General features: G+C 38.1%; 2 protein-coding genes across 2 annotated transcripts; one reads left to right on the forward strand and one right to left on the reverse strand.

Annotated features, from left to right (window-relative positions):
• Positions 1-15,108: 15,108 nt before the first annotated feature.
• On the forward strand, positions 15,109-45,158 carry LOC117342165 (kelch-like protein 26). The gene is made up of 3 exons (XM_033904177.1): positions 15,109-15,431; positions 27,184-27,340; positions 40,963-45,158. Exons 2-3 carry the CDS (start codon positions 27,212-27,214, stop codon positions 42,586-42,588), a joined length of 1,755 nt encoding a protein of 584 aa, XP_033760068.1. The 5' UTR covers positions 15,109-15,431; positions 27,184-27,211; the 3' UTR covers positions 42,589-45,158.
• Positions 45,159-59,937: 14,779 nt separating this feature from the next.
• On the reverse strand, positions 59,938-67,983 carry LOC117342166 (myosin essential light chain, striated adductor muscle). The gene is made up of 6 exons (XM_033904178.1): positions 67,795-67,983; positions 67,303-67,330; positions 62,894-63,040; positions 62,281-62,445; positions 61,118-61,204; positions 59,938-60,816 (listed from the first exon to the last, which is right to left on the reverse strand). Exons 1-6 carry the CDS (start codon positions 67,795-67,797, stop codon positions 60,773-60,775), a joined length of 474 nt encoding a protein of 157 aa, XP_033760069.1. The 5' UTR covers positions 67,798-67,983; the 3' UTR covers positions 59,938-60,772.
• Between the last annotated feature and the right edge of the window lie 4,106 nt (positions 67,984-72,089).

Below are 72,089 nucleotides of genomic sequence, written 5' to 3' on the forward strand. Positions count from 1 at the left end.
GGTCATACTCCAGTCGTATGTTAATGTACAGGTCATACTCCAGTCGTAGTGTTAATGTACAGGTCATACTCCAGTCGTATGTTAATGTACAGGTCATACTCCAGTCGTAGTGTTAATGTACAGGTCATACTCCAGTCGTATGTTAATGTACAGGTCATACTCCAGTCGTGTGTTAATGTACAGGTCATACTCCAGTCGTATGTTAATGTACAGGTCATACTCCAGTCGTATGTTAATGTACAGGTCATACTCCAGTCGTATGTTAATGTACAGGTCATACTCCAGTCGTGTGTTAATGTACAGGTCATACTCCAGTCGTATGTTAATGTACAGGTCATACTCCAGTCGTATGTTAATGTACAGGTCATACTCCAGTCGTGTGTTAATGTACAGGTCATACTCCAGTCGTATGTTAATGTACAGGTCATACTCCAGTCGTATGTTAATGTACAGGTCATACTCCAGTCGTGTGTTAATGTACAGGTCATACTCCAGTCGTATGTTAATGTACAGGTCATACTCCAGTCGTATGTTAATGTACAGGTCATACTCCAGTCGTATGTTAATGTACAGGTCATACTCCAGTCGTATGTTAATGTACAGGTCATACTCCAGTCGTGTGTTAATGTACAGGTCATACTCCAGTCGTGTGTTAATGTACAGGTCATACTCCAGTCGTATGTTAATGTACAGGTCATACTCCAGTCGTGTGTTAATGTACAGGTCATACTCCAGTCGTATGTTAATGTACAGGTCATACTCCAGTCGTATGTTAATGTACAGGTCATACTCCAGTCGTATGTTAATGTACAGGTCATACTCCAGTCGTGTGTTAATGTACAGGTCATACTCCAGTCGTATGTTAATGTACAGGTCATACTCCAGTCGTGTGTTAATGTACAGGTCATACTCCAGTCGTACGTTAATGTACAGGTCATACTCCAGTCGTATGTTAATGTACAGGTCATACTCCAGTCGTGTGTTAATGTTACAGGTCATTACTCCAGTCGTATGTTAATGTACAGGTCATACTCCAGTCGTGTGTTACATGTACAGGTCATACTCCAGTCGTGTGTTAATGTACAGGTCATACTCCAGTCGTATGTTAATGTACAGGTCATACTCCAGTCGTATTGTTAATGTACAGGTCATACTCCAGTCGTGTGTTAATGTACAGGTCATACTCCAGTCGTGTGTTAATGTACAGGTATACTCCAGTCGTGTGTTAATGTACAGGTCATACTCCAGTCGTATGTTAATGTACAGGTCATACTCCAGTCGTATGTTAATGTACAGGTCATACTCAAGTCGTAGGTTAATGTACAGGTCATACTCCAGTCGTAGTGTTAATGTACAGGTCATACTCCAGTCGTATGTTAATGTTACAGGTCATACTCCAGTCGTATGTTAATGTACAGGTCATACTCCAGTCGTGTGTTAATGTACAGGTCATACTCCAGTCGTATGTTAATGTACAGGTCATACTCCAGTCGTGTGTTAATGTACAGGTCATACTCCAGTCGTATGTTAATGTACAGGTCATACTCCAGTCCGTGATGTTAATGTACAGGTCATACTCCAGTCGTATGTTAATGTACAGGTCATACTCCAGTCGTGTGTTAATGTACAGGTCATACTCCAGTCGTGTGTTAATGTACAGGTCATACTCCAGTCGTATGTTAATGTACAGGTCATACTCCAGTCGTAGTGTTAATGTACAGGTCATACTCCAGTCGTGTGTTAATGTACAGGTCATACTCCAGTCGTGTGTTAATGTACAGGTCATACTCCAGTCGTATGTTAATGTACAGGTCATACTCCAGTCGTATGTTAATGTACAGGTCATACTCCAGTCGTGTGTTAATGTACAGGTCATACTCCAGTCGTGTGTTAATGTACAGGTCATACTCCAGTCGTATGTTAATGTACAGGTCATACTCAGTCGTATGGTACTTGTACAGGTCTACCCAGTCGTATTTAAGTACGTTATACTCCAGCGTTTTTAAAGTACAAATCAACTCCATCTTTTAAGTACAGGTCATACTCCTGTGTGTTAAGTCGTCACCCGTCGTTGTTATGACAGGGCAACCCCGTCGTTGTTTTTGTACAGGTCTACTCCTCGTTTTAATTACGGTCATACTCCTCTTGTTAAAGTAATTTTAAAACCTCTGGGTTAAAGTACAGGTCTCCCATCGGTTTTTAATGTACAGGGCTACCAGTCGTTTTAGTACAGGTCTACTCCAGTCTATTTAAGTCAGGTCATACTCCATCTTGTTAAAGTAGGGCAACTCCATCGTGTGTTAATGTCGGTCATACTCCAGTCGTATTTTTACAGGTCATCTCCCCTGTTTTTTAATGTACAGGTTTTTCCCATCCCTGTGTTAATGTACAGGTCATATCCGTCGTAGTTTTTACAGGGCTACCCAGTTTTAAAAGTACAGGGCAAAATCCCTCGTGTGTTTTCATACTCCAGTCGTATGTTAATGTACAGGTCATGCTCTAGTCGTATGTTAATGTACAGGTCATACTCCAGTCGTATGTTAATGTACAGGTCATACTCCAGTCGTGTGTTAATGTACAGGTCATACTCCAGTCGTGTGTTAATGTACAGGTCATACTCCAGTCGTATGTTAATGTACAGGTCATACTCCAGTCGTATGTTAATGTACAGGTCATACTCCAGTCGTGTGTTAATGTACAGGTCATACTCCAGTCGTAGTGTTAATGTACAGGTCATACTCCAGTCGTATGTTAATGTACAGGTCATACTCCAGTCGTGTGTTAATGTACAGGTCATACTCCAGTCGTGTGTTAATGTACAGGTCATACTCCAGTCGTGTGTTAATGTACAGGTCATACTCCAGTCGTGTGTTAATGTACAGGTCATACTCCAGTCGTATGTTAATGTACAGGTCATACTCCAGTCGTATGTTAATGTACAGGTCATACTCCAGTCGTGTGTTAATGTACAGGTCATACTCCAGTCGTATGTTAATGTACAGGTCATACTCCAGTCGTGTGTTAATGTACAGGTCATACTCCAGTCGTATGTTAATGTACAGGTCATACTCCAGTCGTGTGTTAATGTACAGGTCATACTCCAGTCGTGTGTTAATGTACAGGTCATACTCCAGTCGTGTGTTAATGTACAGGTCATACTCCAGTCGTATGTTAATGTACAGGTCATACTCCAGTCGTGTGTTAATGTACAGGTCATACTCCAGTCGTATGTTAATGTACAGGTCATACTCCAGTCGTGTGTTAATGTACAGGTCATACTCCAGTCGTATGTTAATGTACAGGTCATACTCCAGTCGTATGTTAATGTACAGGTCATACTCCAGTCGTATGTTAATGTACAGGTCATACTCCAGTCGTATGTTAATGTACAGGTCATACTCCAGTCGTGTGTTAATGTACAGGTCATACTCCAGTCGTATGTTAATGTACAGGTCATACTCCAGTCGTATGTTGATGTACAGGTCATACTCCAGTCGTAGTGTTAATGTACAGGTCATACTCCAGTCGTAGTGTTAATGTACAGGTCATACTCCGTCGTTGTAATGTACAGGTCATACTCCGTCGTTGTTAATTATCATACTCCGTCGTGTGTTAAAAGTCAGGTCATCTCCCGTCGTTGTTAATGTACAGTCTACTCCACGTATTAAGTACAGGTCAACTCCATCGTTTTTAATGTACAGTCATACCCAGTCGTTGTTTTAAAGTCAGGTTTATACCCGTCGTTTTTAAAAGTCATCAATCCATGTTTTAAGTCATCTCCCCCATTTTTTAAGTCATCCTCCCCTGTGTGGTACTTCAGGTCATACTCCCCGTCGTTGGGTTTAAAGTACAGGTCTACTCCCTCGTTGTTAATGTACGGGGATACTCCTAGTTTAATGGGTTTATACCCAGTCGTTTTTTAAAAGTAAAAGGGCAAACTCCAGCGTGTGTTAAAGTCAGGGCTACCCCAGTCGTTTTTATGTACAGGTCCAGATCCCTCTGTTGGGAAAAAGTCCGGTCATACCCGTCGTTTTAATGTCGGGGATACTCCCCCGTTGGGGTTTTGACAGGTCAACTCCATCGTTGTTAAATTAAACATCTCCAGCTGTGTTAATGTACAGTCCTCCCAGTCGTTTTTAATGTACAGGGCAAATCCAGTCGTATGTTTTAAGTACAGGTCTACTCCAGTCGTATGGGGATTTTCAGTCATAATCTGGTTTTCGTATATTCCTGTATTTAAGGCATCATCCCCCACGATGTCTTTAATTTTTTACCCTTTTTTTTTTCTCTCCTCCTGTTTTTTTCTCTCTCCTGTTTTTTTACCTTTTTTTGTGTTTTTTCGGGGTTTTCCGTCTGGTAAGTAAAATTATCTCCCGTGGTTTTTGTACAGGATATACGGTTTTTCCCCCTTATCCAGTTGGTTAAGGGGGGAAAAATCTCCTCCCTAGTAATTAAAAGGGGTTTCCCCGTTTGGGTACTTCGGTTTTTTTTTTTTTAATGTACCTTTATACTCCATGGGATGAATGTAATTTTACCCCGGTTTTTAAAGACATTTTTAATTTTGGGTTAAATTCCCCAATATTCCCCTTTTTAAGTAATTTTTACCCTTTTGTTATTACAGGGAATTATTGATTTATTTCTAAATTTTTTTTTTTTTGGTCTATAGTCTGGTTTAAATTTCATTCATCTCCTCCCTTTAATTAATATTTAATTATGACTTTTTAATAACTCCCTTTTTAATTTACAAATCAACCCCTTGTTTAATACGCCAAAAAGCCGTTTATTTACTTTTCCCCCTCTAGTTAATGTCGTTTTATCCCATCTTTTTTAAAGCAGGTAAAGGGGGTGGTTTTGTGGGGTTTTCCTCATGTTTTTGTACAGGCATACTAGTTGTTTTTTAATCATTCCTGGGGAATTTCAAAAAAAAAAAAAAAAAAAAAAAAAAAAAAAAAAAAAAAAAAAAAAAAAAAAAAAAAAAAAAAAAAAAAAAAAAAAAAAAAAAAAAAAAAAAAAAAAAAAAAAAAAAAAAAAAAAAAAAAAAAAAAAAAAAAAAAAAAAAAAAAAAAAAAAAAAAAAAAAAAAAAAAAAAAAAAAAAAAAAAAAAAAAAAAAAAAAAAAAAAAAAAAAAAAAAAAAAAAAAAAAAAAAAAAAAAAAAAAAAAAAAAAAAAAAAAAAAAAAAAAAAAAAAAAAAAAAAAAAAAAAAAAAAAAAAAAAAAAAAAAAAAAAAAAAAAAAAAAAAAAAAAAAAAAAAAAAAAAAAAAAAAAAAAAAAAAAAAAAAAAAAAAAAAAAAAAAAAAAAAAAAAAAAAAAAAAAAAAAAAAAAAAAAAAAAAAAAAAAAAAAAAAAAAAAAAAAAAAAAAAAAAAAAAAAAAAAAAAAAAAAAAAAAAAAAAAAAAAAAAAAAAAAAAAAAAAAAAAAAAAAAAAAAAAAAAAAAAAAAAAAAAAAAAAAAAAAAAAAAAAAAAAAAAAAAAAAAAAAAAAAAAAAAGGGGGGGGGGGGGGGGGGGGGGGGGGGGGGGGGGGGGGGGGGGGGGGGGGGGGGGGGGGGGGGGGGGGGGGGGGGGGGGGGGGGGGGGGGGGGGGGGGGGGGGGGGGGGGGGGGGGGGGGGGGGGGGGGGGGGGGGGGGGGGGGGGGGGGGGGGGGGGGGGGGGGGGGGGGGGGGGGGGGAGGGGGGGGGGGGGGGGGGGGGGGGGGGGGGGGGGGGGGGGGGGGGGGGGGGGGGGGGGGGGGGGGGGGGGGGGGGGGGGGGGGGGGGGGGGGGGGGGGGGGGGGGGGGGGGGGGGGGGGGGGGGGGGGGGGGGGGGGGGGGGGGGGGGGGGGGGGGGGGGGGGGGGGGGGGGGGGGGGGGGGGGGGGGGGGGGGGGGGGGGGGGGGGGGGGGGGGGGGGGGGGGGGGGGGGGGGGGGGGGGGGGGGGGGGGGGGGGGGGGGGGGGGGGGGGGGGGGGGGGGGGGGGGGGGGGGGGGGGCAAGTACAGGGCCCCCGTCGTGTGTTTTAAAGTAAAATCATCTCCATCGGTGTTTTAAGACATGCATACCCTGTTTTAATGTACAGGTCATACTCCAGTCGTGTGTTAATGTACAGGTCATACTCCAGTCGTATGTTAATGTACAGGTCATACTCCAGTCGTGTGTTAATGTACAGGTCATACTCCAGTCGTGTGTAATGTACAGGTCATACTCCAGTCGTATGTTAATGTACAGGTCATACTCCAGTCGTATGTTAATGTACAGGTCATACTCCAGTCGTGTGTTAATGTACAGGTCATACTCCAGTCGTGTGTTAATGTACAGGTCATACTCCAGTCGTATGTTAATGTACAGGTCATACTCCAGTCGTATGTTAATGTACAGGTCATACTCCAGTCGTGTGTTAATGTACAGGTCATACTCCAGTCGTATGTTAATGTACAGGTCATACTCCAGTCGTATGTTAATGTACAGGTCATACTCCAGTCGTATGTTAATGTACAGGTCATACTCCAGTCGTGTGTTAATGTACAGGTCATACTCCAGTCGTGTGTTAATGTACAGGTCATACTCCAGTCGTATGTTAATGTACAGGTCATACTCCAGTCGTGTGTTAATGTACAGGTCATACTCCAGTCGTATGTTAATGTACAGGTCATACTCCAGTCGTGTGTTAATGTACAGGTCATACTCCAGTCGTGTGTTAATGTACAAGTCATACTCCAGTCGTATGTTAATGTACAGGTCATACTCCAGTCGTGTGGTACTGTACAGGTCATACTCCAGTCGTGTGTTAATGTACAGGTCATACTCCAGTCGTATGTTAATGTACAGGTCATACTCCAGTCGTGTGTTAATGTACAGGTCATACTCCAGTCGTGTGTTAATGTACAGGTCATACTCCAGTCGTGTGTTAATGTACAGGTCATACTCCAGTCGTGTGTTAATGTACAGGTCATACTCCAGTCGTGTGTTAATGTACAGGTCATACTCCAGTCGTATGTTAATGTACAGGTCATACTCCAGTCGTATGTTAATGTACAGGTCATACTCCAGTCGTATGTTAATGTACAGGTCATACTCCAGTCGTATGTTAATGTACAGGTCATACTCCAGTCGTATGTTAATGTACAGGTCATACTTAATGTACAGGTCATACTCCAGTCGTATGTTAATGTACAGGTCATACTCCAGTCGTATGTTAATGTACAGGTCATACTCCAGTCGTGTGTTAATGTACAGTCATACTCCAGTCGTGTGTTAATGTATCAGGTCATACTCCAGTCGTATGTTAATGTACAGGTCATACTCCAGTCGTATGTTAATGTACAGGTCATACTCCAGTCGTATGTTAATGTACAGGTCATACTCCAGTCGTGTGGTAATGTACAGGTCATACTCCAGTCGTGTGTTAATGTACAGGTCATACTCCAGTCGTATGTTAATGTACAGGTCATACTCCAGTCGTATGTTAATGTACAGGTCATACTCCAGTCGTATGTTAATGTTTCATACTCCAGTCGTATGTTAATGTACAGGTCATACTCCAGTCGTGTGTTAATGTACAGGTCATACTCCAGTCGTATGTTAATGTACAGGTCATACTCCAGTCGTATGTTAAATGTACAGGTCATACTCCAGTCGTATGTTAATGTACAGGTCATACTCCAGTCGTATGTTAATGTACAGGTCATACTCCAGTCGTATGTTAATGTACAGGTCATACTCCAGTCGTATGTTAATGTACAGGTCATACTCCAGTCGTATGTTAATGTATCAGGTCATACTCCAGTCGTGTGTTAATGTACAGGTCATACTCCAGTCGTATGGTTAATGTACAGGTCATACTCCAGTCGTATGTTAATGTACAGGTCATACTCCAGTCGTGTGTTAATGTACAGGTCATACTCCAGTCGTGTGTTAATGTACAGGTCATACTCCAGTCGTACGTTAATGTACAGGTCATACTCCAGTCGTATGTTAATGTACAGGTCATACTCCAGTCGTATGTTAATGTACAGGTCATACTCCAGTCGTATGTTAATGTACAGGTCATACTCCAGTCGTATGTTAATGTACAGGTCATACTCCAGTCGTATGTTAATGTACAGGTCATACTCCAGTCGTGTGTTAATGTACAGTCATACTCCAGTCGTGTGTTAATGTATAGGTCATACTCCAGTCGTAGTGTTAATGTACAGGTCATACTCCAGTCGTGTGTTAATGTACAAGTCATACTCCAGTCGTATGTTAATGTACAGGTCATACTCCAGTCGTGTGTTAATGTACAGGTCATACTCCAGTCGTATGTTAATGTACAGGTCATACTCCAGTCGTATGTTAATGTACAAGTCATACTCCAGTCGTATGTTAATGTACAGGTCATACTCCAGTCGTATGTTAATGTACAGGTCATACTCCAGTCGTGTGTTAATGTACAGGTCATACTCCAGTCGTATGTTAATGTACAGGTCATACTCCAGTCGTATGTTAATGTACAGGTCATACTCCAGTCGTATGTTAATGTACAGGTCATACTCCAGTCGTATGTTAATGTACAGGTCATACTCCAGTCGTATGTTAATGTACAGGTCATACTCTAGTCGTGTGTTAATGTACAGGTCATACTCCAGTCGTATGTTAATGTACAGGTCATACTCCAGTCGTATGGTACTGTACAGGTCATACTCCAGTCGTATGTTAATGTACAGGTCATACTCCAGTCGTATGTTAATGTACATGTCATACTCCAGTCGTGTGTTAATGTACAGGTCATACTCCAGTCGTATGTTAATGTAGGTCATACTCCAGTCGTGTGTTAATGTACAGGTCATACTCCAGTCGTATGTTAATGTACAGGTCATACTCCAGTCGTGTGTTAATGTACAGGTCATACTCCAGTCGTATGTTAATGTACAGGTCATACTCCAGTCGTGTGTTAATGTACAGGTCATACTCCAGTCGTATGTTAATGTACAGGTCATACTCCAGTCGTGTGTTAATGTACAGGTCATACTCCAGTCGTGTGTTAATGTACAGGTCATACTCCAGTCGTAGTTAATGTACAGGTCATACTCCAGTCGTAGTGTAATGTACAGGTCATACTCCAGTCGTGTGTTAATGTACAGGTCATACTCCAGTCGTATGTTAATGTACAGGTCATACTCCAGTCGTATGTTAATGTACAGTCATACTCCAGTCGGTGTACTGTACAGGTCATACTCCAGTCGTGTGTTAATGTACAGGTCATACTCAGTCGTATGTTAATGTACAGGTCATACTCCAGTTCGTATGTTAATGTATCATACTCCAGTCGTGTGTTAATGTACAGGTCATACTCCAGTCGTGTGTTAATGTACAGGTCATACTCCAGTCGTATGTTAATGTACAGGTCATACTCCAGTCGTATGGTAATGTACAGGTCATACTCCAGTCGTGTGTTAATGTACAGGTCATACTCCAGTCGTAGTTAATGTACAGGTCATACTCCAGTCGTAGTGTTAATGTAAGTCATACTCCAGTCGTATGTTAATGTACAGGTCATACTCCAGTCGTATGTTAATGTACAGGTCATACTCCAGTCGTATGTTAATGTACAGGTCATACTCCAGTCGTATGTTAACTGTACAGGTCATACTCCAGTCGTGTGTTATGTACAGGTCATACTCCAGTCGTAGTGTTAATGTACAGTCATACTCCAGTCGTATGTTAATGTACAGGTCATACTCCAGTCGTATGTTAATGTACAGGTCATACTCCAGTCGTATGTTAATGTACAGGTCATACTCCAGTCGTGTGTTAATGTACAGGTCATACTCCAGTCGTATGTTAATGTACAGGTCATACTCCAGTCGTGTGTTTATGTACAGGTCATACTCAGTCGTATGTTAATGTACAGGTCATACTCCAGTCGTATGTTATGTACAGGTCATACTCCAGTCGTATGTTACTGTACAGGTCATACTCCAGTCGTGTGTTAATGTACAGGTCATACTCCAGTCGTATGTTAATGTACAGGTCATACTCCAGTCGTGTGTTAATGTACAGGTCATACTCCAGTCGTATGTTAATGTACAGGTCATACTCCAGTCGTATGGTTAATGTACAGGTCATACTCCAGTCGTAGTGTTAATGTACAGGTCATACTCCAGTCGTGTGTTAATGTACAGGTCATACTCCAGTCGTAGTGTTAATGTACAGGTCATACTCCAGTCGTATGTTAATGTACAGGTCATACTCCAGTCGTATGGTTAATGTACAGGTCATACTCCAGTCGTGTGTTAATGTACAGGTCATACTCCAGTCGTATGTTAATGTACAGGTCATACTCCAGTCGTGTGTTAATGTACAGGTCATACTCCAGTCGTATGTTAATGTACAGGTCATACTCCAGTCGTGTGTTAATGTACAGGTCATACTCCAGTCGTATGTTAATGTACAGGTCATGCTCAGTCGTATGTTAATGTACAGGTCATACTCCAGTCGTATGTTAATGTACAGGTCATACTCCAGTCGTGTGTTAATGTACAGGTCATACTCCAGTCGTATGTTAATGTACAGGTCATACTCCAGTCGTATGTTAATGTACAGGTCATACTCCAGTAGTAGTGTTAATGTACAGGTCATACTCCAGTCGTAGTGTTAATGTACAGGTCATACTCCAGTCGTATGTTAATGTACAGGTCATACTCCAGTCGTATGTTAATGTAGGTCATACTCCAGTCGTGTGTTAATGTACAGGTCATACTCCAGTCGTGTTAATGTACAGGTCATACTCCAGTCGTATGTTAATGTACAGGTCATACTCCAGTCGTGTGTTAATGTACAGGTCATACTCCAGTCGTGTGTTAATGTACAGGTCATACTCCAGTCGTATGTTAATGTACAGGTCATACTCCAGTCGTGTGTTAATGTACAGGTCATACTCCAGTCGTGTGTTAATGTATCATACTCCAGTCGTATATTAATGTACAGGTCATACTCCAGTCGTATGTTAATGTACAGGTCATACTCCAGTCGTATGTTAATGTATAGGTCATACTCCAGTCGTGTGTTAATGTACAGGTCATACTCCAGTCGTGTGTTAATGTATCATACTCCAGTCGTATATTAATGTACAGGTCATACTCCAGTCGTATGTTAATGTACAGGTCATACTCCAGTCGTATGTTACTGTACAGGTCATACTCCAGTAGTATGTTAATGTATCATACTCCAGTCGTGTGTTAATGTACAGGTCATACTCCAGTCGTATGTTAATGTACATGTCATACTCCAGTCGTGTGGTACTGTACAGGTCATACTCCAGTCGTATGTTAATGTACAGGTCATACTCCAGTCGTATGGTACTGTACAGGTCATACTCCAGTCGTATGGTACTGTACAGGTCATACTCCAGTCGTGTGTTAATGTACAGGTCATACTCCAGTCGTGTGTTAATGTACAGGTCATGCTCCAGTCGTGTGTTAATGTACAGGTCATACTCCAGTCGTATGTTAATGTACAGGTCATACTCTAGTCGTGTGTTAATGTATCATACTCCAGTCGTATATTAATGTACAGGTCATACTCCAGTCGTGTGTTAATGTACAGGTCATACTCCAGTCGTATGTTAATGTACAGGTCATACTCCAGTCGTGTGTTAATGTATAGGTCATACTCCAGTCGTATGTTAATGTACAGGTCATACTCCAGTCGTATGTTAATGTACAAGTCATACTCCAGTCGTATGTTAATGTACAGGTCATACTCCAGTCGTGTGTTAATGTACAGGTCATACTCCAGTCGTGTGTTAATGTATAGGTCATACTCCAGTCGTATGTTAATGTACAGGTCATACTCCAGTCGTATGTTAATGTACAAGTCATACTCCAGTCGTATGTTAATGTACAGGTCATACTCCAGTCTGTGTTTATGTACAGGTCATACTCCAGTCGTGTGTTAATGTACAGGTCATACTCCAGTCGTATGTTAATGTACAGGTCATACTCCAGTCGTATGTTAATGTACAGGTCATACTCCAGTCGTATGTTAATGTACAGGTCATACTCCAGTCGTATGGTACTGTACAGGTCATACTCCAGTCGTATGTTAATGTACAGGTCATACTCCAGTGGTATGTTAATGTACAGGTCATACTCCAGTCGTATGTTAATGTACAGGTCATACTCCAGTCGTATGTTAATGTACAGGTCATACTCCAGTCGTGTGTTAATGTACAGGTCATACTCCAGTCGTATGTTAATGTACAGGTCATACTCCTGTCGTATGGTACTGTACAGGTCATACTCCAGTCGTATGTTACTGTACAGGTCATACTCCAGTCGTATGTTAATGTACAGGTCATACTCCAGTCGTATGTTAATGTACAGGTCATACTCCAGTCGTATGTTAATGTACAGGTCATACTCCAGTCGTGTGTTAATGTACAGGTCATACTCCAGTCGTACGTTAATGTACAGGTCATACTCCAGTCGTATGTTAATGTACAGGTCATACTCCAGTCGTATGTTAATGTACAGGTCATACTCCAGTCGTACGTTAATGTACAGGTCATACTCCAGTCGTGTGTTAATGTACAGGTCATACTCCAGTCGTGTGTTAATGTACGGGTCATACTCCAGTCGTGTGTTAATGTATACGTCATACTCCAGTCGTGTGTTAATGTACAGGTCATACTCCAGTCGTGTGTTAATGTACAGGTCATACTCCAGTCGTGTGTTAATGTACAGGTCATACTCCAGTCGTATGTTAATGTACAGGTCATACTCCAGTCGTGTGTAAATGTACAGGTCATACTCCAGTCGTGTGTTAATGTACAGGTCATACTCCAGTCGTATGTTAATGTACAGGTCATACTCCAGTCGTGTGTTAATGTATCATACTCCAGTCGTGTGTTAATGTACAGGTCATACTCCAGTCGTGTGTTAATGTACAGGTCATACTCCAGTCGTATGTTAATGTACAGGTCATACTCCAGTCGTGTGTTAATGTACATGTCATACTCCAGTCGTATGTTAATGTACAGGTCATACTCCAGTCGTGTGTTAATGTACAGGTCATACTCCAGTCGTGTGTTAATGTACAAGTCATACTCCAGTCGTATGTTAATGTACAGGTCATTCTCCAGTCGTGTGGTACTGTACAGGTCATACTCCAGTCGTGTGTTAATGTACAGGTCATACTCCAGTCGTATGTTAATGTACAGGTCATACTCCAGTCGTGTGTTAATGTACAGGTCATACTCCAGTCGTGTGTTAATGTACAGGTCATACTCCAGTCGTATGTTAATGTACAGGTCATACTCCAGTCGTATGGTACTGTACAGGTCATACTCCAGTCGTGTGTTAATGTACAGGTCATACTCCAGTCGTATGTTAATGTACAGGTCATACTCCAGTCGTATGGTACTGTACAGGTCATACTCCAGTCGTGTGTTAATGTACAGGTCATACTCCAGTCGTATGTTAATGTACAGGTCATACTCCAGTCGTATGTTAATGTACAGGTCATACTCCAGTCGTATGTTAATGTACAGGTCATACTCCAGTCGTGTGTTAATGTACAGGTCATACCCCAGTCGTATGTTAATGTACAAGTGATACTCCAGTCGTGTGTTAATGTACAGGTCATACTCCAGTCGTGTGTTAATGTACAGGTCATACTCCAGTCGTATGGTACTGTACAGATCATACTCCAGTCGTATGTTAATGTACAAGTCATACTCCAGTCGTATACACAAGTCATTTAAGCAATGATCATCATTGATCCTAGAGTAGTCTCCCTTGTTTTATATCTGTATACCAAGGCATCAATGTCCGTGTCCACTCATGTCCAGCTTAATTCTATATAAGGCCTCTCTCTCTCTCTCTCTCTCTCTCTCTCTCTCTCTCTCTCTCTCTCTCTCTCTCTCTCTCTCTCTCGTTTTTTTCTCTTTACTCGTTTTTTTTGTTTTTGTTTGGGGGGCGGGGGGAGCGGTGCTTTGGTCAGAGACATACATGTATCTATACAGTATAGGTCTCTGCTTTGGTGTACAAGAATACATGGAGACAGTCGCACCATTTGTTAATCCAGATTAATATGCGTTCTCTTCAGATCGCAAAATAACTGTTAACATTGGGTACTATTCTGAATTTTTTTTTTTAAATAGCCTACATATACTAACTCCATCCGATGCGATCGATAACAAATGTAGTCCTAGAAATCTATACGAAAGACATTTAAATTAATTTGATATCATTGTTATTTTTCTTTAATTGGGCAATAATTGACATCAAGTAATTTCCTACACAAATTATTTGTATCAATGTTATTTACTAGAAAACTTAATACTAGGCCTATTTTATTTTTTCTATTTTTTTTTTGTCAATTGATTGAAAGGTCTAGATCTAATTTGGATCAGCCAATTCGTCTTTCTCTCTCTGTAAATATACTCAGTATACATATTGTTAATTAATATCTAGAACGGGCTTAGTATAAGTTTGAAAATGTGTGCCCAATCCATTTGTGTATATAATCAATATGCAAATAAAATATGTTTAAATCAAAAGCCAAATTGATGTAAACTATAACCTTGTCCCCTGACTCAGTTACATGTGGGCCGTTCTTATAAAATACTCCTACTTCAGATAGACAGTGTAAAATGTTTTCTGTGGTATTAATCTTACATTGTTCGGGTAGTTGTATCAGAGACATACATAGATATATGTCTCTGGTTGTATCATGTCTAGACCGACTGCACGTACATGAAAGCCTTTATATTACGATATTTGCAGTATACATAAAGTTGCATACTGCTATTGCCCTCTAGCAGTGTGATAGACAGGCATGCCGTTCCCATCAGGTTGCAAAATGTCACAACTACAGGAATAAAATACTAACATTTACAAATATCCTGTTCTTTCCAAATCAACATGACTCAAAACAGACAAATGATTCTTTTATGAAATCGTGCTTCATCAAATATCATAACTTCTCAAATATCTTTCGACTATTTCATTTTCCAGTACGATTCACAGACGCTTGAAAAAGCGCGGTTTCCTGTTATCGCCTCCAGTGCTCTGTAATGCTGCAACCTGTAGCACTCTTCAGTGGAAGAAGGTAAGGAATTTCGTAAATAATTTCAAATATGGCAGCCACACACCAGACGAGTTACGCTATGGACGAACGAGAAAAAAGGGTTAGTTCTGTGTTGATGCGACAAAATGAAATTACATATCAATCTGTCTTGTGACCTTAATGCTGTTAAATATCAGTGGGTAACAAATCATCGCCGTACGTATGCTGTCAATAGCACGCGAGCTGGACGGGAATAAAAAAAATCAATGACCTAGTTTTTAGTGAGCTCATGTGACCTTGGCCTACTGTTGTGGCGAGTGGTAGGCACCAGGCGAGACTAGCCACTGTGAATATTAACTGTTCGTTGGATGGTATGCAGGGACGGTGAGAAGGTGCACATTTGAAGGTACATATACACACGTGCTAGTTGTTTGTACATTTCTAAACACATCTCCAACAACCTGTTGACGGTGCGTGTGTATTGCACCGTGCATGTTATTTTGCGCATGCGGACTACTTGTGAATAATATTGTGTGTATGTATCGAACAGCTGATTCCTAAGTTCACGAAGAGCAGTCGTGTCTGGATGATAATGTGTTCGGTGTATCATTTTTTAGAGTTTGAATGACATCACTGCACGTGCTTGTATTTGATATGTTGTGATGGCATATTTAAACCAGAATCCTTGTTTTCACGTCACGTTATTTGATTTATGATAAAAGATGCTACTGAACCAAAAAAAAATGGATTTCAGTGCAAATAATTTTGAGGTCAAACTTCTTTTTCATGTTAATGATATATCCGTATATAAAATTTCACTGTCTATGGCCTTAGGGGAAAGAAATGTCAAATATTTTACCAATATTCAAAAGATTTAAAGTGATTTTTAGGAAATGAAAAAAAAAATCAAATTTATATTGATGTCATTTACAGCTGTCTGCTTTAAATCTCATTTAATTTGGTAACAATTTAACAGCACACACTCTGAAGGAACCTGTGGTAAGCTAATGATTTTTTTTATGGGTCAAATTGTCAGACTCGAGAAAATTGGTATGTCATTATTCTCAAGCGACCAGAAGTAGTGGTCAGATATACATATATAGCTATGTCTCTGTTTGTGAAATGAAATGATAAAAAATGATGTTAATAATAAACGATGTGAAATTGACAAAAAAATGAAGATTATTGATTAGAGAGTATGTACAGGCCTGTGCCCTATAAACAATTTGTCTCTGTCTGTGCATCAAAACATTGGAAACTCTTTATACTTCCATGCCGATCTTGCTATTTTTAGCCGTTGTTTCAAAGTTAACAGTTAAAGATAAATTTCATACTTAATACCCAATATATATATATCTGTTTTGTCTTGGATACATCATATAGGCATGCCTTAAAATATTTATGTCAATTGGAAATCAGCTTTGTGTAAATTCTTTATAGTGAATTTTAACTAGGGCTTAAAATGTTCTAGCTTTTCATAAATTTTTAATATTTATTAAAGCCTAAAACCAGAAATCTGTTTACATGCTAAAAAGATAGGTTACCGTTTTTGTCACTACCACAGGGTAATTAATATTCAAATTATATCGGGAAAGGACCATCACCCTGGCTTCTATTCAAAATGACAGGAAAAACATCCTTCAGCAATCCGGGTAGTCAGCACAAAAAAGAGTAAGGTTTTTAATTAATTGGGTTACATTGCTTAAAATATTGATAGTAATACATTTTTACATCATAATGGCTTGGCACTGCTGACCCCTGAATTTTTGTGCCTGCCCTGAAGCCTAAACTTTTTTGGTCATTTTCAATCAGAATGAATTAAGGGCTATTAGAGTCTAGATTCGTTGTCTAATACAACCTTTAATGGATAAAATCTACAATGGTTCCTCACAAAAATCATTTATATAAAGTGTAAGGGGAAAAAACATTTATTTCATTAGAAATGTGATTTTTGTATGTTGATAATCATATAGCCAATTGCTATCAGTATGATAATATAATATCATAATATATAACTGTGATAGCGACAGTGAAAAGGAAACATTGAAAGGTAATAATATCCTTGAGTGTTGTTTCCCATACCAGGGTATTTCATGTCACGGGTTAATCTAGCTATCGGATTTGGGGAAAACTATACCCATAATGAAATTTAGGGGAAATGAAGGGCTGCAGTTTCTTGAATTATTCTTTAAAGTTATAACCTTTAACATTTTACAGCTATTCTCTGCTATAGTTCTTACACATTTCATCAAAATTTGGGGGATTTCCCGTTTTATGGGATTTTTTTTCTTGAGGAGGAATTTGTTTTTAATCAAAGGAGAAAACTCCATCAGTGTTGAATCGTCTTTTCTGTAGTAAAATCTGTCTAGATTAACCTCTCCATGTGAACATCATAGATCATATATGTGACTTTAATAAAAACTATGAAAGAAATTGAAAACATTTTTTAACTACTACCCTATATTAAAAACGCATGACTTTCTTACAAGTGTATATAAATTCATTTTTGTAACCAGATTATATAGACCATAGTGTATGTTCTTTACCTCAGAAATGTTGGATACTATATGTGGACTCTATATTTACAGTTAAACCTGTTGTAAGGGACACCTCTATATATATATATATATATACAGGACACTTGTCTATAAAGGACAGACTCATCAGACCCACGTACTCCTTCCAATTAACTATATAATTAATAGATAATTAACCTCTGTATAAAGGACACCTGTATATAAAGGAAACTTTTTACATGTCCCTTTGGTGTCCTTTATAGACAGGTTTGACTGTATTATAAGATCTATATATGTTATGTCATTTAAAACCTCAGAAATGTTTTGAGACTCTGAAATTATCCATATAAGTTAGTTAAAGTTTTAGGAGCATTACTTGTGTGTTCTTGAAATTACTTTAAGTTTATTACCATTTTAGAATTTTGAGTGAGAAAAATGGAGAAGGGGCTTTTAAAAATTGAGGGAATAGACTTATTTTGCAGATATAATTAAATACAGTTAGCATATTACATTTTCCCATGATGTGTAGCTATAGCCAGAGCATGCAACAAGAATATCGAATACTGGAATACTCTGAAGTAGTAAAATACCATACAATGTCTAAAAGTGGAAACACAGTTTTTCGCTGTTTTGAATATTCGTGATGTAATTTATAATTATAGAGGATGGCCTTAACGGTGTTGATGGGACTTTAAAATGTTACAACTAATTATAGAGGTTTTTTGCTCATTAGAGGCAGGTAAAAAGTTATATCGCGTAACAAACTGAGCTGATATATATTTAAATTTTAATATATTGAGTTCTTGAGTTACATGTATTTTGAATATAAGTATGTCAAATTTTTTTAGTTAATGTATTCAGGGACAAGAACGCTAATAAAAAGTCTACCGGAATCATCAGATTCTGACTCTATACATAATGTTAGAAAGAACTAAGATAGTCTTTTTTTGGCTCTATCTAGTGCCAGTATTGCGGTAGATTTTAATTTGCACATTCACCTGAATCATTGATATATATATAGGCTTACCTTTCCGAATTGGGGACTCCGTCTCTCTAGACTTATTTTGTATATATATATATATATATATGTCATTAAGCTAATGTTTCTTCCCTTTTTCCAACAGAAATGCTCTAAATTTCTGGATGAGGCTGCTTCCTGTTTTGTTATTTTTTCGATAGGTCTAGACTCCTTCGAGATGCCATCTTGAGAGAGAATAGTATGTCTAATTCTATTGGTCTGGCTTTATAATTGGAAAAAGTAACTACATTGAAGTAAGATCGGATTTTGCAGTCTGACCACATGATTGGAAACAAGTTTGACCAGTCGTAAAAATGACTTACATTTACTTAGATACTGAATGTTGTCAATTAGAATTGCAAACCAATCCATTAGTTCATCTAGGATTTGGTGAATACTACCCATTATGAATTTAGGGGAAATAAAGGGTCGCAGTGTCTTGAATTATTCATTAACTTTAACATTTTACAGCTATTCTTTGCTATAATTCTTGTATATTTCATCAAAATTTGGGGGATTTCCCCTGTTTTATGAGATGTTTTCTTGATGGGGGATTTGTTTTTAATTCAAAGGGGAAACACCATCAGTAAGGAATACTACCTTATTTCGGTAGTAAAATCAGTTCTAGATTGATCTAGAGATAGGGTTGAAGCTCAAACTTCCAAGATCCTTAAGTTAAAGATATTTTCCAGAATTCCTTTTAAGGTGAAAGATTTAAAATTCACAAAACAAAAAGTTTTTACAGGCATAAGATTCCTATAATCTGATCGAAGATCATTGATCAACGTCACAATTCAGTTTATGTTCACAGTTATATCAAGAGTTATTGCCCTTATTCTAATCAATCGTAAGTGCTTGGCTATCATTAAGATTGCCTTGTTGGCCTAAATTAAAGTACAAAGGTTTAAGAAGGTCGCATTGCCCTTTTAATAGAAAACTTATCAAAACTCAAAATACAATGAACTGTCAACTGATTTTTTTGCTCATGCACAAGTGAATACATTAATTGTCAAGTTCAGTCACTGATATCAATGTCCAACGTACGTCACATCTGAGTCTAATCTCGCAAGATCTACTGCTTGGCATGTAGATGACACATCCACCTCTGTAGATTTCTCCTTTCATAGATCCTAACTTTTCCCGTGCTGACTCAATTTCTAGGATGGTCATGCTCATTGATATCTGACTCATATTAATATAAAGTACCCATAAAATCTAGCAATGATAAAAAACCATGAAAGTTAATATTCTTCATCCTCATGTAGTTGGATCTGGTCCATGCCATTTAATGTTATATAATACTGTAATAGTTGTGATTGAATTTGACACTTAAAAAGAGTATGAATAATATGAATAAAAAAGTTTTGCAGCAAAAATTTAAGAGACTTAATAGGTCAAAACATAATCAGTGTTAAATGTATTCTGGACGTTGGTTTGACCATCAGTGTTAAATGTATTCTGGACGTTGGTTTGACCATCAGTGTTAAATGTATTCTTGACGTTTGTTTGACCATCAGTGTTAAACGTATTCTGGACATTGGTTTGACCATCAGTGTTAAACGTATTCTGGACGTTTGTTTGACCATCAGTGTTTAACGTATTCTGGACATTGGTTTGACCATCAGTGTTAAACGTATTCTGGACGTTGTTTTGACCATCAGTGTTAAAAGCATTCTGGACGTTGGTTTGACCATCAGTGTTAAATGTATTCTGGACGTTTATTTGACCATCAATGTTAAAACGTATTCTGGACATTGGTTTGACCATCAGTGTTAAACGTATTCTGGACGTTTGTTTGACCATCAGTGTTAAATGTATTCTGGACGTTGGTTTGACCATCAGTGTTAAAAACGTATTCTGGACGTTGGTTTGACCATCAGTGTTAAACGTATTCTGGACGTTGGTTTGACCATCAGTGTTAAACATATTCTGGACGTTGGTTTGACCATCAGTGTTAAATGTATTCTGGACATTTATTTGACCATGAGTGTTAAAACGTATTCTGGACATTGGTTTGACCATCAGTGTTAAAAACGTATTCTGGACGTTGGTTTGACCATCAGTGTTAAACGTATTCTGGACGTTGGTTTGACCATCAGTGTTAATGTATTCTGGATGTTAGTTTGACCATCAGTGTTAAATGTATTCTGGACGTTGGTTTGACCATCAGTGTTAAATGTATTCTTGACGTTTGTTTGACCATCAGTGTTGAACGTATTCTGGACGTTGGTTTGACCATCAGTGTTAAACGTATTCTGGACGTCTGTTTGACCATCAGTGTTAAACGTATTCTTGACATTGGTTTGACCATCAGTGTTAAACGTATTCTGGACGTTTGTTTGACCATCAGTGTTAAAAGTATTCTGGACGTTGGTTTGACCATCAGTGTTAAATTAACGTATTCTGGACATTGGTTTGACCATCAGTGTTAAACTAACGTATTCTGGACGTCTGTTTGACCATCAGTGTTAAACGTATTCTGGACATTGGTTTGACCATCAGTGTTAAATATATTCTGGACGTTTGTTTGACCATCAGTGTTTAACGTATTCTGGACGTTTGTTTGACCATCAGTGTTTAACGTATTCTGGACATTGGTTTGACCATCAGCCATCAGCCAAATAATTATGATACAGGATGTTTTCTCTAGTGAATAAGATTCACCAATTTTCTTCCGAAAATGAGACAAAAAGGTCCTTATCCAACCAGTGAGAAAAAGGCCTGGAAGTTACTGACCTTCCATCCAAACAGCGGTGTAAAGTTTAGGGAAATTATGGAATATGATTTTTCCCAGTTAGCGATATTTTACGATTGAATATTTGTTTGAAATCTATCATATTAAGTCATTGATAGCAACAATAACAATTAACATATTATAAACCATTTGTGGTATCAAATAATACTTGACATGGTTTTAATTGGAATTGTAACGGCAAATGGTACATAACATAGAAATACAACACAAATGTTATATCACTCAGCTCTATATTGAATCTTGTGCACTGCAACAGTGTACATGAATATTTGATAGTGAGCAGGTGTGTGTGGGGCGTACTGTAGTGATTACCTCCCGATATACCCTCGCAATACTTCACACCAATTCTCTGTGTTATTGAATACAAACTAAATGACTAGTATCGTATCCTGATTACTCTATCTAATCGTTGTTTTTTTACCCCTAATTAATATCTTCCATATTTGGTAAATGGAGGTAATTCAGTGATAAAGCTATACATGTGTTCCAGGGTCCTGTACTCATAGAATTTTGATAGGAATTTCTGCAAATAGTTAAATTTAACATTGTTTGACTCATTGTTTTTAGCAATGCAACTGAACAGGAGTCATGGAAATGAATTATAGATTGACCACATGGGTATACATCGTTTCATGCATAGGTACATCAGTGATAAGCTTGTGTACAAGATAGTTCTCTATTGAAACCCTTGACTGATTGAGTTCATTTTCACGCATCAAGGTGTACACCGGTGCCTGATTTGATTTTTGTGGTAATTGCAGGTCAAGGTGAAAGCTTGAAAGGTTAACCTCTTTTGAAACAAAATAGCAAGTTTACAAGATATATCTAATGAGCCACTGGACAGAATTATTTAATTGATGAGCAGGGTGATATCTATGGGGGCCTGTGGACATTTCATTGATATTAAAGGGGTTGGGATATATCTGTATGAGCCCCTGGATATTGATTTGTTTAATTGATTAGGGGGTCGGGGTATATCTATGGGAGCCCCTTGATATATTCATTTAATTGATAAGGGGGGGGGGGATATCTATAGGTATATCTATATGAGCCCCTGGATAGATATTTATATTTACACAGGGGTATAGCTATGAGGTCCCATATATATCTATATAAGCCCCTGGACAGATCTATTTTGTTGGTGGGGGAGTTAGCTTTATTCGGGTATTATTCTATATAAGCCCCTGTACAGAACTATTTTGTTGATGGGGGAGCTAGCTATATTCGAGTATTATTCTATATAAGCCCCTGGACAGATCTATTTTGTTGATGGGGGAGCTTGCTATATTCGAGTATTATTCTATATAAGCCCTTGGACAGAACTATTTTGTTGATGGGGGAGCTAGCTTTATTCGGGTATTATTCTATATAAGCCCCTGGACAGATCTATTTTGTTGATGGGGGAGCTAGCTATATTCGAATATTATTCTATATAAGCCCCTGGACAGATCTATTTTGTTGATGGGGGAGCTAGCTATATTCGAGTATTATTCTATATAAGCCCCTGAACAGATCTATTTTGTTGATGGGGGAGCTAGCTATATTCGAGTATTATTCTATATAAGCCCCTGGACAGATCTATTTTGTTGATGGGGGAGCTAGCTATATTCGAGTATTATTCTATATAAGCCCCTGGACAGATCTATTTTGTTGATGGGGGAGCTAGCTATATTCGAGTATTATTCTATATTTATTAAGCCCCTGGACAGATCTATTTTGTTGATGGGGGAGCTAGCTATATTCGAGTATTATTCTATATAAGCCCCTGGACAGATCTATTTTGTTGATGGGGGAGCTAGCTATATTCGAGTATTATTCTATATAAGCCCCTGGACAGATCTATTTTGTTGATGGGGGAGCTAGCTATATTCGAGTATTATTCTATATAAGCCCCTGAACAGATCTATTTTGTTGATGGGAGATATAGCTATATTCGGGTATTATTCTATATAAGCCCCTGGACAGATCTATTTTGTTGATGGGAGATATAGCTATATTCGGGTATTATTCTATATAAGCCCCTGGACAGATCTATTTTGTTGATGGGGGAGCTAGCTTTATTCGGGTATTGTTCTATATAAGCCCCTGGACAGATCTATTTTGTTGATGGGGGAGCTAGCTTTATTCGGGTATTATTCTATATAAGCCCCTGGACAGATCTATTTTGTTGATGGGGGAGCTAGCTTTATTCGGGTATATTCGAATTCTATATAAGCCCCTGGACAGATCTATTTGTTGATCCCTGAGTGACCCACCCACCAAGTTGTAATCGGGCGTGGTGGCCGAGTGGTTAAGGTGTCCTGACACTTTATCACTAGCCCTCGATCCACCTCTGGGTAGCGAGTTCAAAACCTACGAGGGACAGTTGCCAGGTACTGACCGTAGGCCGGTGGTTTTTCTCCTGGTACACCGGCTTTCCTCCACCTCCAAAACCTGGCACGTCCTTAAATGATCCTGGCTGTGTAGGACGTTAAACAAAAACAAACCAAACCAAAGTAATCAGAAGCAACTTTTAATTAGTTTTTTTTTTCCATTGTCCATTTAATTATTTTCTTTTATCATGCATGCTTCCTAGACTTGTGATATTTAACTACATTTATTGGAGTGTGAGCAATATATATATATACAATGAAGTGTTGATTGGCATCTCATTGTGGAAACATTATTGTTTTCATTGGAATTAATCACAAATTATCAGGATTAAAACAAAAATAGCCAAGAAATATTTTTTAAACATGGTTCATTCTATTCATTTCAGAGTTATTTTGCATGTACTGTATTTAGTTATAGTTTCAAAAACTAAATTATTAAGAGTTATCTCCCTTCATATGATTGATACCAAATGTGTTGCCTTGAGTCAAGCCTCATTGTGATTGATATATTTTCTTATGGATAGTTTGTTAAGAATTTATATTCTATTTGTAATAACTGGACCATATTCTAATTCAGTAGCTACTTTCATTTATCAATGTTTTACAAATTAACCTCTCCTCAAGCCTCCCAAATCACTCGCGCTCAATCCACGTAAACCTCTCCTCAAGCCTCCCAAATCACTCGCGCTCAATCCACGTAAACCTCTCCTCAAGCCTCCCAAATCACTCGCGCTCAATCCACGTAAACCTCTCCTCAAGCCTCCCAAATCACTCGCGCTCAATCCACGTAAACCTCTCCTCAAGCCTCCCAAATCACTCGCGCTCAATCCAGGTAAACCTCTCCTCAAGCCTCCCAAATCACTCGCGCTCAATCCACGTAAACCTCTCCTCAAGCCTCCCAAATCACTCGCGCTCAATCCACGTAAGCCTCTCCTCAAGCCTCCCAAATCACTTGCGCTCAATCCACGTAAACCTCTCTTCAAGCCTCCCAAATCACTCGCGCTCAATCCACGTAAACCTCTCCTCAAGCCTCCAAAATCACTCACGCTCAATCCACGTAAACCTCTCCTCAAGCCTCCCAAATCACTCGCGCTCAATCCACGTATTTACCACACAGGGTAGGCTATGACCATAGCTGTTGATAAGATGTTAAACAAACCAAACCAAGCAAGGCCACAATGCAGAGTATTATGAAATCAGGCTCCTGTGTTTATATATTTTGTTCCTTTTTGTGTGTATTGATAATCACGATGTCTGGTAATTATATAAAGAATAACACCAGGTTGGTATGAGCTATGTTTTCCATGTATATATATATATATTTCTTTTTCATTCAACTATAATCCATTTGTTTACCTGTTTCCAGATAACCATGCAAAAAAGCTCTGCACATGGATTTTTTCTGCTTATATTTCTACATTTAGTTTATCAATACTGTCTTAACAATTACAAGTAATTTCGGACAGTTATATATTTTAATTGATACAGATTTACACCAAAACCCTCTCATAGTTTCTTTGTTTGTATGTGGGAAGTTATGTTGCTTTTCCTTTTTTTCGGCATAGCCGTCTAATTTTCTTTTGGCCCCGGATATGACGTGACAGGTGGCGTTCTGGTCAAGATGAAGTATGTGATGGGTCAATGTAGCGGTCAATGCAAAATGCAGATATACAGTTAAAAACGAAACAAAGTTAAAGGGACTATAAACCAATATCTATTTTGTATTTTTTATCATATTATTGGGTATATCTTTAAAAAAAATAACCTCCTGAACAATGACCATTCGAATTTGATGATGTATATACATGTACATAAAAACATCAATTATTAAAAGGTTATCACTCTGAATATGCAAATGTTGTGACATATACGGAAACAAAAATGGCTTCCAATGCAAATCGACTGCGGTTGAAAACTATAACAGCTTCCGCAATGAAGAGAATAATAGGAAAATGGGTCAAACACAATCCTAGAATTAAACTTGGGAAGCAGTACAATAGATTGTAACAGTTCAAACATGAAAACAGCAGTAATACGGACGCCGCTCGTATTCTGCTTGATTGTTTGATAGTAGCTATATATAGGTCATGATAATCTCGGTAATATTTACACAAATACGGTCTGTACCAGTACATCGCTACTGTCACTATACTATATGAACAGTGTTTACACTTATTTACACATAAATAATATTTACAGAACGTGTTATTTAACATTTAAACCACTGTGTATAATATCGTTAACCAACTAACCCAGATGGAATATAGATCTATATCGCCTTGTAAACTATCGTGTGTTTGTGTTGCCACGATTTCAAAACAGTCACGTAATGATCTAAAAATAATTTCCGCGCTAAATTTAGAGGGGGATTCCCAACTAAAGCGAGTGGTCAAGCTGGACATAGGGATTGACTGTGAACATTGGAACAGAACAGAAACATAACTGGAAAGGAACAAAACGCGTACATTCAGTGAAAATTGCAACGTTTTTACCGTGATGTCCCTTTTAAATTGAATGCAAGCTGAATAATTGGATGCATCTATTCAAATGACACATTTGAAGTCTTATTAAGTTATTATCACCAAAAATGATTCAAACTGATATAATTTTGTTATCCGTGCTGAAACTGCGCATTTATAATTACATCGTAGTTCGTTAATTTATTTCACCAGTAGTTTTACATTATAACCACCAGCATTAAAACTATGCCGTTTATCTTTTTTAAAGATATTTCTTGTTTTTGGTGTTTCCTTTAACATTTTGTCATATATATAATATATATTCATCGAGAGAAAAGTTTGTGTCCATGTAGAGTTAGATATATATCAAAAAAACAAACAGAACTGAACAACAAACTTTCTAACGCTTTCATAGCTATTGCTGCTCTTCAGGAAAGTTGTTTGTTTATATTTTCATCGTGAACAACCACGACAGGAAATTAAAATCTTTATCTTCGGATCACCAACACATAGTGCATATGATACATTGTGCTAATTATTTGATACGGCACCCAATCGCCTAGACAGAAATACCCGCAGCTTATACCGCTGTGCCACATCGGCGTTCTAAAAAGAACGTTTCAATGGCGCAGAGATGGTCGGCCCGATACCCTGACATGATCATTGTGGAAGTCATCTATTAGATGATATGAATACCTGGATCGCAATGTATTAATTACATACATGGATACGAATTGTACATATATTATAAATATTTCTCTCGGTACAACTACAACAGGAAATTCAAATCTATATCTTCGGATCACCAACACATAGTGTATATGATACATTGTGCTAATAAATATGTTATATATGTATATATATATATTTTAAATTTTCAGAATGACTGTTATAACAAAACAGTGTATATATATGTTTATTTTTCAGAACAATATGGACAGCTTCAAGCCTTGATAATTAGTTACTAAATTATGTTGATTAACAAGGCAACTGTGGAGACTTCATATATTGTACTTCATACTTCATTCCTCCTTACAGGTCAAGCCATGTCAATAATGTTACCAAGATGACGGCAGAGCACCAGCGTGTGCAGGCCGAGGGATATGGAGACTCGGTGGTTACACAGATGAAAAACCTTCGCACTAACAATGAGTTGTGCGACTTTAAAGTGTCGGCGGAGGGACGGACATTTGATGTAAGTACATATTAGTCTGGGAGTCAAGGAAGAGGGGATGTTAGTCTTGGAGTCAAGGGAGAGGGGATGTTAATGTAGGAGTCAAGGGAGAGGGGATGTTAGTGTAGGAGTCAAGGGAGAGGGGATGTTAGTGTAGGAGTCAAGGGAGAGGGGATGTTAGTGTAGGAGTCAAGGGAGAGGGGATGTTAGTGTAGGAGTCAAGGGAGAGGGGATGTTAGTGTAGGAGTCAAGGGAGAGGGGATGTTAGTGTAGGAGTCAAGGGAGAGGGGATGTTAGTGTAGGAGTCAAGGGAGAGGGGATGTTAGTGTAGGAGTCAAGGGAGAGGGGATGTTAGTGTAGGAGTCAAGGGAGAGGGGATGTTAGTGTAGGAGTCAAGGGAGAGGGGATGTTAGTGTAGGAGTCGAGGGAGAGGGGATGTTAGTGTAGGAGTCAAGGGAGAGGGGATGTTAGTGTAGGAGTCAAGGGAGAGGGGATGTTAGTGTAGGAGTCAAGGGAGAGGGGATGTTAGTGTAGGAGTCGAGGGAGAGGGGATGTTAGTACATGTTAGTGTAGGAGTCAAGGGAGAGGGGATGTTAGTGTAGGAGTCAAGGGAGAGGGAATGTTAGTATATGTTAGTGTAGGAGTCAAGGGAGAGGGAATGTTAGTATATGTTAGTGTAGGAGTCAAGGGAGAGGGGATGTCAGTATATGTTAGTGTAGGAGTCAAGGGAGAGGGGATGTCAGTATATGTTAGTGTAGGAGTCAAGGGAGAGGGGATGTCAGTATATGTTAGTATAGGAGTCAAGGGAGAGGGGATGTCAGTATATGTTAGTGTAGGAGTCAAGGGAGAGGGGATGTCAGTATATGTTAGTATAGGAGTCAAGGGAGAGGGGATGTCAGTATATGTTAGTATAGGAGTCAAGGGAGAGGGGATGTCAGTATATGTTAGTGTAGGAGTCAAGGGAGAGGGGATGTCAGTATATGTTAGTATAGGAGTCAAGGGAGAGGGGATGTCAGTACATGTTAATGTAGGAGTCAAGGGAGAGGGGATGTTAGTGTAGGAGTCGAGGGAGAGGGGATGTTAGTGTAGGAGTCGAGGGAGAGGGGATGTTAATGTAGGAGTCAAGGGAGAGGGGATGTTAATGTAGGAGTCAAGGGAGAGGGGATGTTAGTGTAGGAGTCAAGGGAGAGGGGATGTTAGTGTAGGAGTCAAGGGAGAGGGGATGTTAGTGTAGGAGTCAAGGGAGAGGGGATGTTAGTATATGTTAGTGTAGGAGTCAAGGGAGAGGGGATGTTAGTGTAGGAGTCAAGGGAGAGGGGATGTTAGTGTAGGAGTCAAGGGAGAGGGGATGTTAGTGTAGGAGTCAAGGGAGAGGGGATGTTAGTGTAGGAGTCAAGGGAGAGGGGATGTTAGTGTAGGAGTCAAGGGAGAGGGGATGTTAGTGTAGGAGTCAAGGGAGAGGGGATGTTAGTGTAGGAGTCAAGGGAGAGGGGATGTTAGTGTAGGAGTCAAGGGAGAGGGGATGTTAGTGTAGGAGTCAAGGGAGAGGGGATGTTAATGTAGGAGTCAAGGGAGAGGGGATGTTAGTGTAGGAGTCAAGGGAGAGGGGATGTTAGTGTAGGAGTCAAGGGAGAGGGGATGTCAGTACATGTTAGTGTAGGAGTCAAGGGAGAGGGGATGTTAGTGTAGGAGTCAAGGGAGAGGGGATGTTAGTGTAGGAGTCAAGGGAGAGGGGATGTTAGTGTAGGAGTCAAGGGAGAGGGGATGTTAGTGTAGGAGTCAAGGGAGAGGGGATGTTAGTGTAGGAGTCAAGGGAGAGGGGATGTTAGTGTAGGAGTCAAGGGAGAGGGGATGTTAGTGTAGGAGTCAAGGGAGAGGGGATGTTAGTGTAGGAGTCAAGGGAGAGGGGATGTTAGTGTAGGAGTCAAGGGAGAGGGGATGTTAGTGTAGGAGTCAAGGGAGAGGGGATGTTAATGTAGGAGTCAAGGGAGAGGGGATGTTAGTGTAGGAGTCGAGGGAGAGGGGATGTCAGTGTAGGAGTCAAGGGAGAGGGGATGTTAGTGTAGGAGTCAAGGGAGAGGGGATGTCAGTACATGTTAGTGTAGGAGTCAAGGGAGAGGGGATGTCAGTACATGTTAGTGTAGGAGTCAAGGGAGAGGGGATGTTAGTGTAGGAGTCAAGGGAGAGGGGATGTTAGTGTAGGAGTCAAGGGAGAGGGGATGTTAGTGTAGGAGTCAAGGGAGAGGGGATGTCAGTGTAGGAGTCAAGGGAGAGGGGATGTTAGTGTAGGAGTCGAGGGAGAGGGGATGTCAGTGTAGGAGTCAAGGGAGAGGGGATGTTAGTGTAGGAGTCAAGGGAGAGGGGATGTCAGTGTAGGAGTCAAGGGAGAGGGGATGTCAGTGTAGGAGTCAAGGGAGAGGGGATGTTAGTGTAGGAGTCAAGGGAGAGGGGATGTTAGTGTAGGAGTCGAGGGAGAGGGGATGTTAGTGTAGGAGTCAAGGGAGAGGGGATGTTAGTGTAGGAGTCAAGGGAGAGGGGATGTTAGTGTAGGAGTCAAGGGAGAGGGGATGTCAGTACATGTTAATGTAGGAGTCAAGGGAGAGGGGATGTCAGTGTAGGTGTCAAGGGAGAGGGGATGTTAGTGTAGGAGTCAAGGGAGAGAGGATGTCAGTGTAGGAGTCAAGGGAAAGGGGATGTTAGTGTAGGAGTCAAGGGAGAGGGGATGTTAGTGTAGGTGTCAAGGGAGAGGGGATGTTAGTGTAGGAGTCAAGGGAGAGGGGATGTCAGTACATGTTAATGTAGGAGTCAAGGGAGAGGGGATGTTGGTGTAGGAGTCAAGGGAGAGGGGATGTTAGTGTAGGAGTCAAGGGAGAGGGGATGTTGGTGTAGGAGTCAAGGGAGAGGGGATGTTAGTGTAGAAGTCAAGGGGGAGGGGATGTTAGTGTAGGAGTCAAGGGAGAGGGGATGTTAGTGTAGGAGTCAAGGGAGAGAGGATGTCAGTGTAGGAGTCAAGGGAAAGGGGATGTTAGTGTAGGAGTCAAGGGAGAGGGGATGTTAGTGTAGGTGTCAAGGGAGAGGGGATGTTAGTGTAAGAGTCAAGGGAGAGGGGATGCCATCGTGCCATTCTGATAAATTGGTTGGGATGTTGAAGACGATGGATGGGGATCTTGATATATTACGATGCAGGATCCTTGTACCCTGATGCATATCATGATATGTATCACAATATTTTAGTCAGAAGAATTGGAAGTCTTTTCTTAAAGCTAAGCAATAATGAAGTGAATAGATCTAATCATGGCTAAACAAACCTGATTTATTATGCCCGCCATTTGAAAACATTACTACATGTATATGCACTCGAGCAATCTCAGTGAACCAGACACTAATGACCCGCTTGAGGTCGGGAATGTATAAATGTTTTATGTATTTATGTCCCTAAAACAATAAATGTTATGCAATTGAATCATTATATTGTTCGATAATTGCAAAATTTGAAAGCAGTGATCGAATATATTAAAAATTTCTATTATAATTTATTAAACAAGGTTTTTATGGAAATATATACTGATTATACCGCTGCACTACTATTAAAGACAGGGAGCCAACAGAGTTTTGTTATTTTTGGGCCTTGTCTTGTAATCATTGCTTGCAAAACTTGTGATATTAGCAATTAATTAAATTATATCATATTTACATAATTTCTGGGTATAGATTTCTATTATTAGCTCACCTGCCCAAAAGGCAAGTGGGCTTATTCCATGGTGCGGCAGCCATGGTCTAGCTGGCGTCAACTTTTCCTTTAAACAAAAACTTCTCAATAACCAAGGGCCCAGGGACTTGATGATAGGCCTGTTAAGCATGCTTCAGTAAATGGTTACCAAATTGCAAGTGTGTTCAAATGAGTGACCTTGACCTACCTTCAAGGTTTCAGGGGTCAAATAGGCTAAAAAATTAAGAAGAAAAAAAAAGACTTTTCAATAACAAGGCCAATGCACTTAATGCGGTAATGAGTTTGAATGAATGACCTTGACATACATTCAAGGTCACAGGGTCAAATAGGCTAAAATCTTTATAAAAACGACTTCTCAACAACCAAGAGGCCCTGGGACTTGATAATGGATTTGAAGCATGCTGGGGTGGATGACTTTGACTACCAAGTTTGTTCAAATAAATGACCTCGACCTACAATCAAGGTCATGTTGGTCAAATAAGCTAAAATCTTTAAAAACGACTTCTCAACAACCAAGAGGCCCAGGGACTTGGTAATGGATTTGTAGCATGCTGGGGTGGATTACTTCGGCTACCAAGCTCGTTCAAATAAATGATCTTGACCTATAATCTAGGTGATATTGGTCAAATAAGTTAAAATCTTTAAAAACAACTTCTCAACCTGCAACAGACCAAGGGAATTCATAATGGGCCTGTAGCATGGCAGGGTGAAGTGATACCAAGTTTGTTCAAGTGAATGACCTTAACTTTTGGCCTTTAGTTGAGCGTTCGCCCCTGTGAGGAAGGCTTTGGGTTCTGTCCCCTAGCCAAAACATACCAGAGTCTTTAAAAATGGTAGTTGCTACTCCTACTTAGCGCTCAGCATATTAGGAGTGGGAGGACTGGTTGGCCCATTGTCAATATAATGTGACCGGGTGGGGTGTGCTGCTGGGTGTCATCGGCAGTATGCTTCAGTGAGGTAGCACTTTAAATTGGCAAAAGTTCCGGTCTATCACAAGGAGTCTTTACACAAACATACCGCAGTCTTCCAAAACACACATATGCACTCACCACACGCATGCATGTCGCACGCACGGGAGGCCGTCCTTAAATGACCTTAGCTGTTAATAGGACGTTAAACTAAATAAATCAAACCAAACCAAATTGACCTACATTCAAAGTTGCTCTAGAAGCAGGTGAGTGATACAGGCCCATTGGACCATTTGTTACAGATTGAGCTGCTTTAGACCAATATTTGAGCAATTTATTTTGAAAATGTCAGTAAAGTCCAAGCTGATTAGAATCTGTAGCTTATCAATTGTCACCAAAAAAATTTGCCAGACAGTATGGGGTTTATTGTCTGCCCACTATTGATTTTTACCCCACTTTATGTGGTCATTGTCTAGGTGAAAGGTACATAATATATAGGTAAACCTCTCTCAAAGTACATGTGTGACAATTATTCCCCCTTCTTTGCTCTCGTTTCATTGCTGTGTTCTTTCCTTGGCTTTTGCATCATTTAATGTTTAGGGGACAGGACATTTGGCAGACCTGTCTGGTACTGAGGACTAGAATTAAAGGACACAGATGTAGAATGCTGGCCTCTTTAGTGTTTATGTCTCCAAATATGATTATTGTTTACCAATGTATGACCATCTAAGGCTGCCTGTCAATCTATCTGTCTTCCCCATTTACCTCTTAATTCTGTTCAGAGGAAAGTTGCAGAGCAAGCCTTCTGTATGTACTAAAAGGGAAATGTTGTCACTTTGTCCATCCGTCTATCTGTCCATCACTAGAGCTAGCCTTAAGCTTCTGTATGCCTATCAAATATGAAATGTCATTGCACTTTTGTTAAGGTATCAGTAATTAACTAATCTGATCATGTCCACAGTGTATCCTCACTTTGTATGGGCCGGTGTAACTCATCAGTATGGGCCGGTGTAACACATCAGTATGGACCGGTGTAACTCATCAGTATGGACCGGTGTAACTCATCAGTATGGACTGGTGTAACTCATCAGTATGGAACTGTGTACTCATCAGTTGGACCGGTGTAAAACTCCTCCAGTATGGACCGTGTAACTCATCCAGACTGGTGTTAACTCCTCAGACCGGGTGTAACCGGTGGGAACTCATCAGTATTGGACTGGTGTAACTCATCAGTATGGACCGGTGTAACTCATCAGTATGGACCGGTGTAACTCATCAGTATGAACTGGTGTAACTCATCAGTATGGAATGGTGTAACTCATCAGTATGGGCCAGTGTAACTCATCAGACTGGTGTAACTCATCAGTATGGACTGGTGTAACTCATCAGACTGGTGTAACTCATCAGTATGGACTGGTGTAACTCATCAGTATGGACTGGTGTAACTCATCAGACTGGTGTAACTCATCAGACTGGTGTAACTCATCAGTATGGACTGGTGTAACTCATCAGTATGGACTGGTGTAACTCATCAGTATGGACTGGTGTAACTCATCAGTATGGACTGGTGTAACTCATCAGTATGGACTGGTGTAACTCATCAGTATGGACCGGTGTAACTCATCAGGGCGGTGTAACTCATCAGTATGGACCGGTGTAACTCATCAGTATGGACTGGTGTAACTCATCAGTATGGGACCGGGTTTTAACCTCATCAGTATGGACCGGTTTTAACTCATCGATGGACTGGTGTAACTCATCAGACTGGTGTAACTCATCAGTATGGACTGGTGTAACTCATCAGTATGGACTGGTGTAACTCATCAGACTGGTGTAACTCATCAGTATGGACCGGTGTAACTCATCAGTATGGACTGGTGTAACTCATCAGTATGGACCGGTGTAACTCATCAGTATGGACCGGGGGTAAAATCATCAGTATGACGGTGTAACCATCAGTATGGACTGGTTGGAAATCATCAGTAGGCTGGTGTAACTCATCAGTATGGGACCGGTTAACTCATCAGTATGGACCGGTGTAACTCATCAGTATGGACCGGTGTAACCCCATCAGTATGGACCCGGGGTAACTCATCAGAGGACGGTGAACTCATCAGTATGGCTGGTTTTAACTCATCAGTATGGACTGGTGTAACTCATCAGTATGGGCCGGTGTAACTCATCAGTATGGACCGGTGTAACTCATCAGTATGGACCGGTGTAACTCATCAGTATGGACTGGTGTAACTCATCAGTATGGACTGGTGTAACTCATCAGTATGGACCGGTGTAACTCATCAGTATGGACCGGTGTAACTCATCAGACTGGTGTAACTCATCAGTATGGACTGGTGTAACTCATCAGTATGGACCGGTGTAACTCATCAGTATGGACCGGTGTAACTCATCAGACTGGTGTAACTCATCAGTATGGACTGGTGTAACTCATCAGTATGGACTGGTGTAACTCATCAGTATGGACTGGTGTAACTCATCATAAAGGACCGGTTTTAACCATCAGTATGGGCGGGGGTGTGTAACTCATCAGACTGGTGTAACTCATCAGTATAGACTGGTTTTAACTCATCAGTATTGGGTTTGGTGGGAAACTCATCAGACTGGTAACCCCATCAGTATGGAAACCGGTGTTAACTCATCAGTATAGGAACTGGTGTAACTCATCAGTATGGACCGGTGTAACTCATCAGTATGGACCGGTGGTAACTCATCAGTATGGATGGTGTAATCATCAGTATGGACTGGGTGTAACTCCTCAGACTGGTGTAACTCACAATTTGGGGGGGTGTACTCATCAGCTGGTGTAACTCATCAGTCTGGACTGGTTTTTAACTCATCAGTATGGACTGTTGTAACTCATCAGTATGGACCGGGTAAAATCATCAATATGGACTGGGTGTAAATCATCAAATGGGGTGTAACTCACAGTATGGGCGGTGTTAACTCATTCAGACTGGGGGTACTCATCAGTATGGGCCGGTGTAACTCATCAGTATGGACTGGTGTAACTCATCAGTATGGACTGGTGTAACTCATCAGTATAGACCGGTGTAACTCATCAGTATGGACTGGTGTAACTCATCAGACTGGTGTAACTCATCAGTATGGACTGGTGTAACTCATCAGTATGGACCGGTGTAACTCATCAGACTGGTGTAACTCATCAGTATGGACTGGTGTAACTCATCAGTATGGACTGGTGTAACTCATCAGTATAGACTGGTGTAACTCATCAGACTGGTGTAACTCATCAGACTGGTGTAACTCATCAGTATGGACTGGTGTAACTCATCAGTATGGACTGGTGTAACTCATCAGACTGGTGTAACTCATCAGTATGGACTGGTGTAACTCATCAGTATGGACTGGTGTAACTCATCAGTATAGACTGGTGTAACTCATCAGACTGGTGTAACTCATCAGACTGGTGTAACTCATCAGTATGGACTGGTGTAACTCATCAGTATGGACTGGTGTAACTCATCAGTATGAACTGGTGGTAACTCATCAGTATGGACCGGTGTAACTCATCAGTATGGACTGGTGTAACTCATCAGTATGGACCGGTGTAACTCATCAGTATGGACTGGTGTAACTCATCAGTATGGACTGGTGTAACTCATCAGTATGGACCGGTGTAACTCATCAGTATGGACCGGTGTAACTCATCAGTATGGACCGGTGTAACTCATCAGTATGGACTGGTGTAACTCATCAGTATGGACCGGTGTAACTCATCAGTATGGACCGGTGTAACTCATCAATATGGACTGGTGTAACTCATCAGTATGGACTGGTGTAACTCATCAGTATGGACTGGTGTAACTCATCAGACTGGTGTAACTCATCAGTATGGACCGGTGTAACTCATCAGTATGGACTGGTGTAACTCATCAGTATGGACTGGGTGTAACTCATCATACTGGGTGTAACTCATCAGTATGGACCGGTGTAACTCATCAGTATGGACTGGTGTAACTCATCAGACTGGTGTAACTCATCAGTATGGACCGGTGTAACTCATCAGTATGGACTGGTGTAACTCATCAGACTGGTGTAACTCATCAGACTGGTGTAACTCATCAGACTGGTGTAACTCATCAGTATGGGCCGGTGTAACTCATCAGTATGGACTGGTGTAACTCATCAGTATGGACTGGTGTAACTCATCAGACTGGTGTAACTCATCAGTATGGACTGGTGTAACTCATCAGTATGGACCGGTGTAACTCATCAGTATGGACTGGTGTAACTCATCAGACTGGTGTAACTCATCAGACTGGTGTAACTCATCAGTATGGACTGGTGTAACTCATCAGACTGGTGTAACTCATCAGACTGGTGTAACTCATCAGTATGGACTGGTGTAACTCATCAGTATGGACCGGTGTAACTCATCAGTATGGACCGGTGTAACTCATCAGTATGGACCGGTGTAACTCATCAGTATGGACTGGTGTAACTCATCAGACTGGTGTAACTCATCAGTATGGACTGGTGTAACTCATCAGACTGGTGTAACTCATCAGACTGGTGTAACTCATCAGACTGGTGTAACTCATCAGTATGGACTGGTGTAACTCATCAGTATGGACTGGTGTAACTCATCAGTATGGACTGGTGTAACTCATCAGAATGGTGTAACTCATCAGTATGGACTGGTGTAACTCATCAGTATGGACTGGTGTAACTCATCAGTATGGACCGGTGTAACTCATCAGTATGGACCGGTGTAACTCATCAGTATGGACTGGTGTAACTCATCAGACTGGTGTAACTCATCAGTATGGACTGGTGTAACTCATCAGACTGGTGTAACTCATCAGACTGGTGTAACTCATCAGTATGGACCGGTGTAACTCATCAGTATGGACTGGTGTAACTCATTAGACCGGTGTAACTCATCAGACTGGTGTAACTCATCAGACTGGTGTAACTCATCAGACCGGTGTAACTCATCAGACTGGTGTAACTCATCAGACTGGTGTAACTCATCAGTATGGACTGGTGTAACTCATCAGTATGGACCGGTGTAACTCATCAGTATGGACTGGTGTAACCCCATCAGGACCGGGGGTAACTCATCAGTATGGACCTGGTGTTTAACTCATCAGGACTGGGTTTTAACTCATCAGTAATGGACGGGTGTAAAACAACTCATCAGTATGGACCGGTGTAACTCATCAGACTGGTGTAACTCATCAGTATGGACTGGTGTAACTCATCAGTATGGACTGGTGTAACTCATCAGACTGGTGTAACTCATCAGACTGGTGTAACTCATCAGACTGGTGTAACTCATCAGACTGGTGTAACTCATCAGACTGATGTAACTCATCAGTATGGGCTGGTGTAACTCATCAGTATGGACCGGTGTAACTCATCAGACTGGTGTAACTCATCAGACTGGTGTAACTCATCAGACTGGTGTAACTCATCAGACCGGTGTAACTCATCAGTATGGACTGGTGTAACTCATCAGTATGGACTGGTGTAACTCATCAGTATGGGCCGGTGTAACTCATCAGACTGGTGTAACTCATCAGTATGGACTGGTGTAACTCATCAGTATGGACTGGTGTAACTCATCAGACTGGTGTAACTCATCAGACTGGTGTAACTCATCAGTATGGACTGGTGTAACTCATCAGTATGGACTGGTGTAACTCATCAGTATGGACTGGTGTAACTCATCAGTATGGACTGATGTAACTCATCAGTATGGACTGGTGTAACTCATCAGACTGGTGTAACTCATCAGTATGGACTGGTGTAACTCATCAGACCGGTGTAACTCATCAGACTGGTGTAACTCATCAGTATGGACTGGTGTAACTCATCAGTATGGACTGGTGTAACTCATCAGTATGGACCGGTGTAACTCATCAGTATGGACCGGTGTAACTCATCAGACTGGTGTAACTCATCAGACCGGTGTAACTCATCAGTATGGACTGGTGTAACTCATCAGTATGGACTGGTGTAACTCATCAGTATGGACCGGTGTAACTCATCAGACTGGTGTAACTCATCAGACTGGTGTAACTCATCAGTATGGACTGGTGTAACTCATCAGACTGGTGTAACTCATCAGTATGGACTGGTGTAACTCATCAGTATGGACTGGTGTAACTCATCAGACTGGTGTAACTCATCAGTATGGACTGGTGTAACTCATCAGTATGGACTGGTGTAACTCATCAGTATGGAATGGTGTAACTCATCAGTATGGACTGGTGTAACTCATCAGTATGGACTGGTGTAACTCATCAGTATGGACCGGTGTAACTCATCAGTATGGACTGGTGTAACTCATCAGTATGGACTGGTGTAACTCATCAGACTGGTGTAACTCATCAGACTGGTGTAACTCATCAGACTGGTGTAACTCATCAGTATGGACTGGTGTAACTCATCAGTATGGACCGGTGTAACTCATCAGACTGGTGTAACTCATCAGTATGGACTGGTGTAACTCATCAGTATGGAATGGTGTAACTCATCAGTATGGACTGGTGTAACTCATCAGTATGGACTGGTGTAACTCATCAGACTGGTGTAACTCATCAGTATGGACTGGTGTAACTCATCAGTATGGACTGGTGTAACTCATCAGACTGGTGTAACTCATCAGACTGGTGTAACTCATCAGTATGGACCGGTGTAACTCATCAGACTGGTGTAACTCATCAGACTGGTGTAACTCATCAGTATGGACCGGTGTAACTCATCAGTATGGACTGGTGTAACTCATCAGTATGGACTGGTGTAACTCATCAGTATGGACCGGTGTAACTCATCAGACTGGTGTAACTCATCAGTATGGACTGGTGTAACTCATCAGTATGGACCGGTGTAACTCATCAGACTGGTGTAACTCATCAGACTGGTGTAACTCATCAGTATGGACCGGTGTAACTCATCAGTATGGACTGGTGTAACTCATCAGTATGGACTGGTGTAACTCATCAGTATGAACCGGTGTAACTCATCAGTATGGACTGATGTAACTCATCAGTATGGACCGGTGTAACTCATCAGTATGGACCGGTGTAACTCATCAGTATGGACTGATGTAACTCATCAGTATGGACCGGTGTAACTCATCAGTATGGACTGATGTAACTCAGTTTCCACATGTGTTACTTCAAAATCTGATGTCATGTTACGTGATGACTTCCTTAACAGTATTTGTATTCAGTTGAAACAGTTATTGCTCTTTGTCTAATCTTTTCAAAATCTGAGCATGAAGTACAAACTGACATCTTGTATGGTAGATATTAATCGGAAAATTTACATTTTGTAGATAGGTTTTTTTTTGGAAACTCAGGAATTCTTTTTGGGTGCTAACTTATTCCTGAAACAGTATTTTGCTCATTTATTAGAGACATAGTCTTTCTTATTTACATTCAGCATTCAGATAATTGTTATCAATCAGTCATATGGTTTTTAGCTTACCTGCCTGTAGGCTAATATACGGTGGTCAGTGGTCAGTTTCTTAAAGTCTGTCCGTCCATCTCAATATCCAAGAGGCACAGAGACAAGATATTGCGTTTAAACCTGCAGTAAACCACTTCCTAGTAGGCCCAGAGACATGCTATTGGATCTGTAGCAAGCTCAGGGTCTAAGGGGTACACAATTTGTTCAAATGAATGACCTCGACTTTCGAGGTCACAGTACATGCAGGTGCCAAATGTTTTTGATAATGTTTTTATCAAAATAAGCCAGAGAGTTTGGGTTATGATACAGAACAGCGATATGCTGGGTTAAAGGGTTACAAAGTCTGTCAAAATGAATACCTCTTTCTTATTCTAATGAGAAGGTAATTCAACTGATTTAAGTAGCCACACAGATGGCATGTATCAATGTTCAAGGTGCATTAGTAGTTGGTGAGCAATACAGGCAATTAGGCCTCTTGTTTCGGCTTGATACATGTAGGCTCATTTCACCTATATTATATATCGTAGGTTTATGATGCTCCGTATGTAATGTTGTGGTAGACCAAATGGCTCTACAAGCAGACATTGTAATTTAAAACACATATATGTTTGGTATAGTTATAGGTCTCTGTCTGGGTGTCTCACTGTCTGTGATGAAAATGTTGTCCACAATATAATGCTGTGTCAAATGACTGTATGTATTGATCTTAGGAAATTCTACAAACTTGGCATATATCATATACATACTCTGCTATACTGTGCCCTGGCATATATCATATACATACTCAGCTATACTGTGCCCTTTTGAAGTCTTTAGGCAAAATATTCATATAATTTTTTATGCCCCTTTTTTGTGAGAACGAGAATGTTGTTATACGACTGGTATATACCGTGTTCTCTGGGGGGGGATTTGGTTCATACTAACAATTAATGTAGCATATTTTACACCATTATGGTCTATACAGTACACCAGATTAGAATTTAGTGGTCATTGGTCAAGGTTAAATGTCACATGACCAATTTTAAAATAACAAGTTTGTGTGCAAACAATATCTTATAAACACATGAAGAGATTGTGCTTGAAATTCCAAATTTTTTAAAAACCATTTGGATGTATGTCTTCCCACACTGAGGTTCTGCACCTGCATGGCCTTATTTTCTGGACCCGCCTATTTAATATATATGGCAGTTTATGTAAGCTGCTTTTCCCATGTTTGTAGAGAAAATCTTGTCCAGACATCTCTTCAAACTGAGTTTTCTTCTTGGAACTTATGTACTCAACACACATGTACACTAAAGGTGTACATTTTAGTTTCTTACTTTTTATACCCCCCGCAACAACGTTAGGGGGGGTATACAGGAATCAGGTTGTCCGTCCGTCTGTAGACACAATGATGTACCGGCTACTCTTAAACTACTGAGGGAATTTCAATGAAACTTTATGGCAATAACCCTTATACATTGTAGATGTGCGTAATCTATATCGTGTTCAAAACATACTCTCAAGGGTCAACTGTTGTGATATAGTGTTGTTTTCTCTATTAACAGGTCCACAAGGTCCTTTTGGCTGCCACCAGTGATTATTTCAAGGTCATGTTTGGAGGTGTCATGGCCGAGAGCAAGCAGAACTCGGTGGACCTGAAAGGCGTCACAGCTGATGGTCTGCAGCAGATTGTGGAGTTTATTTACAGTGGGGAAATGTCTCTCCATTACGATAACCTCACGGAAATAATCAACACCGCCAGTCATCTCCAGGTATCCTCGGCGATAGAGCTCTGTAGTACCTACATCAAATCCCTCATGACCTTCGACAATGCTGACGAGTTTCTTACCATAGCAGACACGTATTCCCTGGAGAAGGTCCAGTATCACTGGGATAATATGATCCTGAACAGTTTCTACGAGTTTAGTCAGACTCAGATATTTTTAAAACTTGATGCCTCTTCACTTACTAAGTACCTCTCACAAAATGCACTCAGGACGTCGTCAGAGTTCAAACTCTTTCAGTGCCTGGATAAGTGGTTTCGGTACAGCCCAGGACGATTTCAAAATGATGGGCCTGATGTACTCAGTCATATTCGGTTTCCGCTGATGACAGAGGCAGAATTAGCCTCTGTCCAGGAGAATGAGATAATCAAACGTTGTCCAGGAGCTATTCAATATGTGGCACGTGGGTTCAAATACCACATCGACTGCAAAGAAGGACATCCAAATATCGAGGAAATCTCCACAATTCGAAGTGAAATCCCTTCTCTAGTATTAGTTCACCATGGGTCATCGTATATGCCATTTCAAATAACTGCACACAATCATATCTCAGGGGTTTTTTACCGTCTTTTCTCAGATGTAAATGGAAGCAGGGATTGTAGACTTGTAGTTGTTGACAATTTCGGTTACATTTGTCGTGTGGTAGACTTCGGAGGAGGGACCTTGATGAGCTCTCTAGTGCGCTTTGATCCACGTCATTTGGTTAGTCAGGAGCTTCGTCCGATGCGACGGTTACGGATGGATTTTGCACTTGTGGCTCACAAATGCTGCCTGTACGTATTTGGTGGTTCAACTGAGCAGTTTGCAATCTTGGACTCGGTCGAGTTTTATAATGTTACAACAAACATATGGGGAGACCTACCTCCACTTCCTTCCCCTCTCCACTCGTTAGCATCAACAGTGGAAGGTGATCGTATCTACCTCTCGGGCGGAGTGTCCAGTCAAGATCGCCAGGCAACCAACACATTCATGTGCTACTACCCAGCCACTCGGCACTATGAATCACTTCCTGGCATGTTTTATGCACGTCGTCTACATGACATGGTATCGTTTCAGCAGAAGATTTATGTTGTGGGTGGTATCCCCAGACAGGGTGCTCCCCTGCATGGACAGATCCCTATTGAGTGCTTCAACTTCACAACCAATCAGTGGACAATGCTGTCGTCGACCCTCAGTGGACGGTCTGTTGGACACTACATGACATTTGAAGGACAGATTTTATCTCTGGGTCATGAGCATCACAATGCTACAGAGGACGAGATCTGGATCTACGACCCAGAAGTGGATGACTGGATGAAGCATGCTAAGGCTCCCCAGCGTATGAACCTCACCTCCGCCATTTGTACCATATTACACGTGAATTATGATAATGAGAAAGTCTGTAAAACCTTTCTGAAGGACAAGTAGAGGTCATTGGCATTGTTCTGGAAATGTTAATATTTTCTAGTTAGATCTATTCCCTTTATTCCAAACTAAAGATCAATGTAATATTCTCATTAAAAGGAAACACAAGCTATTCTTAATGATAATGAGAAATGTTTTAAGTAAAAACAGGTAAATTTTGAATGAAATAGGGAAATCTTTTTTTTTTGGGGGATAAAGTTTTGAATATTTTTTTCTCTTTGACAGTCTTCAATGTAAGTACATGCATTATGGATATGCTTGTGAATTTATACATGTGATAGAATTCAGAAAGACAAAGGTTACAGTGAGAGAATTCTGATAGCATACATGTAGATAAAGGTTACAGATCTGCCTTTGATGTTTTTAACTCGGAATTATCAGGAAAATGTTTACACAGTTCAGAAAAACAATTAATACATTTTATCAACAAGTGTTTCTTGCCAAACTGTAACATGTTAACAGGAAGGTTGATTCTGTCCTGATTTCATGGTAAATCAATCCAAAATGCAAAGTATATATGTGACCTTAATGCATATTGTTTCAACGTGTAAGAATGCATAGAAAAGTTCATTCTTTGTTTTATGTTCAGTTTATGGAAAGATTCAATTAGAAAGTAAAGAAATCTTTCGCCTCTTCAGTCAACTGTAATTAGCTCATCACCAATTTCTGTTTTCTCCTTTAGCTTCTCCGGTCTACTGTAATTAGGCCATCACCAATATCTGTTTTATCTGTAAGCTCATTGGTTTACAGGTAGATAAATGCGAACATCTTTTACCAAATTTGAATCAGGAAATCTTATATGTTGGCATAGTTTTGAAATACTTCTATAAAAGTGGTAATATCTGAAGATAATTGGATAACATTGTTTACAGGATATTTGTAATTTATTGTAGTAGATTATGTCAACAGATTTATCTACTATTTTTCGGACAGTACTAATATTTAAATGGAAACATGAATGTCATTTTGAGTATGAACTAAGAATGAGTCACAGTGCATCAGATATAAGATCTAAATAATCAGTAAGGGAGGTCACTCTAGTAAACACACCCAGGAGAGGAACGGTGCCATGGAGGTCACTTTTAACAGGGAATATGTACAGACATTGTTATATTGTTGATAGGTGTGAAGAGGTATTGATGTTATCTGTTATCAAGTGTAAACAAGTTGATGTTTTTACTTTGTTTTTTCATCATAACACATTGATTATATGATATATAAAAACATGTTTAATTTATTTCTGAATTTAGGAAATCAACATGGAGGTTTGTACCAATAGCCATTTGTGATGCAATTTCATACTTATTAGTATGACTGATTCTCTGTTGGAATGATGAATGATGTCCCTTGTGAATCATGAAAAACATATGTAACAGAGCGCATGATGAATGAAATTTATTTCACTGCCTCTTCTAGGGATCGGACCCATGACCTCTGGCTTACTAGTCTTATACTCAACCAATCGAGCTAAAGAGAAGATCTCCTTAGCCGAGCGGTATATTGGTGCACCTAATATTTACCAGGTTACATACATGTATTTCCCCTCCAGAGAAGAACTTGTGCTTGAGTTATGAGGGTTACAGCAATGATTTCACAAGTAACGTTAAGTATAATTACGGAGTTCCTACATAGGCCCCAATGTCATAGAGAGTACGATGAATTAAATTCTTTTCAATGTCCTTGCTAAGCATTGAACCCAGGATCTCTCGCTTAATAGTCTTAAATCAACCGATCAAGCTTAAGAGACGTGAAGGGAAACACATGTAGTCACATGATACAGTCGTGTTTACATTGTGACAGAAGAGCATGTTGGTGTTGATATTGTTTATTGTATCATCTTAATCAATTGTTACTGGTCTTGACAATTCAAATTTCACATTTTAAGATGACATGAATATGTGTAACCCATCTTTACATGTTAACCAAACAAAATTGCTGCTAGTTTCTACATTTTGCTTATTTTCAAGCCGGATGTGATTCAAGCATTTTGCATGTTACATGAATGAAGAGAACGGTAATGCATGCATTCACATTGTATGTGAATCAAGTGCCACAATGTTCACATTGAAATATGTTATGTGAAGCTTCCTTGTTGTTCACATTTTACCATGATACATGTATGTTACTGTTGTGTACCACAGTTTATATTCTCCATACTATCAATGTGGTCACTTAAAATGCTGCTGTTCTTAAAGAAAACCAAGTTTAAGTTTAAATTTTTACTAATTGATCTTCCAAATTGTATTTTTTCATTTTATGGTAATTGCCACTAAATTAAAAGATATATAAATTTTCAATAAAAAAATATCAAGACCTTATATATTGGGGAGGTTAACAATAAAAACTTTTTAATATCTTGATAACCTGATTTTATTGTTAGAGAATTTCTGGCATGATGTCGTTTATTAACATGTATTGTAGTGAACAGTTTACATACATTGTAATACAGTGTAACATGTATTGTAGTGAACAGTTTACATACATTGTTATACAGTGTAACATGTATTGTAGTGAGCAGTTCACATACATTGTAATACAGTGTAACCTGTATTGTAGTGAACAGTTTACATACATTGTAACCTATATTGTAGTGAACAGTTTACATACATTGTAATACAGTGTAACCTATATTGTAGTGAACAGTTTACATACATTGTAATACAGTGTAACATGTTTTGTAGTAAACATTTTACATACATTGTATACAGTGTAACATGTATTGTAGTGAACAGTTTAATACATTGTAATACAGTGTAACATGTATTGTAGTGAACAGTTGACATACATTGTAATACAGTGTAACCTGTATTGTAGTGAACAGTTTACATACATTGTAATACAGTGTAACATGTATTGTAGTGAACAGTTTACAAACATTGTAATACAGTGTAACATGTATTGTAGTGAACAGTTTACAAACATTGTAATACAGTGTAACATGTATTGTAGTGAACAGTTTACAAACATTATAATACAGTGTAACATGTATTGTAGTGAACAGTTTAATACAATTTGTACATTGTAATACATTGTAACCTGTATTGTAGTGAACAGTTTACATACATTGTAATACAGTGTAACATGTATTGTAGTGAACAGTTTACATACATTGTAATACAATGTAACCTGTATTGAAGTGAGCAGTTTACATACATTGTAATACAGTGTAACATGTATTGTAGTGAGCAGTTCACATACATTGTATACATTGTAACCTGTATTGAAGTGAGCAGTTCACATACATTGTAATACAGTGTAACATGTATTGTAGTGAACAGTTTACATACATTGTAATACAGTGTAACATGTATTGTAGTGAACAGTTCAATAATTGTAATACAGTGTAACATGTATTGTAGTGAACAGTTTACAAACATTGTAATACAGTGTAACATGTATTGTAGTGAACAGTTTACATACATTGTTATACAGTGTAACATGTATTGTAGTGAGCAGTTCACATACATTGTAATACAGTGTAACCTGTATTGTAGTGAACAGTTTACATACATTGTAATACAGTGTAACATGTTTTGTAGTAAACATTTTACATACATTGTATACAGTGTAACATGTATTGTAGTGAACAGTTCAATAATTGTAATACAGTGTAACATGTATTGTAGTGAACAGTTGACATACATTGTAATACAGTGTAACCTGTATTGTAGTGAACAGTTTAATACTTTGTAATACAGTGTAACATGTATTGTAGTGAACAGTTTACAAACATTGTAATACAGTGTAACATGTATTGTAGTGAACAGTTTACATACATTGTAATACAGTGTAACATGTATTGTAGTGAACAGTTTACATACATTGTAATACAGTGTAACCTGTATTGTAGTGAACAGTTTACATACATTGTAATACATGGTAACCTGTATTGTAGTGAACAGTTTACATAAATTGTAATACATTGTAACCTGTATTGTAGTGAAGTTTACTTACATTGTAATACAGTGTAACATGTATTGTAGTAAACAGTTTAATACATTGTAATACAGTGTAACATGTATTGTAGTGAACAGTTTACAAACATTGTAATACAGTGTAACCTGTATTGTAGTGAACAGTTTACATACATTGTAATACAGTGTAACATGTATTGTAGTGAACAGTTCAATACATTGTAATACAGTGTAACATGTATTGTAGTGAACAGTTTACAAACATTGTAATACAGTGTAACATGTATTGTAGTGAACAGTTTACATAATACAGTATAATCTGATAAAACAATATATTAGATTCATAATTAGACATAATAGCATATCTGCATAACAAAGCAGACATATAAGGATGTTGATATGGGTATGGAGTTCTCAGAACATCTGAGGATGTTCAAACATGGTTTTGTCATCAGATGGTGTTGATATGAAGTTTTGACATCTGATAATGTTGATACATGGTTTTGACATCTGATAATGTTGATACATGGTTATGACATCTGATAACGTTGATACATAGTTATGACATCTGATAACGTTGATACATAGTTATGACATCTGATAACGTTGATACATAGTTATGACATCTGATAATGTTGATATGAAGTTTTGACATCTGAAGATGTTGATACATAGTTATGACATCTGATAACGTTGATACATGGTTATGACATCTGATAACGTTGATACATAGTTATGACATCTGATAACGTTGATACATAGTTATGACATCTGAAGATGTTGATACATAGTTATGACATAGTTATGACATCTGATAATGTTGATACATGGTTTTGACATCTGATAATGTTGATACATGGTTATGACATCTGATAACGTTGATACATAGTTATGACATCTGATAACGTTGATACATAGTTATGACATCTGATAATGTTGATATGAAGTTTTGACATCTGAAGATGTTGATACATAGTTATGACATCTGATAACGTTGATACATGGTTATGACATCTGATAACGTTGATGCATAGTTATGACATCTGATAACGTTGATACATAGTTATGACATAGTTATGACATCTGATAATGTTGATACATAGTTATGACATCTGATAATGTTGATACATAGTTATGACATCTGAAGATGTTGATACATAGTTATGACATCTGAAGATGTTGATACATAGTTATGACATAGTTATGACATCTGATAATGTTGATACATAGTTATGACATCTGATAACATTGATACATAGTTATGACATCTGAAGATGTTGATATGAAGTTTAATCTTCATAAAAAAAAACATCATTACATAAGGTAATATTTACTTCATTATCCCTTGTAATGATACATGGAGCTGTTATCTGTACCTTCACAATGGTGTTATGTGGAGTTTCGAGGTTATGGCAAGTTTGCCTGTTAGAAATATGGAATGAGATGTAATATAATTTGAACGTGAAAATATAAAAAAAATCCATATGCTTTATTATTACTTATATTTCTTTTCATTTTGTCTTTGATAGGAAATGCATTAATATATAGGCCAATGCAGTCATACAATCATAATGTATCAATATTTTGATGATAGATAGTGAATTGTGTAAAGTGTGTTTGGATCGTTGTGATCCAGCTACATAAGATAAGACTGGACTCCAGAAGTCTATTATACTGCCTATTCCTCATTGTAAATCGAAATAATTTGTCATGAAAAAACCTGATATCATCTACCTTCATTATAGTTATGTCAAAAAAATATTTTATTTTGTTTTATAAATATTTTTATTGATTCCTATAATTTTAAGTGGTGTTATATATTTTGTTGTAATGAATTCATAATGTCACGTTTCTATCTAGATATTTAACAGATTGCTCCTTTGTTCAAATGTATACTGCTTTATCTTTAGTTCTTTAAAGTTTCAGCTGTGTTTGTGGTGAGTTATATGCATTTAAGTTTTTATCTGGCTTTTACCATAGAAGAAGATAGAACTGTATTCGAACATTGCTCAGGTAACATGTATAATGTAAATATTGAAATATCAAAAAAAAAAAAAAAAAAAAAAAAATTTCATGTTCAATTTCAAGTGTATTTTATTGATTTAGATGAAATAAGTAATTTACAACAGGTTTAAGTATAGATGTATTATAACATTTGGTTTTCTTCATCATCCAACTGCATACTGCACATTTATTGAAAGACAAAAATATAACATTATTTGCATTTTCGTTGAAGTAGTATACATGGTACCTGATCAATAAATCATTGTCGTTTTTTAATGTTAATAGTTCACAGTTATCACTACTTTACAAATTAATTTTTGATATCATTAGTCAAGATACTGTTACCATTACGCACATATATAGTATACATCATGCATACAATTCAGTAGAGAATCAACTTAACAAGTGCTCTATAAGACGTTAATGATATACCTCAAACAATTCTAGACCTTCAGTTACTGCGGACCTCAGACTACCCTCTCACACCAAACATCAACCTAAATTCAAATCTTTAAGACAAGATAATTATTTTTTTCATTACACTCCCTATTATAATTTGTTCTGTCTGTCTATATCTGTCTATAGTAATCGTCAGGCAGGGATACACAGTAGGCGAGGCTTGGCTTTATAAACAAGGGGAGACAACTGTTATTGAGTGGCATTATACATGTACTATGTGTCCTGCCGTTGTACTATTGTCTTTATATTTTCAACAATCTAAAAAACTTACACAATCGTGTCATTTGAATTGTCTCATACAAGATTGACACACTCATTGTAACGGAAGATATATGTTAAACTATAGTCATAAAGATAATTTTTGTTTGGACTATATTTGCTTCAGGAACTGATTTATTTTACAAAGGACAAACGCAGACAGAATCATTATTTTTCAATAATTAAATCTGTACCAGAACCTTTAGAGAATGTTTCTATAAGTACAATTATTTTTGGTGTTGATGAGTGAGAGGGTTGAGCCAACGGATCACAGGGAGCTCTGGATACCTCAGTCTATTTTCATTCCATTTTACAAGAGAATAGTGTCTTTATAAATTATAAGCCGTATTTCTCCGTAGTTGTCACATTCACAAAGTGCAGTATACAACAATGTGTTCATATGTAAGCACTTCGCCACATGATCTTAGTGTAAATTGGTCTGATTTTCTCCATTTCACAGCTAGAATATGTGTTCTGTACTAGATTGGATAAATCACTAGTGTACATATATAAATACCTTAGGTAAAGTGTACACCCTCCGGTCACGGCTTCTGTCAGCTAATAAGTTTTTCATAGATCCATAAACAACCATTTTTTATTTGATTATATATATATATTACTGGCTAATTTTGTGTGATGTGTAATAGGTCTTGAAAACCCTGCAATGCAGGATTCTCATGGAGCGTTATTGAGCCCCATTATCCAAATCTCACAAGGAATTAGGAATCCCCGCTAAACCTATCTTGTTTTATCTTTAGAGTAAGTTGTAAACATCAACTGGTCATGTTGTCAGTGATCAGCATTTTAATTTGCTCTGGTACATAGCTATGATTTTTAAATATGTTGAAGTATGTATGATGGTTTTCCAACACATACTGGAAAATAGCTGTATGTTTATACGTACCAGTGTTCCACTAAAACATGACGTCAACATGTAGTGTCTCCCTGTTTACCTTCATAAGGATGTGTCACACTTCGATTTTCATTTACATCACTACATTCAGATTCAATGTGCAATACACATGATGAATAGTAAATGTTTATGAATGGGAAACTTGCAAATATATAGGTTTTCTTTGGATGTTATATGTTACCCTAACTTCGGTAACAGGAAACGGAGTCAAACGAAAATGATATTTTTCCATTCAATTTGGTAATGTCCAGTGATTTTGTCGTTGAAGTTGTTTAATCAATCGATAGATAGCCTAGTAAATTTAGATAATATTATTATAATCTGTACATCGGTCCAAAAGCTGAGAGTTCCGTGTTAAATCCATGGGTATACATCGATTGTTTTGTTAGTACTGTATATCCACAGTACCACATTATCAACCACGGGGGATATGGATACATATACTTATGCTTGCTTGCATGCATTATTACTTAACATCATTCAGTCTAAGGCTTAAAGATCTGAAAAATATATATATCTACCTCAAATTCACTCTCTTCTACCTTTTTGTTGTCTTTAGGTGTTCTTGTCGTAATCCTTGTATAAGCTTTTCTCTCTTATATAGCCAGCTTAGCAGTAGTTACTTAGGCCTTGCCTACCAATGTATTTACATCTATTACTAGCCCGAGTTTCCTCTGGCACTGACACCATGTGTGTATGTACAGACATGGTGTCAGGGTCAGAGGAAACTCGGGCTACATCTATTACGTGGTGTTTTAACGTATCTAATTATAGTACCTTGTATTAACGTATTAGGTAATACAGTGTATACCATCAATAAATCTCGTCGTTTAATGTCTAAAAGATCGTATAGTACATTTTGAGAGCCGACAAAAACTTGTCCCACGTGCACGGTAATTCGTTTCATGACAGTAAAAATGAAAACGGATAAACAATGTTTTGGGTTATTTCGCGTTTCTTTTTATTTTGATATTTTATATTGGAAGATGTGATATCTAGATGCAACTTAGAATAGGCATTATTACAGATAAGTGATATTCCCCGTTTTATTCCGGCTGTTACATGAACAGGCGACTGGTGACCGTTTTTCTTTAGTCTATCTTGTGTAAGGTAGAGTAACGTGCTATAAATTTTCAGGTAATAGTTTAACTATTTATTTCATGCATTTTGACAAAAATTCAATGAATACTTGTGCATTCGCTTTTTAATGGAATTGATTGAAATTTCACAAACACGTAGATAATCATTTGCTCATTTTCTGGTAATATTTGTATAATTTTCCGCAGCGGGTATTAAGAGAAATTGCACGTAACATTTTGAGCATTTTAGTAAGGGTATTATTAAGAAGAAAGAAGAAAATGACTTTACACTTTGCTACGGTGAATACATTCGTCTCTATTATAGAAAATTAAGCTATGGAAACGTATTGAAAAATATCGGGTGAAAGAGCTAACAATTGACTACTAATGTATGGAGTTTCAAAATTATCCATTGAAAATAGAAGTCATAAAATTTAATTGAATGTTTGACAAACAACAAGAAATAGATAGGAAAAATATTACGTAGCTTAACATTAATTCCTTAAAGCCTAAGCCCTTGGAGATGTTAACAGTGCGGACATTGTGTAAGATTTACAAGGCTTGACCAATGTTTATATGACTTTTTGTTTTGTTTTGTGGAGTGACAGTAGTAGCAGGTTATGTATCTCAGATCACCAGTATACGTATTCAAACACTTTTGTCACTTACTTTCACTTTCATTTCCATCGTCGCATTTCTCAGTTGTTTCCCGAACCTTGTGTTTATGACTCGACTTTACCTTATTGCTGTGTTGTTGGTCCTCGCCACTCGTTTGAGTACCGCTGTGTTGTTGAAGTCCTGGCCACTCATTTGAGTACCGCTGTAGTGTTGAAGTCCTGGCCACTCATTAGACTACCGCTGTGTTGTTGGTCCTGGCCACTCATTTGAGTACCGCTGTATTGTTGAAGTGCTGGCCACTCATTTGAGTACCGCTGTATTGGTGAAGTCTTTGTCAGCCATTGCTTTATATTGCCTGTCACAATGATTGCATCAGCACGCCAATATACCCGGTATATACAATATGTTCGTACATTTCTCATAGCTTTTGATTTCTTGTAACAATAAACATGTGGATTATATTTGATTTCAGCTTTTTGTTGCTTTATTTTGCTTTATTTTGCTTTATTTGCATACAAACGCAGCCCTTGAGCACATTCTTTGCTTATTGCTTGTGGTTTCTGCTTCATACTTTAGTTAGACGTTTTGCGCATGTTTTTATTTTTGTGGAAAAAGGAAACAAACATCAGCAGCTTTGAAATAGATAGTATCTACCGTTAAAAAACTGCCTATTGGTTACATGTGCTCTGTTACAGTCATGTAGAGAGAAATTTCGTAGACGTGTGTTTAGATTGAAAACTTAATGATTGCAATACCATAGAACCTATGATTTGTTTATCTAAACACATCTTATCTCGTTAGTTGACGAGAAAAATGAGAATTGTGTCAATCGTACCTTTATTAATTTGCGTTAAACATGTTGAAATCCATTACTACACATCAATATACAATGTAACCTTCGATATTTCTATTTGGATTCCGAATTTTGGATAATGTTTTTCTTACAATTTTGACCAATTGTGGATTGATATTCGCCAACATTTCTTTGTCAAACGTTTTAGTGTAAATGTCGGAATCCATCAGTTTTACCTCTGTCAGTTTATATTTACCAGTTAACAGTTATTTGGCAATGACATTGAATTAGACTTCAAACAGAACGTAATGACCAGTACCACATCTTTTCGTTTTTGCACAAATGCCAAGTTTTTTTCCCTCTCATTTTGATGACATTTTTGCACCTTGAAGCTAGTGATATTTGTCAAGGGTCAAAAACTAATGAACGTTAGATAGATTCCAGATTTAGAAGGTGAGTGTCGTTTCTCCCTATCGGTCTAAACAGGAATGATTAAAGATAAGTATGGATTTCACAAATGTATTACAAACAGGTCTGTGACTTGTTGCATGCTTCTTACTTGTATTTTGTGCTGAATGTATTTCTCACATTATCAACGTCGCCGTGTCCGATTCCCTGCATTTACTGTAATTACAAAGACGGGCACGTTATAGTAGCTAAAATAGTTGGTAGAGGATGATTATTATTTATGAAGACATGTAATGTTAAATATATCATTTATTTTTAAAACTTAGCATAACTCTCTAAACAAAAGTTTTGAAATAACAAAATTACCTCAATACACACGTGGCCTGTCGAAAAGTTAGCAGCTCAAACTATGTCCAGAGCTTTATTGCGTTTCTAAGATTGAATGATGTACCTCCTAATGGTGTTTTCCGCCTAATTGTTGCATAAATTAACAAACGCATCGATAATCGTCAAAAGTACAGAATTTCAAACCTTTTACACTTGTTTCCGCAATATCGTCGTAATTTATGGATGTTATCAATGTTTATGATCATTAGATAGGACACTGAATGCACAGAGATACTACACAGGATGAAGGCGGTTGTTGGTGTACAGGTTCCATCCGTTACTCAGGAGAAGCTACCATGCCACTATAAATACAGTGTTCGTTGTTTACTATTGATATGTAAAATCTAATGATCGTTGTTAAACGTTCGTTAATATTCTACACGTGTGTTCACCCGACAGTACATCTGGTTCACGAACTCATATATATATAACGTTTAATAATTGAAAGGTACTGAAACGGGACCTGCTCAATTTTGACTTGTTATTTTTATACATTTATGCAGACTAACAAGGTATGGAATTTTCAGATCTATTAGAACTCAGGATATTCCTTCATCTATTTTACAATAAAAAGGAACTTCATACCTTTGTTATTGGATCTTGACCAAGCTGTGTTGAGATGTCTTCACATTTTGTCAGTATGTATTCCTCTAATACGTATATATTGTAGCTTGTACGTCGGTGTTGTAAAAACGTAAACTTCAACTTTTCCCAAAACTTGCAATACATCCCACCCAGGTAAACCCAAGAAACTTGATAGTGCGGTGAACATAAAAAAAAAGTCGTGTTCTAGATGCAAAATTCGACTGGCCTTCAGTTTCAAAAGTTCTCGCGGGTGAGGTAAAGAAATACCACAGGTGTAATATATCGATCCCATAAGGGCATCGTTATACAGATTACTGAAAACATGTTTTATATAGCAATGTATGGAGGCGATACTGACCCGAGAAAAAAGCAGGGCCTAGTTGTTCAAAAGATGATTATCTTAATAAGTTGATTAGTGAAAATCTCCTTTCTCCTTTACTTCAGATTCTGAGTGTATTCCTATGACTAGATAGATAGGAAGGGACTGCAAAGTGGAGATATTTCTAACAAAAATGACTTTATCTGGATTTTAAAATGGTTAAACTGTGAATAGCCTAATCAGCTATTGAACAACTAGGCCCATGCTGTATCATACTATATAAGTCGGTGCCGAACCATAAATCAACAGAATATACAACGGGTCAATTATTTATTACAATATTTTGCGCATGCCTTTTTGTTGATTAAGAGTTTTGCAATTGTATGATGTCTTTAATGTGGCATTGCTAGATGATGATGATGTGGGATTGCCACAGTAGTAAGAGTATTGATACTGTATAGTACAATACATCATCATTGCTGACGTCAGTCACTAGATAGGTTATTGGATATTTGTTACGAAACAACCTTGATTTAGGTTGCCAGTCCATCGCTCACTGTTAGATAACAAAACGATCTATAACGCGACAAAAATCCGGTGATCTGCATTTCTCTGACGCCGATGAGACTGGCGTATCCCACTGCCGAACCTTGTGTTCACTGGTTTTGATATACACTTGTAGATTTATTATGATATCAGGTAATGTATATTGTAATACCGGTGAGAACCTGTTTATGCGTTGCATATATATATTATATACGTATATCATCATTGTATGTCAGTCTAAATCGTATACATTGTTAGATAAGTATATGACTTTATTGTTATTATACCAGTGCAAACATTTATTGTTTATCTCGTGAGCGTTTTAGCGAGCATTTGGTGGTGTTTATAACTATTCCTAGGATACCGGTGATGACCGCTGTTTACTGTTATTTAACCAATCGGTTATATGTATTCTTGTTGTATATAATGAATTCGCATTTAGTAATATTAAGTGTAAATTTGGTCAATGGAAGAAAAACGTACTCAATGCAGTCAAAACCTAACGAATGGGATGAGGAATTTAACGGTTAATATTTTTATCAATATTTAGCAAAGAGATCGTGTAATTAATCACATTGTGAGTTTTAAAAAATACCGGTGATAAAATATAAGTAATTTATATGCATTTTCCTTCCGTGTTTTTCTTTTTCATTTTTCTGGGAATGGGGTCTTAGAAATGAAAACACGTATGTGATTAATTCAGACGTTTTTCGATTGTTGTGCATATTTTGTATGTTAATAGCACAGCTGTCGTTATTAAACCCCGGTGGCTTCCCCTGCATATCGTTGTTAATATTGTGCCATGTATGTAGTATGCTGTGCTATATAGCTATACACTATATTGTTTATGTTTTAAGCTGTAGTGTTACAATTAGATATTTGAAATAAAGTTACATTTTACACCAATACTTCCAATGTTTTGTGTTTTATTCGACAGGTCAAACTTCTTCAAATTGTAAACCCCGATATTCTCCAGTTGATTCAAATGGGGGATTTTAATTCAGTGTTATAATTCTCGCTACAACAGGCGTCGTGTCCGGACGTCCGTCTGTCTGACTGCACGTTGATTATCTTTCGTTTGGCAGTATTTCTTTAAAAAATTTAATGAAACGTTGCATGTGTTTATTTTGGACAAGGTTGTACCTTGAAGTAATAGGTCAAAGGTCATAGTGTTTTATCAAATAATTGATATTTATCCATTAACGGTCTTTGTTATCACCGTAGTGGTATTTTGAAGAATCCGTATACACTATCGGTGGAAATGTATTACATTTTTATGATATTTTACGTTACAAGAAGAGCATCAGATTTTTAAAAAAAAATGATAAAACGAAAGTCTAACGGTATAGAGTTTTAAAACTGTCGTCAATCAAAACATTTTTTTGACATTGAGCATTTAACATTACCGTCGTATCATTTCCATCAAAAAGGTCTGGGAGATGTGTTGATATACATGTATTAATTCCATTCGCATATTTTATTTGTACCCCTTTAATGCATGTCGAAATGGAACAATACTGCGTGACGTTGTCCGTTTCTTTTAAACGTATACATTGGTTATTATACTGTTGTATTAAATATCACGTGCAGTTAAAACACAACGTGAATAACGTAAGCCGTAACTTGAATTCAGACTCCCTTACCTAAATAGTAGTTGTTCTTGTGTTTGTCTTGTTAACTACTTCATTCTGTCCTTGTTAACTACTTCATTCTGTCCTTGTTAACTACTTCATTCTGTCCTTGTTAACTACTTCATTCTGTCCTTGTTAACTACTTCATTCTGTCCTTGTAAACTACTTCAGTCTGTCCTTGTTAACTACGTCATTCTGTCCTTGTTAACTACTTCATTCTGTCCTTGTTAACTACGTCATTCTGTCCTTGTTAACTACTTCAGTCTGTCCTTTGTTAACTACTTCAGTCTGTCCTTGTTAACTACTTCATTCTGTCCTTGTTAACTACGTCATTCTGTCCTTGTTAACTACTTCATTCTGTCCTTGTTAACTACTTCATTCTGTCCTTGTTAACTACTTCATTCTGTCCGTGTTAACTACTTCATTCTGTCCTTGTTAACTACAGTGGAACTTCGTTAACTCGAAGTCGTCGGGACCACGAAAAAACTTCGAGTTATCCGAGTGTTCGAATTAAGCGAGTTATCGTTTTTGGTGAAAAGTTTGGTCAATATTTGTCAACATTATATAATCATTATAACTTCGCTCTGTCGCTCATCAGTTTAGTGTAAAGGCTGGTCAATACATGTAAATATATATGTAATGTTTCGTTATGTCACTTGTAATTTGGTGTAGTTTTGCCGATATACAGTCACGATAAAGTGTCTTTCACTTAGTCACTTCAATAACGATCTGATGTGCAAGTCATGTTTGCAAAAGGTAAACGATAAAACGGAATTCGACAAAATAACAAGTTATTAATGTCAAAACAAATAACCGTTTAAGTTTAACACAGATTGCATACAAAACGTAACAGAACCATTACCTTTTATTGGACATATATAAAATACTGTTTGATCGGCCTACTTACTTTTTATTGATAACCACGCCATTTCCATGTGTATTAGCACCGGAAGTTGGGCTGCGCATGTGCATATAAAATGTTACTGTAACTGAGTTGGCGTTTTATCCGATTAAATAGACAGCACTGGCCGTTACAGTTGTACTCTGAACACCTCGGCAGTAATTATGCTATTGTTTCAGCAGTTTAAAGATTTAATAGGCGCCGGTGACCGTGTCATTTCTACACCTGTAAAAACATCAGCCGGGTAGATCTACCGGTGTGTCAGAGATTAGTTCCGCTTGAGCGAACGGGTAGATGAGTTGTTGACTATCGTGTGAACTGATATCGGCGACCGCCTTGGGAAATTACCTGATGTAAGTAAAGCAGTACTTTTTATCACCAAGACTTGTTGTTATAAGATTCAACCGACAATTTCTTTTATGAATTTATGAAACACTTATAATAGCATGTAGGTTAGTAGTGCCGATATGTTCAGTATTACAAACGGAATTTAGCTCTTAAAAAATGTCGGCGTTTGCCACCGATCGACGAAAATTATACTTCGAGTTATTCGAACATTTCAAGTAGGATTTTTATTGTTGGGACCAAATTTTTACTTCGTATTATCCGAGTTTTTCGAGTTATCCGAATTCGAATTATCCGATTTTTTTTTACTAAGATAAAGAGAGAATTCGGCCGGGACCGGCGAGGTACTTCGAGTTAAGCGGGGTATTCGAGTTATCCGAGTTCGAGTTAACGAAGTTCCACTGTACTTCATTCTGTCCTTGTTAATTACTTCATTCTGTCCTTGTTAACTACTTCATTCTGTCCTTGTTAACTACTTCATTCTGTCCTTGTTAATTACTTCATTCTGTCCTTGCTAACTACTTCATTCTGTCCGTGTTAACTACTTCATTCTGTCCTTGTTAACTACTTCATTCTGTCCTTGTTAACTAGGGGCCGCGGTGGCCGAGTGGTTAAGGTGTACCGACACTTTAACACTAGCCCTCCACCACTGGGTTGCAATCAATCAATCAATATTCTTTTATTCCTCTTTTAAAGAGAGTACAAATACAATGTAATAAATACTATTTACAAAGACGTTTGTAGATCAATGTTCATTATTCATTTCCGTTTATAACAGACATTTTCTTTCATTATTGGAAATATATTTTCGAAGCCATGTACAAGAATGACGCGCAATCATTCTGAAATGAGTTACAATGCTCATCATTATCAAATACACAGTCTTTGATTTTGCCTTTGAACATAGTCTGTACAAGAATTTCATTTTCCATGTTACTTACAGCTAGATATGGAGGTATACCATATTCATTTAAAATTTTGTCTTTGAACACATCTCTCAGGGCGTAGGTAACCTTACAGGAAGTCAGGTAATGTCTGATTATATCCGATCGGAGTTCACCACATTTATCACAATGTTCTGAAACTGTTGTGTGTAAGGGAACACATGTTAACATTTTACATATATACATTTTCACCAGCTTCTGGCTGTGTATAGGACGTTAAACAAAAACAAACAAACCAAATCCTTGTTAACTACTTCATTCTGTCAACTTGTTTTATCCTACGACACGTAGTAACTCAGGAAGGACAGCTGTATGATACACTCTCATTTGTAAGACAATTCAGCTAAAGAGTTGATGTAGCTTCATTATTGATAAGTTTGGATTAAATCACCGACGGATGTAATTGTCGTAACAGTAGTCATGGAGCCTGCGGATCGACTAGAACTCAGAATTAACAGTGTGTTCCAGTGACAGAGATTTGGGTGAAAGTCTGTTTTGAATTGTAACTCAACAATAGTCATGTCATCGTCTGCTATCACAATAAAACAATGTCATGTATGTTTTTATCATAAATATTAGACATACAATGAGTATGCAATTATGTTTGTAAAAGCTAACTAAAACTTAGTCATGCTTTATGCATTGCTATGTAGTATATGTATTATAAACTTAGTATTAAACTCTTTCTGTAATAATCAATATAACGTCCAATAGCGATTGTCTTATTATGGCTATGACAAAAGATAGTAAGCCTACATAGTGCAGCGTAACCACTTATATCAGTACGTAGTCGGTGTAGAACGTTCTTACTAAAATATACCCCACATGTTTTAAGTCATAAACATAAATGTCATCTTTTGTGGATTTCTTTCTAAGAGCGACAGTGTGTACAGTGAGTATATCTATAATAATATGTCATCTTATACACATTTAAATAATAAGTAATATCAATTTATTTGTATGTTTCATTGTGTTATCAGTTTATCACGTGTATTTGGCTTGATCAATCTTTTTTATTTCCCTTTTTAGATACATTTTGTATAGTTTTATATAATTTTGATCTCGTTTAATTGAAATGAGAATTAGTTTCTATTTTACAACTGTTATCAAGATGAACGTCCTAACACAAGGAATGAATCTCCATTTCTGAGAACAGAAGTGGTAAACAATTAACACACACCAGGTTATACATCTCTGTAATCCACAGAAGCAGTAGGATGACAGGAGAAATAAGACAGAAGAGAGAAGTTTGAGGACAGGAAGTGTCTTTATTAGATGTTATTTCTCCTAGTCTTTCTGATGTCACATTTCCTAAATAGTTCACCGACATTTTCTGTAGATTGAAGAAAAGGCTTCTCGTGAAGGTTTTGGAAGTATGGCCGATGTACAAAAAGTCTACATACAGAAAAATACACTTCTACTCTACTAGCAAACGTGAAGATGTACATTTCGTAAACTTAAAGTGAGGAATATTATGTAGCAGTATTATACATATTAAAATGTACAACAAACTTCATAGGTATGAACAGAAAACGGTTGTAGGAAGAAACAGTTTTATTTGGGAAAATAATAAATATTGCACTAGTTCACACTTCGAGGATGCAAAAGGGAATATCCTGTTCACATAGTCCTCAACCTCATTCATTCTTTACAAATAAACAACCTTAACATACTGTACAAAATCGGGCCACGTGACCCGGAAGTGATGTCATATCTAACCGGTACCGGTTAAAGGTTGATATATATATATATAAATGCAATATAAATTAATAACATTTAAATTTGTAACATTATCAACACGGCAAAATTGATGTTGAGTGAAGGGAAAGTCTTACAAAACACGGGGATGCTGTGTACAGTCTGGTGTTGTTATAAGATCTTATTTCTGGCACTGAAAGCTGACGGCATTTTCTTTTTGTGTTCTTTGTTGTTAAGCATTTGGATGACTCGGAAGCTGGCAGCATTTTGTAAGACCTACCCTTGAACTTTTGACTGATCGATGAAACGAAATTTCTTTTTACAAAAAATGTCAATTTTAATCTTGGAAACGGTTTCACATTTGAATTCCGAATGCGGCAATCGTTTATTTGTCGGGGTATGGACCGGCCATCACTTTCTTCACGAAGTCTGAAATAAAAAAAAAAAGTAAATTTGTCAGCATTGAACTGTACATGGTAATGAGAGACAATCAATATTACGGTACAGGAAACAACAAACCTATCGTAAATGTTGTATGTTTGGCTGTTTGTTATGTTACAATGGTGTTGGTTTTCATTTAAAATAAAAGTAAATATCCCTTATATATCAATGTCTTATCGATAAATAGGACATAAGTGGTCTGACATGACACTCACGAAATAGTCATTATGTGTGGAATTGTTTGACATCACCCTAACAATCAAACTGTATATCAGTACTAAGTACCCACCTTCATATTTCACGTTTCCTTCCAAATCTTCCTGTAAGTCTGTCAGTCTGATGATTTCGTCTACGTCCTCGTCTGACAATCTCTCACCTGTCAACCAAAACATAGTAATGCAGTCAAACTAGAATATACTTGTATACATATCAAACAAACTCCGCTAGATTAAACACCGTCCTGGTGCCTTAGGTAAGGAATACAATGTACAATGGCACAGTGTAAATGACAATGGACATTAACAATCCTGATCCTAAACTTAGCACTGACCATAAGTCCGTTTACTCATTTATAATCAACCTAAGAGTTTAATAAAGGGCATGTGATGACAATGTCACATTACGATATCCCTTAAAATGGCCCGTCACGTTGAAATATGCCATGACCTAAATCTGGAAGGTCAACACCCTATCACAATCACAGTATTCTCGTGGTGGGGTAAGTAGCAATGTTCTGGGAAACACTGATATTCTAAAGGTGGGAAAGACAACATCTGCTAGTATTCTAACGTGGGTTAGACAAGGGTATGTTACTAGAAGAGGTTTTTTTTTATTTGGTACCAATACTAACTTCACCATATGTTTTTTCTTTGGACATTGATCTTGGTGACGCTATCAACACTAATTGTATCATCGCAGCATTAACTGATATCATCGGTATTTTATTTTAGTTTTAAACTAGAATTGTAATTTTGCTAGTGACTTTGAACAACGGACTCCGTAAAATAGTTATTTCAAGACATCCTACAACACGTCCTCATTATTTAAAACCACGCAGTTGTCTGTGGACATCGACACGGATCTCTACACACCCACAGATTATATTTGGGACATGTATTTGTAATTCCCAGATCCATACGAAACGATACTAATATCAGCTGATGTGTCTGACATGCTTTAGTGGAAGCTATGATGATAGAATGAAGCCTAACAAAAAGGACGCGCCCTTGTTCCTATTTACGGCGGCGAAGATTTCCTTAATCTCTTATCTAGGCGATGATCGAGGGACTATTTCAATTCTTATCTAAGGCAGTGAGGATATGCCTAATTCCTTACTAAACGCGCCGAAGATTTCTTAATTTCATTTCTAAAGAGGCAAGGGACGCATTCGCTAATTCATTACTATTGTCTTTCTTTAACACTTATCTAAAGCATGATGGAATAATTTCTTACCCAAGGCGGTGAGGACGTGCCTAAGTTCGGCTCCGGAGATGAATCCCTGTCCTTCCCTGTCGAAAGTCTTGAAAGCCTCCATGTAGTCGGCAAATGTTCCCTGTTCACAATCCATGAGACCCTCGTAGGCGGGGAGGAATTCTTCGAAGGGAAGGGACTTCTCGCCTGTAACCAGTAATCACATACAGTGTTATTGGTGTTATTGCTTGATGGAAGTGTCAAATAATCTGTGTAGAATTCCAATCAGTTCGGGATCAGCATTTAACCCCTATCACTAACAGCATGACCCTACATACCAAACAGGGTCAGCATCTAAAATGAAGCCATATTTGCCCAGTTCTGAAGGTTTAACATCAGGATTATAATGTTAATGTTCCAAAAAACTTTTACTTTCTTAACCATGGTCGCAATAATTTCCTTTTTGGGGAAAATTTGCATGACGTTTCACTTTGACATTGGTGATTGTTGTCTGTGTATATCGTGGACTACATATATTACTCCCTTCAATACACATTTTTTACGGGAATGTCAAATGTTATCTTACATATTATAATGACAACAAATACTTCTACCAAATGTTACCTTGGTGACCGCACATAAAACAATGACGTACCCATTTTGTGTGTGCCTCCTACGGCGAATACATCCTCATTCCTGGGGTTGATTCCCAAACACCTGCACACATCACCGAGCTTGAAGGCATCGACAGCTCCATCGCGACCATCCCAGAAGTCAAAAAGTTCGAAAACATCCTTCAGGTCTGGAAAGTTACACAAAGTACAAATGAGATAAATATATTGCTACTTTCATTTTACATATAGATTACACACATTGTAGTTTTGTTCGTGTTGCTCCCGTATATCTGTTTTAAGTTAGCCTAACATCTCAACCAAATATGTATGCTCGACTGTCATTAAGCGAATGAACTTAAAACATAGCCAAAGAACGACATCACGAATGATATATAACTTCAATACCAATATCAATTATTTCCCAAATTATATTTAGGCAAATTACTATATCAAATGTTTTATGAAACGATAGCACGTTATTAAATAAGAACTTGCTAATCGACTTAATAGTGAACAGTTTGAATATATTTATAATAACGATATATCGACTTAATAGTGAATAATTAGAATATATTTATAATAACGATATATCGACTTAATAGTGAATAGTTTGAATATATTTATAATCTAGCACATAGCTACCTTGCCTTGGTATCATAAACCAATCATATAACTGAAATATTACACGGGATGACGAAATTCGAGTTAATAACGTCATGAGAAATTCAAATCGAAATCAGGATGTCTACAAAGATAGCAAGGGCATGGATTTGGCCAAGGTCAACTTAGACCGTTCGTGTTGGGAGGTCTTACATGTCAGACAGAAACATGTGAGTTTAGCGTGAGTTTAGCGTTAGTCATCATCGACAGACACAACGGTGAGCTGGCCATGTTAGACAGTCATAATGCTAACGGTCGAGGGTTTCCATCCGTATCTGATAAAATTAACTTTATTTTACGATAACTATGCAACAAGTCATAATCAAAACTACGTAAAAACATCAATCGGTATTGTGTGATGGTGGGGCGCAGAGACGCCTAATCTGGGAGGGAAATAGCAGTATATATGTACCTCATGCATCCCCAATAGCTGTTTTAACTTAAGTTTATCATGAGACCATTTGGCCGTTTATGTAACATGATCAGGTCCCGTTTCATCAATGTTTTAAACTTAAAATATCTAAAAGTTTCCATGTGAAACAAAGTGTTAATAAAAGTCTAAGCTAAGAAACTTTCCTTAAATATTGTAATACTTTCGTGTGGAAAATTAAAACTCAGGAAATATTGTTGAAACTGGGACCAATTCCAATTAATATGCTCGCAAATGTTCTCAGTGATGGCATCATACCATGGTGTTCAAATGATGCTTAAAGAGGTCTATATTACGCAGATCCCATTGTCATGACAACAAGCCGATGTTTGTGTGCGCGATAACGTACGTAACTATGCGCTGTTTAATCTCACACTACAGTTCATGGTTCTGTAGTATGTATCTAAGCCCAGACAGTAATCAATGATGCCATCTTTCCACCATCATCCATGATACATTAAGCCATCTGTCATTTATAATGTGCACTATTTTTCTCGGCGGAATCATATCACATCGCATCTGTATGCGTGTCGGTGTATGTGAAGTGGCTTGCATCGCGCCGCGCCATTTATGGATATAGGACGGTACGCCACCATGTGGTAGTGCTAGGACAGCGTGTGTGTATACATACTCTCTCGTGTAGGTACATACATACAAACACTGTCGGTATAATTATTAGCACGTGTATCACTCATCATGTACGCGCGAGTAAAGCCCTATCTTGTCTATCAGCTCGCCTCCTACACTACGTCATTGACTGGTTACGAACCGTATCACATCACGGAAACGTTCAAAAACCCATATTACGTATACCTTTACCGCTAGCCTACCTACTGTATGTTAAGTCAAACATGGCAGACCTAATGAAATTGAACATTTTTGTTTTAATTTTCTGCCGAGCGACATCGTAAGCTTTATTTGATATAACACATTTGGCCGTAATACGCGAGTGATAGTTCGCCCGTGGAAGGCAAGCAATATTAACAATATATATAATTCAAATAATTGTCTGTGTCATCTCCATTATGGTGACAACGCGAAAATAACTAAATTTCTATTAATTAAATTACAATTTCTTTGTGGAATTATTTCAAGTAATATGTGTAAATATCTAAGTATTAATAGCTTTCCCCGAATTTTTCTGATCATTATATTATTCAAATTACTTCCAAACTACACCTATCGCTAACATTAACAATAATTTTCAAAACAAATATCACAAACGATAGTAAGCTATAACGGATTCGAGTAAACTCTGTCGGATTCGAGTAAACTTTGGTACATTCGTGAGTAAACTCGGCAGATTCTAGCACATTCGAGAGGATTCTATTAACTTCGAAAACGGTAAGCTGGGTTTACGGCGGCAGATTAACCAAGCGGTGTTAGGGTAAACATAAAACGATATCAATCAATGTCCGATCTTATCAATCTCTCCATGGATGTTATACAGACTGTAAATTATTTCAAATAAAACGAAAAACGTCCTGAGAGGCAAAATGTATTCTTAGTTACAAAGGCAATAGCCCAATACATACAATTGTCGGTATCAAATTTCTGCAAATTCGAAGTTATTGGCAGTGAACCTAAATTCGAGGGTATGATCGAGGATCGAAGGATGAGAGAGTTGAGATAAATAGTGAAGAGTTCTTACACGGTGTGATTTCAAAACTAAATCTAAACTTGCCAAAATTATGGTATAAATAGCATAGACATCATTTCTTTTTGAATACACAACCTTTTAGTCCTTACGATATGACGCGACAAAATCGAACACTCGCAGGGATATTTTATATTTAAAATGCTGCATCCAAATCCTTGGTGCCAATTTCACCTGTCGCGCGCTTCCTTTTTTTTTTTTATCTCTAAGGAGATCGACACTGATATGAAAGATGTTATTTCTAACATGTGTTATGTTACAAGTTAATGACGCGGCACGTGCGCTTCACGTACAATATAATCCATTACAATCCGCGAATCTGTTTCCATTTGAAGTGTAAAATTTAATAAAAAGTTGATATCTTACTAAGTAGGAAACACGCCCATGACCAGGTTGCTTTAAAACTCTAAATATGTGATCAAGTATATAATGTTTGCTTTAAAGCTAGTCCAAATTTTAAGTTTACTAAATCAAATGATCATTATTAACGGATTACATTACGAAATGGATGTCAAATCGCGTCATACATTCAGTAAGTATTCCCTCTGTAGTATATATATAATCGACCTGTCAGGTAATCTGTTGACGTTAATTGACACTGATTACACTATGATGATCCCCCACTACAACCTTCCCCCAACTATATGGAATCCTGCCGGGACGTATCGTATTTCCGTTTTGGCACGCGCCGGTTACTAGGGGAACGGTTTGTTGTTAGTTCCACCTTGGCAGTGCCGAATCTCGGTTTGCACCGTTGCCAAGCCTTCAGTGCAGTCATTACACACGTGTAGGATAGATAGGTGTCTGTATGTATCTTCATAATTCACATATTCCAACAAATATATGCACGTATATATCTATTATGGTCCAATAGGGATATTTTACATCAATAAATCACATGTTTTCTGTGCGCGTGCAAGATTAATCCAAATCACATGTGGAACGTCACAATATAATCCAACGCATTTAAATGTTACTTTCGGAATGTATCTACATAATTCAATATCCTAGTGGCAAATGTCCAAAAATGCAATCCATCCTAGATTTATCATTCGGAAAGTATCTAAATAATTACATCCATAAAGAAATATCCAAGATATAACATCCCTCGCAATATACAAACGTTAAAATCCAGGTATTATCAACACTCACGTGCTATTCCATTTCACACATGTTATGGTGGGGATGCTGAAAGGGTATTAATAGATTCTAAACAAAAACGTGACGTCAGTCAGCAGTTCTTAGGGTTATGAGTGGCGACTGTACAGGTGTAGTGAGGAGGTTATTCTAATGGCCAGTTGTTTCTCTCAGCCAGAACATGCAGTCATATACATAGTAGTCTTAATACTGGGAAAGGAAATACTAGTAGGATGGGAGGCTGGCCAAGGTTCTCAACATGTAAACCATGGTAGGAACCTAGCCGATGTAGGGAACCAAAATAAACTAATTGTGTTCTCAAAGGATGTTCTTTAGAAGGAATAAAGTATTATAATAAATAGATAGCCCATCGCTCCTTAGTCGAACATCCACTGTTTATAAGATTGAACAGTATGCCATCATTATTAGGGTTTGAAGTGGGTGATTATCCAAGTAATGGGGAGTTAAGGACCGGGATATACTAGGATTTTAAAGTTTGGAATAGAATGTAGTTAGTACTTTTGAAGGAAAAATGAGGGAGCACATCTACAAAGGTCAAAGGTTACCGTCGATTTCGTCTTGTGAAAGCTTCGGCTGGAATAAGACAATTCAAACATGGCGTCATTATTACATCGTAGTTATGTTTGATATAACAAGTCCATACTATACAGGTTTGATGAAGCAAGCCTGTACGTCAGATATATTTATAATATATATATGTATATAATTTAAGAAAAACTATACTTTGTCCTCGCATGCCTATTTATTTCTATAATAATTCAAGACAATTAATCTTGCATCGCTAAAAAATTGCAAAGCTTCAGAACTAAACTAGAATTGCCCGCAACTTGTATTAAATAGAAACTACATTTGGTTAGATACTTGTTCGCACTACAGAATACAATGCATAGATAACTGATGTATAAAACAAGTTAATAAGAAATGTTAAAACTCTACTACAATGCAGTATTCGATAAATAATAAAATACTGACAGATCAATCTAGGTAGAAGCTGAGATGATTCTCTAAGAGATATACATTGTTAGTTATAAACTTACCATCTTGTATAGTTTGTCGGATGTGCTGCCGCCTGTGAAAATGTAAGTCCTCTAGTGAGCCGGAATGCTATTATGCCGTGAGATTTCCAGTACTTACTACTGCTATATATAGGGTAAGTCGACTCTTGCCAAAGGGGAGGCAGGTTGCGGTACATGCGCCGAACGGATCTGGTTTCAACATCTGCATCGATGAATAATTATGAAAACGTCGACAAACTCGTCTAATTATGTTATTGATACCATTCGACGTGTAAACATTGTTTAATTATCCGGGTTTGCATTGAAGGGTTCCATAATACCACTTTATAAAGTGTTTCTATTTTACCCGTAAAAATGTTTATATTCCGGAAGTGACGTTATCGTAAAGACTGCTGTACAGGAACATGATACCTTAGAACTATAATTGGACTATGTAAATTCCACTCTCAGCGATAACGTTATAGTTATAGGCGAAAGAGTTTTACTTTCTAGATTTGCATTTAAGGTAACAATAATGGAAGGGGTTTGATGTTTTTAAGAAATACTTATTGAGTATTTCATTTGCATAGTAAAGATCAGAGGTTGACTGCAGTTTCTGTGTATTGGCGCATTGGGTAGACAGGTGTGCACGCGCTGCCAAGGTCGAGTTGCACAAATAAGGTAATGTGGACGTGTGTTCTACCAAGGGAAGAAAAGGGATAGTGTGTAGGTAGTGTACGTGTTGTCTCTGTAGATACGCGATCCCCAGTGTCGGGGCCAGCTGATTATACAGCCTAACCTACCTTATACATATTGAATGGACGGATGTTAACACCATGTCAAAACCCCGACTTCCATTGTTGACATAACGAGGAGGGCGAGGAGGGCACGTCGGGGAGGGGGGCATTTTATCCCATATACAAAAATACAGGTGGGACTTAAAACTTCACGCCAGAATATAGCCCTGTGGTTATTTATATCAATATGGTGTATGACACCACACAATCATTTCAAATACTTTATAGTCGTCGAATACTAACAGGGACATTTCTGTGTTAATTAGACGAGACAGTCCGCAGTACATGTATATAATTAGCAAAGCTGTGTGATAAGGCCGTTGTGATACAATTAACCTAATAAAAAACAATGAAATAAAACAAATTACGCAAAGACTAATAACATCTTAGCATTGTACGATAATTCGACAAAATATGTACTTGGATGACCTATGTGTTTAGCCGTTAGTAAGCTGGGAGATTCTTCAGTTTACACCAGTACGGTATAGGTCTGTAATGTGAAATAATTACAAATTAAAGTCTGGAAATCATTACAGACTCGGAGGATCTACGATATTTCTTCTCTAATCATCGTCTGTTTTAATTGATAAGTTATATGACATGTAATAAAAGAAACTATGATACTTTCCTTTACCTTGAATATGACAGGAGAAATGCGAGTTTTGTATTTCGATCGGAAGATCATTATTATCGGTATGATATTGATGAGTTGGCAGAAACAACCTTTTGAAAACAAAACAATTTCAGGTATTTTTTTGAATATATTTATTCACCGCGAGAGTCATTTCCATGACAACCGGACATGTATTTTTTCAGTTGAATATTGTAGGTCTTATCTACGACTTTAAACCCTTTCTCAAAATGTCACATTTGGAGAATTCGCGTGAACCATACTTTGAATAGGTTACTGAATCGCTGTAGATATACCACGTAGCGTGAACCACACTTTGATATAGCTAGCGATACATGATTACATATACATGTACCATGTAACTATATAAAATGTTACTTCATTGTTGTCTAGTGATCGTTTCGACATTTATTCCCGAATGTACCCTTACAACACCTACATACAAAATCGAAAATATACAGTTATTAACATCATATGGCGTTCACGCGAGGATTCATCTACCCCAGACAGATATACCGACGAGGGTGATACATCATGTGGCGGTTCTCGTGTTACATCAATGGGAAGTCTATAAGTAATATAATACTTACTACATGGTAATTCTACTACGATAAGTAAACAGAGGAGAGAGAGTTGTTAAACTGATAGCATCACGGGCGGTCCGAGTATCTCATTAATACGGAGAGTGTTTGATAATATAAGATAATTAATATCTGTAGGATAGAGGTTTTACCAGGGCGTATATACATGTAGGTCACAATGTTAGACACGAGACAATCACATGGTATAGACTCGCAGTATCAGGTCTATATAGTTCTGAATCTGAACTTATTTTCTACTAAAGATCGCTAAATACACACAGACTAACAAATCAGCAGGTCCCCGCGGACGCATTAACTTATGCGCGTTTAAACTTCAAGGTCTTTTTGTGAAAATTTCTGTTAAAAAATGGACATGCGACGTTCGTATTTGAGCACGATATTACAAGCTTCTTATAAAGATTACACGGCGGGTGTTACCTTATATGCTGAATGTCCAACAGTCATTTTAAGCTCGATATTCACAAAGAACACATTGTTTTAGTCATATTGACTGCTAACTGTGGCGCACCACATATTCACTTCCAGGATCAACATCTTAATTATTACAGATGCATTATAATATCTTTATTAGATTCAAAGATGTTTAATTCTGTAACACGTACAGGTTTTCTTCTGTAATTACGATAAACACTCCTTAATTCCTATACAGTATTTCTAGTTTAGATAGATAAATTTGTACGTGTAATCAAATAATTACAATAGCGATACAGTTTTCTATCATAAGCATGATTCTAACACCAGTGGTACCTGTACCTACGGAACTGAAAAAAAAACCCGTTATTTTGATGTATGTACATACTTTAAAAGTAAAGTTGACATTTTGCATAATATATAAGTGCGCTGTTCCGTTAAACACACGTACAGCATTCCTGTTCCAGTAGATGTTACGTCATAGAGTTATATCGGCAGGGAGGTATCGTCACCACGGACAGAGGGGGTCAGACGGGGGTCTAGATCGGTATCTTTACATCTGTGCGTATATAGGGCTCACGTAGGGCTCATCCATGCATTCACGTGGACAGATAGCAATATGTTGTTGCGTCAACCACGCTGTTCAGGTCTCTCGTCATAACTCGGCTAGTTACGTTGCCTACATCGTAAGCTACGGGATCCACCGAGATCAGCCGATTGACTCGATGGGACGTGTGATTTAATTGACCAGATAAGTGTCCCATATACTGAATAATGATTACAAACAAGATCCCCAGGACTGGCGATTTATCAGTAAAAGAAATACTTCTTTCGTGCTCTTTATTTTAAAAATCTCAAACCCTTTTAATTTCAGTAATTTCATTTTCAAAAAGTTTCTTGGAATTGAAAATTATATCTCGCGCAATCAGCTCAAATGGGGACACAACTCATTCCACTTAGCATATTGATTTTTGTTATTGTCATAGTCAACCTATCATTATGAGATACGATGAAGTATCATACAAATATCCAACCTCAACATTAGTTATCCAAATTAAGGAAATGTTTATTCTCGCTGGTACGTGAATTACACGTACACAGCTACACAGCATGTCCGCAGTGTTAGGCGGGGGAATACCGTATTTCGCTCCTCCCGGGGCGATACAGACCTCCATATGCTGTGTCGTGTAACGCAATAGTGGACCAGAGTGTGCATACAACACGTGCTGGAACATCTGCTCGTGATAAACAGACAACAATTCCTACGCCGCGGTGTTCTATATATAACTCGGATAGGAAATGAATAGGGGCGGGGCTTTTAAGAATGGTGCATGTTCATGAAGGAAATGTGTGATTTCGTGTGATGTTTTTGGTTTATGAATGCAATAACACTCGCGGTAAATGATTTCAAGAAGTAAAACCGCATCATACACGTATGTAGGTGTCTGTGCTACATTTCGTCTATATGTAATATCCTAGTCTGTTAAAACATCGTAAATTATTCATAGGTCATACACATGTAGGTCAAGGTCATAGATCACACCAGTCCGAATTATAACTTTGGTCTGTACAAAATCACACCAGTCCGGATAATAAATTTATTCTATACGTGCGATATATACAGTATCATCGGTCTACATCAGTTGTCAAAAGTACAAATGGAATTGGACCTTCTCACCAATACACACGACAACTATACTTAAGATCACAGCAACGGTCCCAATAGACTGACCACTGAAACCTATTTTTTTTTTTAAGAATTGCGCAACAACACCTGTAAATCCTAATACTAGATTGTCTCCCCTATCTTTATTATAAAGCTCTTTTGTAGACGTGTACCGCCCGTTTTCTAGGCTCTGGTGCTGTATAATCAACATCAAAGACATGCTGTTTAGA

The sequence above is a fragment of the Pecten maximus genome, chromosome 14 (genome assembly GCF_902652985.1).
Source record: "Pecten maximus chromosome 14, xPecMax1.1, whole genome shotgun sequence".
Lineage (NCBI taxonomy): Eukaryota > Metazoa > Mollusca > Bivalvia > Pectinida > Pectinidae > Pecten > Pecten maximus.

What these genes read in the sequence shown, in the direction of transcription:
- LOC117342165 (XM_033904177.1), top strand. Translation starts at nt 27,212, where the DNA reads ATGACGGCAGAGCACCAGCGTGTGCAGGCCGAGGGATATGGAGACTCG. An exon ending in CGGAGGGACGGACATTTGAT is followed by an intron (nt 27,341 to 40,962) that starts GTAAGTACATAT and finishes CTCTATTAACAG; the next exon opens with GTCCACAAGGTCCTTTTGGC.
- LOC117342166 (XM_033904178.1), bottom strand. An exon ending in TTCACAAGACGAAATCGACG is followed by an intron (nt 63,041 to 67,302) that starts GTAACCTTTGAC and finishes GTAACTTTCCAG; the next exon opens with ACCTGAAGGATGTTTTCGAA. An exon ending in AGGAAACGTGAAATATGAAG is followed by an intron (nt 60,817 to 61,117) that starts GTGGGTACTTAG and finishes TTTTTATTTCAG; the next exon opens with ACTTCGTGAAGAAAGTGATG.